This window comes from Nerophis lumbriciformis, linkage group LG09 (genome assembly GCF_033978685.3).
Source record: "Nerophis lumbriciformis linkage group LG09, RoL_Nlum_v2.1, whole genome shotgun sequence".
Classification (NCBI taxonomy): domain Eukaryota; kingdom Metazoa; phylum Chordata; class Actinopteri; order Syngnathiformes; family Syngnathidae; genus Nerophis; species Nerophis lumbriciformis.
Window position 1 is genome coordinate 21770726 of NC_084556.2, and position 72089 is coordinate 21842814.

A 72089-nucleotide genomic window follows, 5' to 3' on the forward strand; every position below is an offset into this window, starting at 1 on the left:
TCAACTTTGCGGGGCTAAGCAGCAGACACGTGACGTAAAAATAAGGGCGTGGACAACTGACGTAACCAGGATGTGTCCCGTAGGCTAGAACGTACCAATTCATATCGCTCCAGCCAGGACCCACACTTCACCGACCGCATGGGCTGGGTCCTGGGAAGGATGCAGCCCCTGAATTGAGACACAGCTATTGTCTTTATGACAGCAGGCTCGTGCAGATGTGTCCTCGCTCTCCTGGCCAGAGAGAGAGACAAGCCGGTGCGAGAAGAGCGAAACTTTACAATGGTCAGTAACACAGATCAGACAAGGAGCAATTAGTGTAGCAGTATCAGTGGTCAGCTAAGAAAATAGTTACCAGAAAAATAGCTGAATATACTCTATGCCATCTGACATGACAAGGGTTTCTCCAGCAAGAGTACTCTAACTACACGTCTGATTTTCTTGGACTGCCAACATAGTGGTGAAAACTTCCCTCCTCCCACAAAAGCAACGTGTACCTGTGTACCTCCATCACTGACCACAACAAGGTTGAGCATGTCATTGTTTCCTAAATACTGAAACCATTTATAACTTGACTTTACGGATTACTTTGTTGACTTCATGAATACCGTATTTTTCGGACAATAAGTCGCAGTTTTTTTCATAGTTTGGCCGGGAGTGCGACTTATACTCAGAAGCGACTTATGTGTGAAATTATTAACACATTACCGTAAAATATCAAATAATATTATTTAGCTCATTTACGTACGAGACTAGACGTATAAGATTTCATGGGATTTAGCGATTAGGAGTGACAGATTGTTTGGTAAACGTATAGCATGTTCTATATGTTATAGCTATTTGAATGACTCTTACCATAATATGTTACGTTAACATACCAGGCACGTTCTCAGTTGGTTATTTATGCGTCATATAACGTACACTTATTCATCCTGTTGTTCACTATTCTTTATTTATTTTAATTTGCCTTTCAAATGTCTATTCTTGGTGTTGGGTTTTATCAAATACATTTCCCCCAAAAATGCGACTTATACTCCAGTGCGACTTATATAAGTTTTTTTTCTTCTTTATTATACATTTTCGGCCGGGGCGACTTATACTCCGGAGCGACTTACACTCCGAAAAATACGGTAGATTGCACTGTTGCATTTTTCAAACTGGATGCCAGAATACAAGTGTCAAACATAACATCAGACTTGGTCTGCTTGGCTATCCATATATCTGCCCTATTTTTGATCTTAGCTTCTCCATTTTAGCCTCATTCAGATATGAATCTCTTTGTACAGCCCTCACTGAATCTATGTTAAAAGGTTGCATATGAATGATATAGTATGGATCTGAACCCCACCATTCACAGTCGAAAAGCCCTTGCCTACATAGTAGAAGTTTTCATGTTCCTCACGCCCAACATGAAAAGGTGACCTCAATTTGGGAATCACATTTGTTATAAACTTATGTGACCCTGCCCAAAAGAAATCATCAACATGGCATGCATGCACTCCAGCAACTTTCAAGTTTACATATACCCAATAAAAGATTCCTGGGTCTACCTTTAAAACTCTACCACCTGAGGCGGCTGAGCTTTATTTATTTCACTTTGTTGTACCAATACAATGATGCATCAGCAAGACCATGAACATATTTCTTTAATCTCCAAAGAATGCCGTTGCTACCTGCCTCAGGTAGTGGGTGCACATAAATGCCTCTAGACCAGGGCAATCCAATCGGCGGCCCGCGGCCCAAATCTGGCCCACCAAAGCTTTCCATTTGGCCCGCCGAACATCATCCAAATAGGCTTGATGAAACCATTTAGAATATAGTTGCTCATGTATGTAGTACTCCTGCCACCCCACAGGGGGCAACAGCGAGGCATATGTGTCACAATGAAGCAGCAGTGGGGTGAGTAGAAAAGGACTACTCAATTAACCCAGAAAAAAATTTAATAAATTGCGAAAATCTGACTTTTAACAACGACTGGACATCAAAGTATGAATGTTCTTCCTGAGAAAGTGCTCAAGGCGTTGTTACCTGTCGGACCTTTTAAGCGACAGACAGTGTTTTAGACAAGCAGCAACAATGGTAAAAATCTACACGTGCAAGCTTCATCACGAAACTTGGTCAAACCTTTGTGAGTAGATATTGTGCAAGAAGATATTTTGTTTGTTTTGTATTAAAATTGCTGACTTTGTGATGTCTATTCTTGGTCATGTTTTTTTGTTTGTTTGAGAGTAACAACGCCGATCAAACCACGTTTAATACATGTAGCGCTAAATTTGACGAATAGTCACATTCATTGTGTGCAATGTTTGATGTGTAAATGTTTAATTTCTATATGGGTAAACATATGTAGTTTATTGTGTTAATGTATTAACACCAAACATTATATTTTATTTATGTAAAATAAAGAATGGACCTTCAACTTTTGAAATGTTTATTTTATATTTGTATTTCCAGTCTTACTAAACTAAATGAAGAAAGAAGTGTTAAGAAATAAAACTTATTTCTTCATGCTGTATCTGTCTAGCTGCACACGCTAGAATCGAGTAGCGAGGGCTGAATAATGAATTTACTGACAGTGCAGTGTGAAAGCTGATGTGCTTACTTTGCAGTTAAGCAAACACAGTCTCAAAGGAATATAACCTGCGCAGGCACTTTTTTACGAAACATCCACATTTGGTTGGGCTCTTGAAAGTGCCGCCCTCTTCATTATGTAGCTAAATAGCCCTGCCCTAGACAGTTCCATGTCTTACAAAAATGCTAATTTTATGTCCATAGAGTAGACTTTCCACTGACTGACAGATTAATGCTAACATCATCCTAAAGGATTCTGAGGCAAAGGTTGGAGAATTGTTGGGCAGCTCATGAATGTTGAGTTCTTCAAAGCCTCTGGCTACAAGTTGTGCTTTCAGTACAATACCATTAGGTGTTTTCTTTAAGAATACACACCCACCTGGTAGAAACACATTTTTCGCCTTCATCTTTAAATTCTTCAAAGACTTGATTATCACGCCAATTACTTATTTCTGCCTGTTTGTCTGCATCAAATGAGATATATTTTGTTAGTACATCATCATCTCTGCTTTCTGTTTCAATGCTGAGGCTCTCTACATGCCACATGTCAATTGCTTTTTATCGCTCATCAGGTTTAAAATATTGCAAGTTAAACCAGTTTTTGTTCTTTCCTATGGCTTTACCAGCCCTGCTTAAAATATTAGCTTATAGTGAGCATCATCATCTCTGCCCTTAAAGGTCAGTTAGTCCTGGTTTCAACTTTACACCTACAGAAGATGCAGCGCTTACATCGACATTGATTTATTTTTCAACTTGCCTTGCACATATCGGTTTCATAACGTTGTCTGTTTTCACATCTCTGTCACTACCGTTGACTATTTCATCATCTGTGTTTTTTGTTCATTGTCTGAGTTATTTTCTACACCATGTGCCACCATGTCCTCATGTTCTACCTTTTGTCTAAGATCATCTTGCGAAGTCTGACTCTTTTCATTCTGTGTGTTGTATTTACAAAGCCTTGAGGGATGAACTCTAACAAGAAGTCTACCATGTCTCACAAATACAACTGCTCCATCCTGACCAATAACAACCCCTGGTCCCTTCCACTCTTTACAGTCTGTACATTGGTAATACACTTTGTCTGATGTGTCATACTTTTCATCTGTGGGTCTAAGTTGCTTGCTTAGAGTCCTCCTAATAATTCTCTCTGAATATTCAGCTTCAGTAAATGTTTTTCTGGGTGCATGAAGAGCAGATATATGTTCTCCTTCCAGAGCAGGTACTTCATCTTCCAACACAGATGGAATATTGGGATTCTGAACAAAAAACAGTTGATATGGGCTGTACCCATGCACATCCATGTGTTTTTGTCCTACATAAGGACTGTAAATGATAAACAGCACATTTATTTCCAATTGTTGCATATTTCCAGTACCACTGATCTGATGATATGGTTAGAGTGCAGAAGCGTTACACTTGTAACGTCACCTGACTCCGAATCTATGGAAATATATTATATTCAAAGCGGAATATCCAAAATGGCCAACTGAATTTGTGGCATTTTGTGATCTTTAGACAGTATTTTCACATACTTTGCGGGTTGTAAATACAATTGGATATGGTTTAATGGATACAACAAAACACAAATAAGCATAGAAAAGTCAACTTGTTTTTGTATAATACTGGTACTTTAAACTTGCAAAACTACAGCAAAAACTATAGCCTCAATTCACTAATCCTGGCACTACCGGTACATTACAAAGACTTTAAAATTCCCACACAGTCTTGGGGAATAAGAACAGCTAAACACACACTCAGGAGGAACATTATTATGTACACTTGCACAACTTCTTTAGATCCAATACAATTGTTGTATCAAAAAGATTCCACCTTAAAGGAGAACTGCACTTTCACAATCCTTATGAGAAACAAGAAAATATGTCTTTTTTTAGGCTACAAAACTTTAAAAAAAAGGCTCGCAAAATATGTCTAACATTGCAGCTAATGGACGTTGCCTGTGTTGCCTTCAAAGCCCTCTAAAACTACTTCAAAAACCCACATCAATGTTGTATATACATGCTGTAAGTATGTATATAATGTAATGACACACATGTTAAAAACAATATGTAACTTTTACAATATTAACTGCATTTTGGTCATTTTAAACATTACCGGAACATATTTATTGGGCGCACTGATTCCAGTGCACATAGAAACTTACTTCATACTTCCGTCAACAAACTGGGGCTAAGCGATGTACCGAGTTTGTAAGATATAGCGATATCTTTTTAAACAAGATATGAATTAAGAAAATATCTTAGTATCGATATAATTTCTTTCACGTTATAATGACCAAACGCCGCTTATTTGTTGTGTTCCTTGATTCTCCCCTGCTTCCCACTCTCTCTCAACACTCCATGGGCTATTAGCCACTCTTCTTCCTCCTTCCAAGATGTGCTTGCCCTCTCCAACCCACTGCACTGATCTACAACAACACACAAGCAAATATGGAGTCTGACTGTGCCACTAGCGACACGTGTGCCAGTGACCAACTAGTAAGTAAAACGCAAACTTCTGCATACCTGCCAAGAACTACGATGTACCCCTATTGAGTACGGGTTTTGATCATCCATTCCGGTATGCGACTGCAGTGGTAGAAACTAAGGTTTTCCATTAAAAATAATTAACTTCAAAATCGAAGCTACGTAGCTTAACTACATTTCCCAGTAGCTACGCTATTTTTTAAACAAGTAGAGATTTCCGTAGCTTAGCTATTTATAGACCCATGTGGCGGTTAGCTAAGCTACATGTTACAAAAGAAGAGAGAGGGAGAAGAAAAAGAGAGAACTGGATTAGTGTAACTCCACAGGCAGGGGATAAAATATACGGGAAACATCAATGATGATTGGTTTACCTATAAGAAAATCCATGATTGGTTGGTTGGTTTACTATGATGAGTCAAGATTGGTTAAGATTAGGGCAAAACATTACGGACAGGCCAATCAGAGGCAAGATAGGGCGGGTCATCGAACCAGGAAGGGAAATCACAACAGATGCGAATATTCAAGCGAAATGTACCCTGAAGTGAGGAAGATCATAGCCGCACAATTAAGTAAAGTCGCTTACTTCGCGCTGACCACGGAACCTTACGTGTGTCGACTGGGAAATAAAAAGTGCCTGCCTACAAATTTATTTTTTATCTGAGTTTGATACATTTGGTATTATTTGCACAGCTATGGTATTTATTTTATGTAAAAAGTACTATTAGTAATATTTTTCTATTTTATGTATGCATTCTTTGTTTTTCTATTTTATTTATGTTATGTAATTATGTGCTATTTACCGTAAACAGTTTATTTTATGTGCTGTTAATACCCATCCTGACTAACTGGGTTAATAAAAGTGCCACTGACTGTTTACAGTACAGTTGCCATTCAGTTCAATTTCAGTGAATTTCGCTGAAAAATTAATATCTTTATATGTATATTTACACCGAAAAATATATCGAGATATATATCAAATACAGAGTTTAAGTAAAAATATATTGAGATATACTTTTTCGTCCATATCGCCCAGCCCAAACGTGTGTTTGCTACCAATAAACTTATCATTTCAGACTTAGTAATAGACGACGAAAACAATTACTTTTGTATCAAATGAGGACTCTAACCTAATCTTTTTGAGCCTGAATATACTGACGATGAACTACTGGTTACCGAAGCTGAGCGGTCGTGAAGAGAGGGTGAAACGTTGGCGCAGACGGAGGTCGAGAAAGTCAGGACTGGCATGCCTCGGCGGTGTAATTGTGAAGCTTGCCATTGTTACATCAATGAAGTTGTGTATCAAGACAAGCATATCTGCTACAAAAAATAGACTACATAAAAAAGACTGGAAAAAGTCCGTCTTGAGAGGCTAACTTTACCACCTGTAGTCAGGGCAAGCACAACAGACAAAAGATACTAGCCCTCGACGGGGGTCTCAGGTGAGACTCCACTTCTCCCAGGCAGAGGATAACGTTGCTTGGTATAGTGAAACACTAAGCCACTGTCCTAGCATTAGCAACAAGCACTAGCACCATGCTTTAATTAAAAAACAACAAACAATTACTTATAATGTCCACTCTTGGGATGACGACTGCTGGGATGGCTGAATCTTTCAACAAAAGACTTGTATTCAGAGTTCAGCTGGTAAATTCAGAATATATAATCTTCGGGTAAAACATGTTGAGAACAAACTATCATCTTGCTTAGTCTTTCAAGCAAAGTAGCTGGTTCCAAGTTGAGAACTAGTAGTATCCACTGCAGAGTTTCCCCTACATTGCCAAGATACCTGTGGCGGTGGGGGCATGGTGAGGGGTGTGGTCCCCATGACATCATCATATAATTTGCAAAATCTGCTATGATGATAGGATTTTCTTTAAAAAGGCTTTAAAAATGTATAAATACATTTTAAAACAAATCTGTGTTATTATCAATTAGTATTACATTTTTTTTGTTATTATATCGTTTTGCTATATTTTAAATTGTTGCTGCTCGCGGCCACCGCTGCTGCTCACTGCTCCCCTCACCTCCCAGGGGGTGATCAAGGGTGAAGAGTCAAATGCAGAGAATAATTTCGCCACACCGAGTGTGTGTGTGAGAATCATTGGTACTCTAACTTTAACTTTTAACTTATTGTACAATGTACTTTGCTGAGAATTTTTCAAGTGTCGAGAGTCTTTGTGTGACTTTTTTCTCTATTTAAAACGACTAGCAACGGAGCTAACATCTTTTTCTGGTGTTATTATAGACTGTATTCGTTTTTAGAAACTGTACTTATTTGCAGCAAACAGCGACAGCTGCAGCGAGCATGACGTCACACTTGCTTCGCGCTGCTTTCTCTCCTTAAAGCCGCCACTGTCCTCTTAATATTTGCACATTTTGTAGATCGATGTCCGCGGGTATATCTGGGATATTATAAAGTTACGTCCACATCGCAGACATGCTGACTACGCTCCAGACAATCACGTGTATCTTGTTTAAGTCATTACAACATCCGGTGACGGCAGCGCTATTTTTGGTGACAAAATATTTTTTCCGGCGACCACATTTTTGGTGCATCACTAGTCTATATTGCACACATAAAAGGCTATATATAGCTATGCATACTGTAACGAACTGTTGGTGGTAATGTTTTATGTTTGTGGTGTTTTGATTCGATGTTAAATTTTCCCATGATCGCAAACACACCATCCGTGCTCGAAAGAGGACTTGCTGAGAATGACGAAGTGTTGTTATGTGTCCGGGGAAGCATGGAGACCAAAGTGTTTGCAGGGGAGGTAAAACATGTCAAAATTGGGCCGGTTGGTAGCATGAGATTGGCAATCAAAGTTAAAAATAACATCCTACTTTTGACTTCGTCCGGAGGCTACAATACATTATATTATCTTAATTTGTTTTCACGTAAAAACGCTTATTTACAAGGTGTGGCGGCTATGATTTTGCCGTGGCGGTGCGCCACCATCAGTTACATTGTGGGGAAACCCAGCACTGCTTCAGTCAGTCTGGAGTTTCAGTTGATAACAAGTGGAATTTGAAAGTTTACCAACTTTTCGGCTTGTGACCAAAACCATGTACAATACACATGCAAGGCATGATTGATAATCTAGCATGAATTATTTCGAACTCGAAAGCGACTTATCTGCTGCCGCAGAAGCTAGCTTACCTCTTGTTAATGCTGCAGCAGTGTGAGACTGTGAGTGGCTCTGTGAGCAAGGCAAGGTATTATTACACTAGAACAATAGTTCCTCAGTGTTCGCTCTTACAAAAACAATGTCTGTACAGCTTGGTTATTATGCAGGTTACAGAATGTAAATGAAGTATTGTTGGAGGTTTTTGGATGCATTTACAGTGATTTAGAGGCAGAATGGATTACTTCCATTTGCTGCATTGTTAGCCACCTACAACAAGCCAATTGTTACAAATTATAATGTATTTTTGTCTCTCATAAGGGTTGTGAATGAGAGGGAAAATGCAGTTCCCCTTTAACGTATACAAAACTTTCTGTTTTAATAGACATATCTTGTGTAGGAGCCATGTTTCGTGTCTATCCACCTAGTGCAATAGCTCTCCCAGCTGTTTTAACTGCAGACATAGACTTATTCTGATGGGGTTGTTACCTTTGGAAAACTAAATTTACAGGGTAATTCCATAATTGTGTCTCAGAATTGAGTGATACCAGAATTTTACACTCTGCCTGATATAAAAATGAAACTGTTACTGACTACCACCATTTATAGTCTTGAACTTGATTTATTTTAATGTTTCTTAAAGCCAGAAAGCTGCCATTGGAAATTACTATAGTTTTGTTTCTGGTATCCGCTTTTTCTACAAAATTAAACAACTGAATGAATATCCTTCAAGTGTGGTTATTCCATAATTCTTTCTAGGGGTTGTTTAATAATAATAATAATAATGCACAAACAAATAATCTTTATCTACATTCCAAAAAGGTCAGTTAGTATACTAAACAATGTTATTTATAGAGAACAAATTGTAACTCTATCTATTGAATAAAACATGTTGAAATTCAATGATTTGGTTCATTTGCAAACAGCTAAAGTTATGCACAAAGCTAACAATAACCTGCTAGCCAAGAATGTACAACAATTCTCCTCAAAAAAAGAGGGGAAAATAACCTTAGGGAAAATCTTATTTTAAAACATTTAGCATATCCATATGTGGAGTTAAATTATGGAATAGAATAAGCAAAAAAGAATCAATCAATGCATGTACTATGATCCAGTTTAAGAAACTGTTGTAACTCAAAGTGTTAACAAAGTACAAGGAAGAAGAATCCTGATAAACATGTTGTAACTACATGTTGGAATGTGAAACTGGAAAAATGTGATGTACTATATTGTAAATTGTAACTGTATGCATGCTCAAAATAAACAAAATAAATAATTCTAATACTTATATGTGTTGTGAAATTAACGGATAGTTGTTTTTAAAGATGCACTAAGGAAGGATATTGACTTTAGGGACACCTGCAGAGGGAGAAAGACTAGCTTGATATGAAGGGGAACTGCACTTTTTGGGGAAAAAAATGGTAATCATTTCCAGCACCCCCCACGACCCCGAACGGGACAAGCGGTAGAAAATGGATGGATGGATTTACAATCCTTATGTAAGACAAGCACACATATGTTTTTCTTTTTAATGCAATCTAAATAGTAAATAAATGCAAGCAAAAGTCAGTTTACAATGAAGCAAATGGGAGTTGCTCTATTCTGCCGATAAAGCGCTCTAGAAAACATCCAAACACTTCCATCAACGTTTTATATACACGCTGTAAGTATATATGTACTATATCAACATGCCCTTTGATAATAACATGTAATATCTACATATTTCGCAAATTTTAAGCATACAGCAGCACCTTAATTTCACAAACGCATCACTACATTCGCTTTTTCCTTCTACAACCTCACTGATTTCTACTCACTCCAGACATCATGCAGTGAGATAACAGACTTAATGTAACATCACTTACTGTACAATGTCTGCTCTCACTGGGATGCCAACTGTTAGGATGTTGATATAATCCCATTTAGATGAAGAATGACTCATAGTCCTCCCGAAGAAAAAAGTGTGGTGTAACAAAGCGTCTTTTCGGGTCTTTTTCGCTATTTTCGGTTATAAGGTGGCTGTCAAAGTGTACAGACTTCTGAGTTTATGTTCACATCATTTTACTATCAAGGTGAGAGGGCATTATTTTTGTTATTACCGAATCAACTATCACAGGCTCTGAGGTGAGCAAGCAGCTCACCAGCTCATGATGTCAATGCACTGCTGAAAGTAAGTCCCTCATGTTAGCGCTTATAATAACATTAGCACTAACACTTGGTTAATTATTCAGGTCACGAAATGTAAATGGAGTATTGTTGGCATTATTTTAGATGGTTATTTAGAAGGCGTTATGGGTGGAATAACAGACCTCCCATTGACTCCTGGCAAATTTTTATTACATTTCTCCCGGCGTGGCGCGGTTGGGACAGTGGCCGTGCCAGCAACCTGAGAGTTCCTGGTTCGTTGTGTCCTTGAGCAAGACACTTCACCCTTGCTCCTGATGGGTCGCGGTTAGGGCCTTGCATAGCAGCTCCCGCCATCAATGTGTGAAAGTGTGTGTGAATGGGTGAATGTGGAAATAGTGTCAAAGCGCTTTGAGTACCTTGAAGGTAGAAAAGCGCTTTACAAGTATAACCCATTTACCATTTATTTACGAGATGATATGCATTAAAAAGACATCGGTTCTTGTCTCACTTAAGGATTGTGAATTATAGGCAACATTAAAAAAAAGTGCAGTTTACCTTTTAATATTGTTGTGATTAATTATGAGGGTGTCAATTGAGAGGCAATAAATGCACTGAAAGTTTTTTCTAATGAAATAATCAGCAACACGAGAGGGAAAAATATCATATAAATAATTTGCTGCAGATTTTAATTGCGGTTAGCATTTTAGTCTGCCTAATAAAGTGCATGCACAGTAATAAGTTGGTTAGAGTTTTGCGGAGGCACGTTTAGCAGTTAAATGAGTTTACAGCACAATCTGTAAGCTGTTTTGGGGAAAGAAAGCTAAATGTATGCAGATTGAGAACTGAGCGAAGTTGCAAATGGTGCTGCGCCCATTCCTTTATTTCCGACAGCGCCACATTCCTAAAAGGCAGTTGAAGTTGGTAGACGACACAGAAGACACGGTCCTAGTTAGACATCTCGGCACAGATACACATCGGTAAGGGTGTGACAGATCGGTGTAGTTATGTGTTCGGATCGGAACCAGTGTCGTGTTTTAATATACTCACTCAGCTCCAATGTCAACAAGCGCTGTCAGCTAGTCCACAACCGCGAGGATCAACTTAAACATTCGCACGGAAAGTCATGTTTCATGGCGATCCAGACTGGCCTGTTGTTCCCCGGAGGTGATGCACACTTTGGTCCCTCCCATTTGGCGTCCACGAGGATAATAACCCCACAGGGAGAGGACGAGGAGGGGAGGCAGAGGTCTGAAGGTGGCGTGTCATGATGTAGCTAGGCAGCTATATTGTCACGGTGGTACGGGGCGTGGGTAAAACCACACACCGGACGACACGGGCGTGTTAAACTGCGTGTCACGAGATGGTCCCGTCGTGGGTTAGAAATGAACGTCTTTTTAGACCGTGGTTGAGGCAAGCCACGACTGGACCAACGCAACACCAGCACAGGAATGTACCATCCATGACAAAAGATTTGAAAAAAAGGTGCGGCGTCGACGTGGGTCACGCAAAGTATCACGAGATTTTATTTTCGATTAAAAATACTCTTTAAACAAATACAAATTAAGTATTTTAGAAGACAAACACGTGTTCGGAGTTTTAATAACCTCCACAATTTGATTCAAAGTTCAAAATAATACCGGAAGTAAGTTTATATCCGAAGTACCGAGTGTACCCAGGTGCAGTGGCACTGAACTTTCCATGAGGAAACTTAAATATAAAAACAGTTTTACTTATAGTTTATCTTATTTAAAACAGACATGGTCAAATTTAAATCATAACACTATAAAACTTGTTTCACTACAGCAAATCTGGTCACGGTAGATGGGAAATGCTTGTAGTTCTTTTAATGGCCTTGTAGGGGCGATCAAACCCGCTCTAAGACAGAGGTGACAAACTCGTTTTCATTGAGGGCCACATCGCAGTTATTTGTGGCTGCCCTCAGAAGGCCGCTTGTAACAGCGAAAAAATATGAATAACATATATGTATGTATACATATATAAACATATATAAATATCCCTATAATATATAAATATATATATATATATATATATATATATATATATATATATATATATATATATATATATATATATATATATATATATATATTAATTTATATATATTTATATCTTTGGTCTAGAGCAGTGTTTTTCAACCTTTTTTGAGCCAAGGCACATTTTTTGCGTTGAAAAAATGCGGAGGCACACCACCAGCAGAAATCATTAAAAAATTAAACTCAGCAGCCGATATAGACAATAAAAACTTGTTGTCGCAATTGGTGGATATGACTTAAAGCATAACCAAGCATCACTATAGCTCTTGTCTCAAAGTAGGTGTACTGTCACCACCTGTCACATCACACCCTGACTTATTTGGACTTTTTTTGCTGTTTTCCTGTGTGTAGTGTTTTACTTCTTGTCTTGTGCTCCTATTTTGGTGGCTTTTTCTCTTTTTTTGGTATTTTCCTGTAGCAGTTTCATGTCTTCCTTTGAGCGACATTTCCCGCATCTACTTTGTTTTAGCAATCAAGAATATTTCGGTTGTTTTTATCCATCTTTGTGGGGACATTGTTGATTGTCATGTCATGTTCGGATGTACTTTGTGGACGCCTTCTTTGCTCCACAGTAAGTCTTTGCTGTCGTCTAGCATTCTGTTTTTGTTTACTTTGTAGCCAGTTCAGTTTTAGTTTCGTTCTGCATAGCCTTCCCTAAGCTTCAATGCCTTTTCTTAGGGGCACTCACCTTTTTGTTTATTTTTGGTTTAAGCATTAAACACCTTTTAACCTGCACACTACCTCACGCTGTTTCTGACATCTACAAAGCAATTAACTACCTGCTGCCACCTACTGATATGGAAGAGTAGTACACGGTTACTCTGCCGAGCTCTAGACAGCATAGACACTCAACAACAACACATCATTTGCAGACTGTAATTACTGGTTTGCAAATAATATTTTTAACCCAAATAGGTGAAATTAGATATTCTCCCACAGCACACCAGACTACATCTCACGGCACACTAGTGTGCCGCGGCACAGTGGTTGAAAAACTGGGGTCTGGAGGACACGACTTCATTAATTTTTTTCATTCATTTTTATTTATCTCCTTCATTGATGTGCATCTTTGATCAATAGACAATTATACCACAATTGTTCAATTATACATTTACACACCAATGCCTGAGAAGGAGCAGGATGAAGAAATATCTTATATTTTCCTGCCCCCTTCAACGTAATACGTAGTCTTACTTAATATCATATAAACCAACAATTACATCCAAATGTAACGAAAACAAACAAAAAAACATACAAAAAACACAACAAGTGCAAAACTTCATGAAGTACAAACCGAACAAAAAAACAAAATATACACCTCACGGGATGATACAAAACAAATACAAAACCAGGCAAAAAATAAGTAAAATAATAAATATAAAGCAAAATGTAAACACTTATGGCTGTCCATATGATCTTATTGTTCTGTCTTTATATATTTTTTTCAATTGGAATATATTTTTACAATCTTTTATCTCATTGTAAAGTGAATTCAATAGTTTAACCCCCACCACTGATATGCACATTTGTTTTAAAGTTGTCCTTGAATACTGATGTTGGAAATGACCTTTTCTTCTATGCTCTTCATTCTCAGAAGTGATGACAAACATTTTTTGTAAATTTGCTGGTAATGTTTTACTTTTAGCCTTAAACATGACACATAATGTCTGTAACTTTACTAGCTCCTGTAATTTCAATAAACCTGAATTAATAAATAATATGTTAGTGTGTTCTAAGTAATCTACTTTATGAATAATCCTTATAGCTCTTTTCTGTAGTTGATACAATGTCTTTATGTTACTCTTATATGTGTTCCCCCACACTTCCACACAGTAGCTGATATATGGCAATATAAGTGCACAATACAATATACGCATTGTCTTATAATCTAACACATATTTTACCTTATTTAATATAAAAATACTCTTAACATCTTTTTCCGTACATGTGCAATATGAGATTTCCATGTCAGACCGTCATCCAGTATCACTCCTAAAAATCTAAGTTCAGAGACCCTTTCAATATCAATTCCATCTATTGACAGTTTGATCGTTTCCTGCCTTTTCCTCTTACAAAAAATCATGAACTTTGTTTTTTTTACATTTAATGATAATTTATTGACATCAAACCATCTCTTAAGTTTAATCATTTCCTGTTCAATAATGTTTGATAATGCTTTTAAGTCATGTCCCGAACTATAAAAGTTGGTGTCGTCCGCAAATAATACAAATTTCAATAACTTTGATACCTCACATATATCATTAATATATAAAATAAACAATTTTGGTCCCAAAACCGAACCTTGTGGAATTCCACATTCAATCCTCATTTGTTCAGATGTATTACCCACAAAATCCACAAACTCTTGTCTATTATCTAAATAACTTCTTAGCCAGTCTAAAACTACTCCTCTCACACCAAAAGAATACAACTTGGACAATAATATAGAATGATCTATAGTGTCAAATGCTTTTTTAAGATCGATAAATACCCCTATAGTGTATTTCTTATTATCATTTGCTGTTGCTATATCCTCCATTATATTCATTACAGCTGAAGCAGTGGATCTATTGGTCCGGAATCCATACTGGGTCTCACTCAACAGCATGTTCTTTTCAATAAAACTGTCTAATTTTTTTACAAATATTTTTTCGATTATTTTAGAAAATTGTGACAGCAGTGACACTGGTCTGTAATTAGTGAATCTATGTTTATCTCCCGTTTTAAAGAGTGGAACTACCTTTGCTACCTTCATTCTATTTGGAAAGGTCCCTGTATGAAAAGAAAGATTAAAAACATAACAAAGAGGTTTGATGATACAGTCAATAGTCTTTTTTACAATTATCATGTCTATACCATCATTGTCTGTTGATGTCTTATTTTTCACTTTTGTTACTACCGATACAATTTAATTTTCACTAACATCTCCTCGAAGCATGGACTGTAGCACTTTACTTCCCCCTCTCCATCCACTCTGTATATCTTTATGTTCTAAAATACTCTTTGCCAATTTGGGTCCAACATTCACAAAAAAAGAATTGAATCCGTTTGCCACTTCATTCATATTTGTTATCATCTTATTATCCTCATTGATAAAAATGGCTTGGTGGGTTTGTAGGCCCCAATGTTTTTTCCTATTACTTTGTTCAGAATATTACAAGTTCCTTTGATATTGTTTTAATTTTTTTCTAGTAAATTATTATAATATTCTCTTTTAGCTTGTCTCATTATTGTTATCAATTTGTTTTTGTAAACCTTATATTTCGTTTCAGCAGCCTTTGTTCTTACTTTTATGAAATCTCTATAAAGTTTGTTTTTCTTTTTACAAGCATTCTGTAGTCCCTTTATAATCCAAGGCTTTTTATTGTAGCTGTCTCTTTGTTTCCATACATTCGGACAATGCTTTTCATACAATGATAAATATATATTAAGAAAAGCCTCATATGCAGCATTTGCCTCTCCCACATACCGGTACACCTCATTCCAGTCTGCTTCAAATAAGTCCTTCCTAAACTTATTTATTGCCTCTTCAGTCCTTTTCCTTACATTCCTATGGGTTTTTTCCTCCCTCTTTCTATCAATTGGACAGTCATGAGTAAGAAACACATTAATTACTAGTCCACTTTTTATATTATTTTCTATGTCATTTATAAAGATGTGATCAATTAACGTCCACAATTTGTCGTTATTCTACTGTGTTTGGTGATCAATGGATAAAGCCCTCTACTATATACCACATCCAAGAAGTCTCTTGTTGATTTATTTCTGGGTGAGCTTAGCAGGTCTATGTTATAGTCGCCACACATGACGAATGTTTTCTTTTCCTTTACCTTACACAATAATTCTTCCAAACTATCATTAAATGCTTCTGCCTTAGACCCAGGTGTCCTATATAAACACGTAACAATAACATTGCTCTTCTTTTCTATTTATACCTCCACAGTTACACATTCAAATAAATCATCGATTACCACTGTCATACATTCAACAGGTCTACATTTCAAATCACAGTCAACAAACAGGGCCATACCTCCTCCCTTCTTGTTTCTTCTACTACAGTGATACAACTCATACCCGTCAATGGAGAAATCGATACCTCTTCCACAGTTTCCAAAAACAATTTGAAATATGGAATAGTCAGACCACAGAACACTTTTCCACTTTGCATCAGTTCATCTTAGATGGGCTCTGGCCCAGCAAAGCCGGCAGTGTTTCTGGGTGTTGTTGATAAATGGCTTTCGCTTTGCATAGTAGAGTTTTAACCTGCACACACAGATGTAGCGACAAACTGTAGTTACTGACAGTGGTTTTCTGAAGTGTTCCTGAGCCCATGTGGTGATATCCTTTACACACTGATGTCAGTTTTTGATGCAGTATTGCCTGAGGGATCAAAGGTCACGGGCATTCAATGTTGGTTTACGGCCATGCCGCTTACGCGCAGTGATTTCTCCAGATTCTCTGAACCTTTTGATGATGTTACGGACCGTAGATGGTGAAATCCTTAAATTCCTTGCAATAGCTCGTTGAGAAATGTTGTTCTTAAAGTGTTCGACAATTTGCTCACGCATTTGTTGACAAAGTGGTGACCCTCGCCCCATCCTTGTTTGTGAATGACTGAGCATTTCATGGAAGCTGCTTCTATACCCAATCATGGCACCCACCTGTTCCCAATTAGCCGGTTCACCTGTTGGATTTTCCAAATAAGTGTTTAATGAGCATTCCTCAATTTTCTCAGTCTTTTTTGCCTCTTATGCCAGCTTTTTTGAAACATGTTGCAGGCATCAAATTCCAAATGAGCTAATATTTGCAAAAAATAAAGTTTACCAGTTTGAACGTTAAGTATCTTGCCTTTGCAGTTTATTCAATTGAATATGGGTTGAAAAGGATTTGCAGATCACTGTATTCTGTTTTTATTTATGATTTACACAACGTGCCAACTTGACTGGTTTTGGGTTTTGTATATACACACATATATATATATATATATATATATATATATATATATATATATATATATATATATATACATACATATATATATATAAATACACATATATATCCATATATATATATATATATATATACTGTGTATATATATACATATATATATATATACTGTATATATATACATATATATATATAAATACACATATATATATCTATATATATATATATATATATATATATATATATATATATATATATATATATATATATATATATGTATGTATGTATGTATGTATGTATGTATGTATGTATGTATGTGTATATATGTATATACTGTATATGTGTATCTATATATTACCTCTGTTTTCAGTTATATATTTTAGTCTGTCTTTGTCTGTACTTCTCTGCTTTTTGTGTTTACTTGTTTGTGGTGTACAGCCTTTTAATTTTAAACTGTGGTTGTTTTTAAAGGCCTTTATAAATAAAGTTGGTATGGTATGTTATATAGTATACACATTTGACACATACTTTAGTTTATTTTAATACTTATCACAATATGTCCTATTGTACATTTATATATATGTGTTAAAAAAACAGTTGAATGCTTTAACTAAGAAATCTGGTTATATAATGAAAATTATAATCAGAAAATGATGAACTATTGACACATGTAGCTATAAAATCAAAAGTGCTTCTCTATTCTTGGTAATGAGTAGGGCTGCAGCTATAGATTATTTTAGAAACTGAGTAATCTATCAATGTTTTCCAAATAATCAAGTAATCTGATTGAAAATAAATTTATAGCCTCAATGTGTATTTTAGTGAAAATAGTTCAAATGAACAAAAACGTTCTGCTCGCGATAACTGTAATTCTTTTATTTTTCTAATAAATGTACAACATCAACATTTAAATCATATTTCAAACATGTGTGTATTAATATTTTTTTAATTTTTTAAACTCACCGCTGTTTGTCGCAACACAGATCACGGCAGCAACACACCACCATTTCATGTGCGCTCAATTGCTGAACTCTTGAAAAAACTATGGCCCAGGCACTTCATGCAGTTCGGATTTGATCAATTTTCTTGACAATAAACAATTAATCAAATCAACAAAATATAAATCAAATATTTTTTTCCTAATCAAATTAATCGATTAATCGTTGCAGCCCTAGTCAGTGTCTTTCTTTTCCAAAAGTGTAAGAAATATTTAGCCAAGTCAAAAAATCACACAATAAAATTGTATTGAATTAATTTATTTAAAAAAACATACCTTAAACATAACATTTTGATAATAAATCATTGTTAGGCTATAATGCATTGACTGGCTCAAATTACATTACCATGTTCCTCATATAAGACACATGCAGGTTTGGAGTCACTAAAAGCCCACACAAACAGGGCAACTTTATTATACAAAGTAGACAAAAACTAAAATTATTCCTTGTCTCAATACATACATTTCTTGTTTGACCTAATTCTACTTAAAGTGTGAATTGCTTTAACCCACACGGCAAACTTGCAAATAAAAGTAATCGTTATATTGATTACAATGAGTTCAATCAATGTGTCCTGACCCACCTATCGCTCATATGGCCGTGTAACTTTCACCAATAGGGCTTTTCCTCAAAGAGACACATGTGCTGTCATGAGATGTGCTGCAAAATCTCTCACACTCTACAGACTCAATTCACCCCCGATGAGGATCCTGCACGGGGTCAGAGATCACTACTGTCATCCTCACACACTGTGTGAAGTATAGTAAACCTTAGGGAGGTCTTAGCCTCAAAAGTTTTCAGGTTTTTTTCCCTTTCTTCAATTAGGGGTGTATTTTTTGCTCTCCCCGGGAAATGGCCATTCGGGCGCCCTGTTGAAGTGTCCCGTGAGGAAGATCCCCACTGTGCCGATGATGAAGAGGAGAATGGCCGCCCAGAAACACACCTTGTCAATCATCTTCCCGATCAGTACCCAGCTTTCAATTTCCTTCATAAGGTAAGATGAATGTGAGACAGATGTGTGGGATAATGCAGACATGTGTGCAAATAATGCTCACAGATCCAGTGTTGTTTTGTTGTCTTGTAGTCTCCGCAATGAAGTTGCAGGCGTCCACACATTGCTTTATCTCTGGTGCAGCTTGGGCTAAACTCTTGTACAAATTGGCTGTAGTGTTGGCATCAACGCCATCCACTAAAGAGAACACCGACATTTAAGGACAGCCTGTAGTGTGTGAGCTTGGAATATACACCGATGTCTCACCGTTGGGTTGCATCAGGCTATGCTTCTCCTTTTGCTTGTCAAACATCATCTCGCTGCGGGGCTGTTTGAGCACGTACTCCTCTGCTCTCTGCATGAGGCCGAAGGAGTCTCGCCTCCGATCTCTCATGTTGTTCACTTCTGACGTCACCTCGTTGTCGTCCACCAATGGGGACATGCCGAGGAAGCGGGGAACCAATTCTAAAAACAGCTGAAGGGGAAGTATTGGAGTGAAATTGACAACATTAAAGTGACACCAAGAGGTAGGGGCGCACACAATACTGGGCCCCCATCCCACCCTACAACTAACATCACCGTCACGCACACACATATTTGGTATGTTCACATGCACTAAAAAACTAATTATTGCATGGAAGCTTTTGAAAACACACAACTTTTTAAAGATGGGATTAACATACCTGGAATGTGTCCAGATCAGCAGTTCTCAAATTTTTTTCAACATACCACCTCAGAAAACACTTGGCTCGCCGAGTACCGACAGAATGACCAACATTAAAATACAGTAGCGTAGTAAGCCTGACTAGTCATTAAAAATAAGACACAGGTTTATTGACTGTAACATTACACACAGTTTGAAGAGTAACACTGTGTTTGAATGAAGGAAAATAAAACACTAATCTCTTAATGAAGTGATTATTTGGAGCACCCCTAGCGGTAGCTGTGGACGGAGGAACAGAGGAGGATGTCAGTGCCAGAATTGGAAAAGCAAGGACCACATTCACTATCCTAAATAAAATGTGGAAAGCAAAAAACATATCACTCAAGACCAAACTGCAAATCTTCAACTCAAACGTCAAATCCACCTTACTCTACAGTTCAGAAACCTGGAAGATCACCGCCAACATCCATCCATCCATCCATTTTCTACCGCTTATTCCCTTCGGGGTCGCGGGGGCGCTGGAGCCTATCTCAGCTACAATCGGGCGGAAGGCGGGGTACACCCTGGACAAGTCGCCACCTCATCGCAGGGCCAACACAGACAGACAGACAACATTCACACTCACATTCACACACTAGGGCCAATTTAGTGACTCAACAAAATACAGACATTCTTCAACCGCTGCCTCCGTCGCCTCCTAGGTATCTACTGGCCTAACACCATCTCCAATGCCAACCTGTGGGACCTCACGAGACAAGACACAATAGAAACACAAGTCAGGAGGAGGAAATGGAAATTGATTGGTCACACACTGCGTAGACACAATAGCTCAATCACGAAACATGCTCTAACATGGAACCCGCAAGGCAAGAGGAAGAGAGGAAGTCCTAGAGCCACATGGAGAAGAACCACAGAGCAGGAGATGAAGGCGCAAGGGCTGTCATGGCAACAACTGGAGCGAAGGGCACAAGACCGAAGGGGATGGAGGAGTTTCATCAATGGCCTATGTTCCTCAGGGAATTTAAAAGCCTAAGTAAGTAAGTAGTGGTAGCTGTCCCACAGTTTGAGAGTCACTGATCTAGATAAACCCATAAATAATTAGTTTTTGTTCATTTTTTTTTTTTCTACAAACCCCGTTTCCATAAGAATTGGGAAATTGTGTTAGATGTAAATATAAACAGCATACAATGATTTGCAAATCATTTTCAACCCATATTCAGTTGAATATGCTACAAAGACAACATATTTGATGTTCAAACTGATAAACATTTTTTTTTTTGCAAATAATCATTAACTTTAGAATTTGATGCCAGCAACACATGACAAAGAAGTTGGGAAAGGTGGCAATAAATACTGATAAAGTTGAGGAATGCTCATCAAACACTTATTTGGAACATCCCACAGGTGAACAGGCAAATTGGGAACAGGTGGGTGCCATGATTGGGTATAAAAGTAAATTCCATGAATTGCTCAGTCATTCACAAACAAGGATGGGGCGAGGGTCACCACTTCGTCAACAAATGCGTGAGCAAATTATTGAACAGTTTAAGAAAAATCTTTCTCAACCAGCTATTGCAAGGAATTTAGGGATTTCACCATCTATGGTCCGTAATATCATCAAAGGGTTCAGAGAATCTGGAGAAATCACTGCACGTAAGTAGCTAAGCCCGTGACCTTCGATCCCTCAGGCTGTACTGCATCAACAAGCAACATCAGAGTGTAAAGGATGTCACCACATGGGCTCAGGAACACTTCAGAAACCCACTGTCAGTAACTACAGTTGGTCGCTACATCTGTAAGTGCAAGTTAAAACTCTCCTATGCAAGACGAAAACCGTTTATCAACAACACCCAGAAACGTCTTTCCCAACTACTTTGGCACGTGTTGCAGCCATTAAATTCTAAGTTAATTATTACTTGCAAAACAAAAATAAAGTTTATGAGTTTAAACATCAAATATGTTATCTTTGTAGTGCATTCAATTGAATATGGATTGAAAGGGATTTGCAAATCATTGTATTCCGTTTATATTTACATCTAACACAAATTCCCAACTCATATGGAAACGGGGTTTGTATTTATTTTTTTATTTTATTTTTTTAATAAAAAAGCCAACACATTTATATAAAGTGGCCAGAATATGAATAATCATACAAACTGTGATTATTCAGTTAAAATGATCAGTGTAAAGGAGATTAGCTGATACATGTAGGATTATACAAATCAAAGCAACACATTATTATCATTTGACTATTTTAAAATTAGTGAATCTCATGGGAGTCTCCCCCTGTCTTTAAAAATAAGTTATGCTTTCATTCCTAACTTTAATCGAGCCTGTGAACGCACCACAGTTATGGGCAAGGAGATGCAAAAGTGAAACTTGTACATAACTTTCTCATATGTTGCCACAAACAGATTTATTATATGTTTACCTTTCTTCTATTGTCTTTCTTTGTTCTAAAATGTTGGCGCTGCGTGTCAATGCTTAAAAGGTGTGCTTCGATGACGTTATGACGTCTGTGTTGAGCAGTGTTTGCAAATTCGACAACAATCAATGAATGACAAACAACGCTGACAGGAACTTTGTAGCAACTGTGCTTAATCGCAATTAATCCAAATTCCAAAGTGTGATTAATATAATTTAAAAAAATAATCATCGTATATTTGAGGAATAAAATGATAAACAATACCCAAAACATTGTATCTAGTTAATAATGCAGTTTTACCTGAAATAAAAGTTGCTACTGGCAGAATAGCGATGCACATGAGTCAATGCACAATATCAGGCATAGTGCAGGATGTATCCTGTAATAGTTGCTGCTAGCCATGTATTGAAAGGATCAAACTATTGTACCTCATATGATTTAAATGATTTAATTATTGATCCTAAATTGCACCAAAAAAGTGCAATTATCCTACAAATATCGTATCATAATGCAGTGCATGATAGGGTTTGTAGTATCATGGGTGTTTTATACTTAGAAGGCCAGTTTAGGCATTAAAACGTTTTGAGGTTCAGATATTTAAGTGCATCACACACAGTTTGCATTAGAGTGTATGTCCTTGGGTGATGCATAGATTCACTTACATGCTTGATGTTATGGGACATGGTGTGAGTGCTGGGGCTGCGCAGGGAGAAGTTCAACACCACAATCTGATTGGTAGCAATGAGAGTGGTAACGCACATAACAAAGATGATGTACCTGAGGAGGACATTAGAAATGATCACAAAAAGAAACAGGCAGCACTGCTTAGAACGCAATGCTGCACTCAAAAGGTCACCAAGTTAAAGCCCGATGACTGTGACAAAAATGCTGACTCACTTGCCAAGGAGCGGGACAGAGAGCGATGTCTCCGGGACCTTCTGAGCAATAAGAAAGAGGAAGACAGTCTGAGCCAGCAAGACGGAGATGGACACCGTCAATTTTTGACCGCCGGCTGTGAAGTGGACAAGAATATTGTACAGTATTAAACAAAAAGACAATCTAAAAAGAACATTTTAAAGAATGACTTGTGAAGACAGGACACACAAATATAACCACTGTGCAGAAACAAACAGCACTGTGCATTAAATGCAAAAAAAAAAGAAGATTGATTTTATTTAAAACAATAACGTTACAGTCGTCCCTCATCACATCACGCTTTCAAAGTTAGCTGATTCACTCTATTGAAGATAGAAGACAGCATAAAAATGGCTAAATAAAACAAAAATATCAATACTACAGAAGTATTGGCCACGAGAGGAGACCAAACCGATCAGAGAGCGCTGTTTAGTATTGTGGCCATTGATTGGCTCAGCCTCAAGCAGCATTACTAAATTGGATTAACAGAGTATAATCATGACTAAAGTGTGTTATTTCATGTGTAGAGGTATAAATTAAAACTTATTTATAAGGTCATAAACAGTTTTCTATTCTCCAGCAATGAAAATATGTGATTTCAATCCATCCATCCATTTTCTATCGCTTGTCCCTTTCGGGGTCACGGGGGGTGCTGGAGCTTATCTCAGCTGCATTCGGGCGGAAAGCGGTATACACTCTGGACAAGTCGCCATGTGATTTATAAAGAATAATTCCTGCTTCGCACTAATTCATCTACCGCGGTCAGGCCCGGAACCAATTAATGCGATAAACGAGGCGATCACTGTTGTACAAAAATATATTGAACAATATACTGGATATTACAAACATTATTGTGTGTATAGTCTATTCTATAAAACAACATAATACTGTACAGCAGGGGTCTCAAACTCAATTGACCTGGGGGCCGCCAGAGGTAAAGTCGGTGTAAGGCTGGGGGGCACAAAATATTCACTTCTGAACCTCATGACTAAATGTGTTAACTAATTTTACCAGCTGCTATGGTGACCTAGAGCTATGCTAGGCCTTAAGTGATTTTAATGTAAAATGTAATGCGTGTGTTTGTTTCGCTATAATTTTTCTGTTTGGACCGTCCTTTAGGGTGGGATTCAAGATTGCTATAATATATTTAACAATTAGCTTCTCAGGGTGTGCAGGCCACAATTACACTTAACCAGGGGTTTCAAACTCCATTGAGGGCCACGTCACAGTTATGTAACAGTGAATAATATATTCATATAAACGTATAAGGATTTGTTTAATGATATTGTTACACAATTGCCCATGCATTTGATTATTATATATGTATTTTATATAAGCTGTAGAAAAAAAATCTGTACATTTTGCGATAAACAGCTCAGTCAGCAGAGTTTTAGTGTAGCATTTAGAGTGTTTTTTTCACGGTTTATCAATGTAAACGGTAAATTGTACCACAGTTTTTTTTGTTTAGTTTTTTTTACCTTAAAATCTATGGTTGTTTTTAAGAAATACAACTGTTTTTTACAGTTAAATTCTATGTCTATTTTTTACCGTTTTTACCGTCAATACTATTTTAATTTTTACAGTATAGAATTGATAGATAATTTGTTTGACATTATAAGTCAAGCAAGTATTTTAGTATTTTTTTTACTGAAAAAAATTTGGAATGTACGATACTATAATTTTGTTGCGTCATTAGATAATACATTAATTTAAAATAGTTAACTATGTATATATACAGTATATATATATATATATATATATATATATATATATATATATATATATATATATATATATATATATATATAAATTAAAAAACAAACAAACAAATATATATATATATATATATATATATATATATAAATTAAAAAACAAACAAACAAATATATATATATATATATATATATATATAAATTAAAAAACAAACAAACAAATATATATATATATATATATATATATATATATATATATATATATATATATATATATATATATATATATATATATATATATGGAAGACCCATGACACGTTGGGAAGACTATCTCTCCCGGCTGGCCTGGGAACGCCTTGGGATCCCCCGGGAGGAGCTGGACGAAGTGGCTGGGGAGAGGGAAGTCTGGGCTTCCCTGCTTAGGCTGCTGCCCCCGCGACCCGACCTCGGATAAGCAGAAGAAGATGGATGGATGGATGGAAATATATATATATATAACCACCATTACATGTTATGTAGACCACAAGGAAGTGTTTATTTTATTTATTTATTTTTTCTGTCAAAATGGAGATAGATATTAAAGTACTTTATAGAGGCTTATTTAGTCGAGGCTTTCACGGGCCATACAAAATGATGTGGCAGGCCACATCTGGCCCCGGGCTTTGAGTTTGACACCCATGCACTAAACTATGAAGTTAAGTCGAGGGCCATGAAATATGGGCCGGCGGGTTGCAAATAGCCCCCTGGCCGTTAGTTTGAGACCCCCGCTGTACAGTAATACAGTGCAATAGATTTAAATGAATACATTTAAATCCTGGTTCCGATGTTTAATACATTGTTTAATTGGATAGTTGTTTTCATGTTTTAACAATGAGACAAAATAATAAGAGCTTTAAACTCTTAACATCCTTGTAAATTCCATTCCAAAGGTTATAACGAGACGTGGAGAACAAATAATGGCCTCGCTGACCTTGAGCTGGTAAGAAGTACGCTAATACGACCAGTGAAGATATGAGGGAGCATGGCAGGATGATGTTGATGACGTAGAAGAGGGGCTTCCTCTGGATGACCAGGTTGAAAATGATCTCCTGATACTCCAGGTCATCCGGGGAATATCGCGCGTTGATCATTTTCCTGGCTGGACGATGGACGATGGCCCACTCGCCATTCTCTAGGAGGTGAAAACTATAGTAAGCAAACAGAGAACATGGTGGCTACGTACAGCTGCATGTTACACAACACTCAACATGGCATTGAATGTCATGGTCTGAGTTCTGGTTGAACCCTTGAATTATGTTGAATCATCATTTTTATGCTGGCAAAGAGAAACTACTAACATTTTCACAGTAAAATGTTTGATAATTGATTTTACAGAGCATTACTGTAAATTGAAAAAACGGTAACATTTAATTTTTACTGTAAAATTCTGGCAGTTTCCTTTACCGTACATTCAATGGTTGCTGTTATTATAGTACTTTACAGTCAATCTAAAAAAGGTACTGTTGTTGTTTTTTATAATAAAACTCTCTTTTCACAGTGCATTACTGTACATTTGAAAAGCAGTACTACTGTTTGTTTGTTTTTACTGTAAAATTCTAGGAAATGAGCTGGCAGTTTTTCTTACCGTAACATCCATGGTGTTGTTTCTACGGTGCATTACAGTAAATTCAAAAACGGCATTAATGTTATTTTTACAGTAAAATTCTGCCGATTGAGCTGCCATTTTTTATCGTTCTTTTCATTTTACTGTAAAATCTGAAGTTGTTTTTACAGTGCATACGGTTATTTTTACCGTATAATTCTGGAGACTGAGCTGCATTTTTTTTTTTGCGTAAAAATAATGATTATAAATTATACAAAACTAACTTTCTAGTCAACAATATTATTAGTTGTAAAAAGACGAAGAAGACTGCTGCCACCTGGTTGTAGGTTGAAGCTTGAATAAAGATGTTAATGCTCAAAGCTAAAGGTGGACGATACTGGCAATTATGGTATCGATCCGATGCCAAGTAGATATAAGGATAGTATTGTCGATACAGATACTTTTGACTTGAACTGTCACTATCATAAAACACATTTCGAGAGTCTAAACCCATAATGAGAAGACAGGAAACAATTTTATGCAAATAAAAATGTTTCTATAAGTAAATATATCAATATAAAATAATGTAATAAAAATAGGGATGTCCGATAATGGCTTTTTGCCGATATCCGATGTTCCGATATTGTCCAACTCTTTAATTACCGATACCGATATCAACCAATACCGATATCAACCGATATATACAGTCGTGGAATTAACACATTATCATGCCTAATTTGGACAACCAGGTATGGTGAAGATAAGGTATTTTTAAAAAAGATTAATAAAATAAAATAAGATAAATAAATTAAAAACATTTCTTGAATAAAAAAAAAAGTAAAACAATATAACAGCTACATAGAAACTAGTAATGAATGAAAATTTGTAAAATTAACTGTTAAAGGTTAGTACTATTAGTGGACCAGCAGCACACACAATCATGTGTGCTTACGGACTGTATTACTTGCAGACTGTATTGATATATATTGATATATAATGTAGGAACCAGAATATTAATAACAGAAAGAAACAACCCTTTTGTGTGAATGAGTGTAAATGGGGGAGGGAGGTTTTTTGGCTTGGTGCACTAATAGTAAGTGTATTTTGTGTTTTTTATGTTGATTTAATAAATTTTTTTTTTTTAAAAGCAAAACAAAACAAAACGATACTGATAATAAAAAAAACGATACCGATAATTTCCGATAATACATTTTAACGCATTTATCGGCCGATAATATCGGCAGGCCGATATTATCGGACATCTCTAAATAAAAATAAAAGTAATTCCCTTATTGCATTCTATACAACATACAATTGTTTAAGAAAATAGTCACGTGTGAAATAACAAAGCAACAATGTAGCAAAAATACAAATACAAATGTCAAAAAAGAATATCTTCTAATACACAAGATATTTCAGAAAAATAAAGTCAGTCGTAAGTAGAGCAGGAAGAGGGAGGGAAAAGAGAGAGAGATGTGTGCTGTTTGCACTGACACACTAGAAGAGAAGCTGCAGTTGCATAAACTCTAAGACGAAAAACTGCGACAAACTTATTGGTCTTGGAAGGAAGGAAGGATCTTCATTGTTATTGCACAAGTGCAACAAAACTTCATTTTCAGCACAAACCTGTTCAAGATTAGACAAACATTGTACAGGGTAACAGAACAGGAACGCTGATGGCTCGCCACTTACAGCGCTCCGTTAAAGGTGGAAAAAAGGTTTAGGCGCGGGGGAAGGATGAGTAAAAAAAAGTCGATCTCACACTGGGGGGACCCATACATATTACAACATACAACTTGATACTTGCAACGATGGATATCGATCAGATACCAATATTCACCTTTGTATCAATTTGAAACTCTAAATATTTAGATCGATAATCCCACCCCATTGAAAGTTCTCTCTATGTAAGAAGCTCTGCATTAGAGTAATGGAACTGCAGTTTCTTTATCGGACATTAGATAAATTATATTTACCAGTAAAGGCCTCGGGGTCAATGTCCACCCATTCTATTGTTTCGCCTGTTTCTCCAACAGCCAATATGAGGTCCACTTCATTGGCACTGTAGGTCTGCGATCTTTGACATAAGAGAATTTAAAATCCCACATCATTTTCAGTGTGTATTTGCGTATGAATTGGGGCTTACCTGAACGCTAGTGTGCAATTTTGATAATCAAAAGGGAAGTAGGTGATCTCTATGGCACACGTGCTGCGATAGATAGCTGGAGGAAGCCAATAGATCCCACCATTGTTGGAGATCAAAACATTGGCATAGTAAGCCACATCAAACTTGCCATCAATGCTGCAGGGATGGAGGATAAAGACTTGAAGACCCTAATACCCAAAGTGTGGGCAGGAGAAAGTGAGCTTTTCACTCTTACTTGTTTTCAAGGACAATGTCAGGGAGCCAGACAGTTTTGCAGGGGACACGGATGATGTCTATGCCATGGTGATCCGATGTATTCCAGGCCAGACGATAATCAATCCATTGCTGTAGATGATATTTAAAAAAAATGACAACTTGATCCAGTGGGGTGGTGAAAAGGTGCTTTGCCAAGGAATGCAGACAAAACTTACTATTTCAATCCAGACGTTGGTCATAAGAGTCTCTTCCTTTTCATTCTGTAATACAAAGCAAAGAAAGTCAGAATAAATTACCTCCATTTGGAAATGATTATTTATCACATACTGTACATTTACCAGAAGGTGCTAAGTGAGCTCTTAAGAACATTTTAAAGGGGCCCTTTTATGCAAAACCAACTTTTCTTACCTATTGGTACCTGTTCTTGTGTATTTGGGATCTGCATAAGTCCCGAAAATGTGAAATCAAAGATATTTATAAAACAATCTTGCCTTTCTTCATACTTCCTCTGTCAGGCTTGCCCCTGACAGTTTGGTTGTGTTTTAGTTTTCCCTCTGTGTGTGTAGTATTTCCTGTCAGCGCTCTTGTTTTGGTTCTGTTTCCTGTTTGTCTCCCTGAGTGCTGTGTCCCCTCAGCTGTGGCTGATTGGCACCTGGCCACACCTGGTGTCAATCAGCCAGCTGCTATTTATACCTGCCCTACCCTCCAGTCACTGCTGGATTAATGTCATTGTCGAAGTCACTACTACCTGTCATAATACTTGTCGTTGTACCTCTGTCTACTTTTGTTCACTCTGCTCATGTCATAGTTCCTTCGTGTCACAGTAAGTGTTTTTGTTTCTTGTCGACAGTTAGCCTTTGTGCTATTTTAGTTCATAGCCAAGTTTGTTCTCCGCCTTGTGCGCGCATTTTGTTTGTACCCTTTTGTTTTTTTTTTTTACTATAGTGTTAAATTAAATCATGTTTTCTCGCTCAATGCCTGCCGTCATCTCTGCATCTTGGGGTTCGTCACCAACATACTCTGACATCCTCCATACAAACCGTTTAGAATTTGCTATGTCTTGTGACATTTTCTGACCTCGGACATCAGCGGATTATCCATATATGGTATAAATTTACCCAAAGTGCTTTGCCATTGTGGTCAATAAGCTCTTTTTTCGCTATCCTCTTGTGGGGCAGATTGGCTCGTACATGCACATGCATCTTCCACTGTTGCCATTTATAACACAAAGTAGTTTAAACTTAATCTGTCAGTAGTCTCGCTATGGAAGCGCTAAAACTACAACAAAGATGGGAGAAGACGCTGTCAAAGTGGAGCCATGCAAATAAGACCGCCCACAAAGCATTGCATCCTGAAGAGATGGTCAGAAAGCAGTCTGTAAAACATAATCTATGCAAAATTTGGACAAAAGAACCACAATTACATGTTATGTAGCCCTCAAGGAAGTGTTTTGAATGTAGAAAACAAATAAATAATATGACCCCTTTAAATGTTCAATGGAGCCTCGTTGCAAAAGATGTGTGTGCTCTCACCAGAGAAATAAGGTTGGTGAGGGTCAGCTTGATCTGAACGTCCAGTTTGTCCTCAGGATGGACCACAGGGCGGATGTTCTTGTTATAGCCATTGAACATGTATTGGATAAGTTGCATCTCCTCATTACACTGAACTGCAAGCAGAGAAAAAGGACAGGGGATGAGTCCATGTGCTAATGTGTTAGAGCACAGGTGTCAAACTCAAAGCCTGGGGGACAAATCTGGCCCGCGTCATCATTTTAAATGCTCAGCAAAAGCCTGGAAATAATGTGTCAATAAAGTACAGCACGGTAGAACAGGGGTTAGTGCGTGTGCCTCACAATACGTAAGTACCAAGATACACCCTGGACAAGTCGCCACCTCATCCCAGGGCCAACACAGACAACATTCAAACACTAGGGCCAATTTAGTGTTGCCAATCAACCTATCTCCAGGTGCATGTCTTTGGAGGTGGGAGGAAGCCGGAGTACCAGAAGGGATCCCATGCAGTCAAGGGAAGAAGAAACTCCACACAAGCCTGGGGATTGAAGACTTATGATTTCAAAGCCATTTAGTTATCCATCAACATTTAGTGATAGTAGATTGTTCGGCTAAAAAAAAAACCTGGCAGCTTAGTTTCCAGAATTTTACTGTAAAAAAACAGTGGTACTGTTTTTCAATTTTACAGTAATATGCTGGAAAAAAACCTACCTTATATTTTACGGTAAAAATCTGGCGACTGAGCTGCCGTTTTTTTATTGCAAAATTTGCAGGTTTTTTTTTACTCTGTACGGAAAAAAAACTTAATCATCAAATGCATAGAAGTAATGTCATGAGGTGAATTCCTTTACATTTGTATTCATATGATAGTCACTGTTACAAACGTCCCTCTGAGGGCAGCCATAACTGTGATGTGACCCTCATTGTTTGACAGGGATTTGAAGATTGATCGGCCATCGGCCTGTCCATGACGATTTTCGTGAAAAGTATGTAATTGGTGTTAATGCCTTTCAATGCCACTTTATTTATTTTCAGTCCCCCATCTGACAAGCTAGCAGCCAATTGTGTATCTCCATTCTAAGTAAAAAAAAAAAACACCTCTACCACGGCAATTAAATCTAATTTCTTAGCATCTTGAGTATCATTATTGAGTATTATTATCACTGGCAGTGTTGGGACTAACGCGTTACAAAGTAACGCGTTACTGTAACGCCGTTAGTTTCGGCGGTAACTAGTAATCTAACGCGTTATTTTTTATATTCAGTAACTCAGTTACCGTTACTACATGATGCGTTACTGCAATATTTTACGTTATTTTTTATGTAGTATCGGCTAGAAACTGAGGATCTGATCGTGTTTTATAGCAGCGAAGCAATGACATGCTTCTGATTCTTCCTCTGCACTCTGTGTGTGTGTGTGTGTGTGGGTGTGGGGAGGGGAGGGCAGGGGAGGGGGGTGCGCAATACAACGTCAACCGTTGGCCAACAAAAAAGTAACCACAGAACACTATACGACTATACGGTATAGTGTTCTGTGGTTACTTTTTGGTTGGCCAAGCGGACGTGACGACAGGCTGTCCTCACTCAGATCCGCACGGACCTGGAGGGGCGTGCCTTAAGTCCGGCTGGAAATCGGGAGAAATCTGGGAGAATGGTTGTCCCGGGGAGAGGCACTGAAATTCGGGAGGGTTGGCAAGTATGAGATATTCTCACTTCTTTTCTTTTGTCGAGCACAAAGAAAATAACATTTTAGTTAAATGTAAGTTGTGTCTTGGATTAAAGATCCCGTCTACTGCCCAAAACAACAATTCAAATCTGCCTGGTTAGGCTCTGTGTATGTCACGTGTGCCTTCCTTAGGTGAAGCCAGGTTTACAGCTATGTTGTTGATTGATTGATTGAAACTTTTATTAGTAGATTGCACAGTACAGTACATATTCCATACAATTGACCACTAAATGGTAACACCCAAATAAGTTTTTCAACTTGTTTAAGTCGGCGTCCACTGATTCATGATACAGATATATACTATCAAATATATACTAACATCATAATACAGTCATCACACAAGATAATCATCAGAGTATATACATTGAATTATTTACAATCCGGGATGTGGGATATGGGGGGGGGTTAGGTTTGGTTGGTATCAACACTTCTGTCATCAACAATCAGCATCAACAATTGCATCATCAGAGAAATGGACATTGAAACAGTGTAGGACTGACTTGGTAGGATATGTATAGCAAGTAGTGGACACAGAGAGAGAGATCAGAAAGTATAAGAAAAAATGTCTACATTTGATTATTTACAATCCGAAGAGGTATTATGTGGAAAGGAGGGTGTTAGTTTAGGGTTGTAGTTGCCTGGAGGTGTTCTTTTAGTGCGGTTTTGAAGGAGGATAGAGATGCCCTTTATTTTACACCTGTTGGGAGTGGATTCCATATTGAAGTGGCATAGAAAGAGAATGAGTTAAGACCTTTGTTAGTTTGGAATCTGGGTTTAACGTGGTTAGTGTTAGTGTTAGTGTTATTATGCTGTTTGTTACTTATGTATGTTATGTTGCAGCTATTTAAAATCGTTTTGTCAGTTTGTTCTGGCTTGAAATAAATTGGCCCTTTGAAACATATCTTTGTCTTTGTGTGTTGTATGTAGAGCACATTGCTTAGCAGAGTTCAGTGATGCAAATGTATGTCAAGTTGATCAACAGATTGTATTATTCTCCAGTGCAATAACAGTACTGAAATGATAATGATAATGGGAGCTTTAAAAACAAAAAGTAGAAGAAGTAACTAAATAGTTACTTTTCACAGTAACGCATTACTTTTTGGTGTAAGTAACTGAGTTAGTAACTGAGTTACTTTTGAAATAAAGTAACTAGTAACTGTAACTAGTTACTGGTTTTCAGTAACTAACCCAACACTGATCACTGGACACCGAGAGAAAGCCATGAGCAGGCATGCTTATAGCTAAACGAGACATTAAGCTAGCTTGAAACAACACAAATAACTTTAAGACGTCTAGATGAAAGTAATCAGGTAATAACAGAAAATTAACAAGTAGGTTAATAAGAGTCTAGAGAGAGGACAACATAAGAACAACTGTTGATGTGTCAGCATTGGCACAGTCAGTACTAGAGATGCGCGGATAGGCAATTATTTCATCCGCAACCGCATCACAAAAGTCGTCAACCATCCGCCATCCACCCGATCTAACATTTAATCAGAACTGCACCCGCCCGCACCCGCCCGTTGTTATATATCTAATATAGACGATGCAAGGCATTAGTGAGGTTATAAAGCTTTTGCCTGTTAAAGAAAGGAGACACCAGTGCGCAATCATCTGGGAGCCGCGCTGAGCGCACCTCCAAGCGCGTGGAGGTGCGATGTCCCTCGCACCCGCGGCGGCTCCACCTGGGCTCGCGCCCGAGGCTTCAGCGCGCACCGCGGCGGCCATCCTACTCGTCGCGGCCTAGCCCTCGCGGCTCTCGCTGCCGGCGACGGCCGGGTATGGGCCCGACGCTCCAGCGCCATCCATTTTCAGGGCTAGTTGATTTGGCAGGTGGGTTGTTACACACTCCTTAGCGGGTTCCGACTTCCATGGCCACCGTCCTGCTGTCTATATCAACCAACACCTTTTCTGGGGTCTGATGAGCGTCGGCATCGGGCGCCTTAACCCGGCGTTCGGTTCATCCCGCAGCGCCAGTTCTGCTTACTAAAAATGGCCCACTCGGCTCACCAGGGTGAGCCCCAACCCTTTCGTGAGCGCACTGCGCGCGGAGTGACCCCTGTTACGCGCCCCCGGGAACGAGGGTGGCGGGCAGGTAAGCTGCGCGGGCGGAGCGCGCGGAGTGACCCCTGTTACGAGCCCCCGGCCACGGGGGTGGCGGGCAAGTAAGCTGCTTACCTGCTGCGCGTGACGCCGGCCGCGGCGAAGGCGGACGAGGCGGGGTGTCGGTGCGGTGGTGACCCTGGACGTGCGTCGGGCCCTTCTCGCGGATCACCTCAACTATGGCTCCCGGTGGGGCCCTCTCGGGAGAAGGAGCCTCGGTCCCGGACCCTGGCGAGGCATCCCTTCTCCGCTCCGTAAAAGTGTCCATCTCTTTTTTTTTTCTTCTTCTGTTGTGGCATATGCTGCAGGTGCCTGCTCGTTTTTCGTATGTGGGTAACAACATTTAACTATGTATATATATTTCCGAATTGGTTTAACTGCCACCCACCTGAATCTATTCAAAATCTAGTTTTTTTTTATTTCAACCGCCCGACCCGACCCGCGGATAAAATCTTTTTTTTTTTTATTTCAACCGCCCGATCTGCGGATAATCCGCGGACTCCGCGGTTGTGTCCGCAAACCGCGCATCTCTAGTCAGTACACAACACGCAAGAGGAGGGCGGATTGAGCTATAAATGATAAAGTATACGATCGATACTAGAGTGATTAGATAGCTTTTTTTTTATTTTCTCAATTTTTTTTAATTTGTTGCTGTTAATGTTTACAAACTCAGTAATAATAAATAATTACCTGGAGACAGGAGGACTTTGAGGTCAAAAACCAAAAGATTTAAATGAGTAGTAGAGTCTTTGCTTTTGTTTAGTTATTGTGAACTATTGACCTTGTTTTGATTAAACACTTGTATGTAACAAAAGACAACAAGGACACCGTTTAAATATTGTGTTGATTTTGTTAAATCGCCAATAGCACTCACCATAAATACATTAAAATATGTACAGTTACTACCTGTGATTGGTATTGTTTTCTATCGGCTGATCTCACTCAGGGATGATTGGTATCGCAATCGGCAGCTTAAAACCCAGATCGGAACATTCCTAGAATCTGTTGTTGTATAAAAAGTGAAGTGATAATTTCAGCATGTAAATGTTTTCAATACAATGCAACATTTACTTTTAATTTATTTTATAACAGTAATACATGTCCTGAAAAGTTATGAGCACCAAACATTAAAAAAAAACATCAGCCTTGGGTTTTGGTACTCTACTTTTGAAGGAAGAGGTGCTCAAAAGTTTCGTCTTTTCATTAACTTTTTCTTAATGGGCATAGAGCAAAATGTCCGACACTTCACACAGGACAGCTTTGTAAGAAAGAAAAGAGGCTTCACAACACATCTTGAAATAAAGCCTGGAGCTTTAGTCAGTTAGTTACAGAGGTGGGAGCTGTAAATTTGATCATTTAGTTTTTCTTCAATAATGTTAGTTAGCACTGTTGCTCACATAGTTATGGTAGTGTAGCGAAGGTTTGTGAAAATACGGGAACAATAATAATGCAACAATATTGGAGGTTAGGTGAGTGCTAACATATTTACCAAAACAATAGCTTTTCTGTCCCATTTTGAAGATAGAACCAATATATCACACGACTCACATTTTTTTCTTTACTCATTATGTTTTATCAATAAAGAAATAATAAATTAATTAAAAAAACATTATTTTTCTTATTCCAACAACATTGCCAAAACAACTGAATGAATGAGTTGATGATGAAGACAAGGTGACTTTTTGGGATTAGGTAACTGGAAGCAAAGTTAAAGACCACAAAGTCAGTTACAAAAAAAATAAACTCACTGCACAACTAAAATAAATAAGAAATAAGACAGTTCTTCCTCTTACAATGCATTGTATATTAAATTAAACCAACCAAAAGCTAAACAAACAAAAACATTGTAGCAAAGTACTGTAAAAGCAGCTGGCTCCAAATGTGTTTTGGACTATCTTAATGGTTCACATTTAGGTCACAGTAAACGTTTGACTTTGCACAGCGGTGGATCTTTGGCACACTGATTTTGTTTCATGGTGTTTTAGTAAAAAAGGTTCCCAGGCCCTACAGTATACTTCTGACAACAACATTTTTTGTGACTCACATATATTTAAAACTGAAATAACATGTCTCAGTAGCTCTCTAATATAGCTTTTTTTCTGGTCAGCCACTTGTTGCTAGGCAGAATCATTGGCAAAGGACATTGAAACACTAAAAGAACACAATCACAACTAAAGTCATTAGTGTATTGATTAATACTCATATTTTCATATAAATTAGGTCTTCAACAGGGGGTCTGTGACCCCTAGGTGGTCTGCAGAGGTACTGCGTGAGGCCTGTGAATTTCTTGGTTTATTAGACTTTAAACATATTTTTTATTATTATATTCATGTTAGCATTTAATATAGTTAGCGATTAGTGCGATTGGTTTTGCAGTCAGAAACACACTTTTGGCATCAGTGGAACCTCCATCAGGAGGTACTGAGCGATTGCTGTCTATCCGTCTCAGCACTGCTACAGGTCCAGTGAACATTCTCAGTGTCAATGCTCCTACTCTTTTCTCAACTGAGGAGATCAAAGATAGATTCTTTTAGCAACTTGATGAGCAGATCAAGGGTTTTCCTAAAGATGAGTGCTTAATCGTCCTTGGAGATTTTAATGCCAGAGTAGGCGCAGACCATGCATCATGGCCATCTTGCTTGGGACATCATGGCATCGGAAAGATGAACATAAATGGCCAGAGGCTGCTGGAGCTATGCACCTATCACAACCTCTGTTTTACAAACACTTTCTTTAAGAGCAAACCATCGCACAAAGTATCATGGAAACATCCCAGGTGTCATCGATGGCATCAGCTTGATCTGATTATCACTAGGCGGTCGTCACTAAATAACATTTTTATTACTAGAAGCTATCATAGTGCAGACTGCAATACGGACCATGCCCTTGTGAGCGCCAAAGTGCGCTTCAGCTCCGTAAAATTCACAGCACCAAGGCAAAGAGTCGTGCCATTTGCATTAACACATCAAATATGTCAATTTCATGCAAGGTGGATGATTATGTATCAACCCTGGACCAAGCTCTTCAAAACCTGCCGGAGCATGATGCTACAGCAAAATGGAACGTCATGAAAGAAGCAATTTACAATACAGCTATTTCTACCTTTGGGAAGAACGAAAGAACTAGTCACGACTGGTTTAATGCCTATCTACCAATCATGAAGGCCAAACGCAAAGCATTTTTGGCATACAAGAGATGTCCAAATGCTCAGTCACTTGCAACACTCAAGAGTACTCGTTGTTACAAACAGCGCATTGCCAAACAGTGTGCAAACACCAATTGGCAGCAGCTATGCGAAGATATCCAGATGAGTGCTGAATCTGATAACATCCGTAGAATGTACAACAGTATCAAGAAAGCAGTAGGACCTGCTTTAAAACGGTCTGCTCCAATTAAATCTCAGATAGGGGAGCAGATTACCAACTGTGAAGAACAGATGGTCAGATGGGTCGAGCACTACTCAGAACTAGGGTGACCAGGTGTCCGGATTTAGGCCGGACAGTCCGGATTTTTAATGCCCTGTCCGGCGTCCGGCGCAGCATCAAGCCGGACACGTATTTGTCCTCCTTTTTGAGGCACTATGCTTGAAGAGCAGAGTTTTTTCATCTTTGCTGGGCTGCAGCGCGATAGCCAATCAAAGACCGTAAAAAATGCCCCCAACATATCAAATGATTGGCTAAGAGCGGTGTCGGATACAAATCTGCTTATCATTGGTTAAAAAAGTAAACAAGGGTCCATGTGCTTCTGCGGCATGACTTGGACAGAAAGTTAGCATCATGCCAAAACGCAAGACCTCGTTTAATTCTGAATGGATAAAAGAGCACGAATTTATAACGAAAAGCAGTCGAGACTCATTCCATGGCTTCTGCACACTTTGTCGATGTGATGTCGACGTAAGTAGTCAGGGGAAAGCTGCAATTGAACGGCATGCGGGTACGGATAAACATAAAAGTAATAAACGTGCGGCAGGTACCTCTTCAATGAGGACATTTTTTCGTGAAGTTTCGTCGCCCCTGGATGACAAGATAACCGCTGCGGAGCTGTGCAAGGTGTACCATGCTGTAAAGCAGTGGTTCTCAAATGGGGGTACGTGTACCCCTGGGGGTATGTAATGTAATGTAAGTTCATAAACTGAACATCAAATCAAGTCGGCTATTCCATTCATTACCATAAAGCCAGAGTTTCCCCCATGCCATGATGGTTTGACCCTCACTAAAATGTCTGTGAAAAAGAACTGTGAAAAGAAATGCAAAAATGCAATATTCAGTGTTGACAGCTAGATTTTTTGTAGACATGTTCCATAAATATTGATGTTAAAGATTTCTTTTTTTGTGAAGAAATGTTTAGAATTAAGTTCATGAATCCAGATGGATCTCTATTACAATCCCCAAAGAGGGCACTTTAAGTTGATGATTACTTCTATGTGTAGAAATCTTTATTAATAATTGAATCACTTGTTTATTTTTCAACAAGTTTTTAGTTATTTTATATATATTTTTCCAAATAGTTCAAGAAAGACCACTACAAATGAGCAATATTTTGCACTGTTATACAATTTAATAAATCAGAAATTGATGACATAGTGCTGTATTTTACTTCTTCATCTCTTTTTTTCAACCAAAAATGCTTTGCTCTGATTAGGGGGTACTTGAATTAAAAAAATGTTCACAGGGGGTACATCACTGAAAAAAGGGTTGAGAACCACTGCAAAGCATCACCAGTCCTACAGAAGTTTAGACTGCGGCATGAAAGTGGACCGGGAGATTTTCAGTGACTAGCCCACAGCTAAAGGGATGGCCTGTGGCCGAACAAAAGCCAAGGCATTGTGCGAGAACGTCATCGCTCACTATTCAGTACAGGAACATACCGACTACATAAAAGAAAACAACCTACCCTTTTCCGTAGCAACCGACGCCTCAAATAAAGGAACAAACAAGTGTTTTTCCCATTGTGGTAAGGTATTTTCACTTTGATGAAGGCATCCAACATGTCCTGTTGGATTTTTATAGTGACAGCAACGAAACGTCAGAAGCCATAACAAACCAGCTGCTGGCAAAACTTGAGATGTCTGGCTTAGAGGTGAAAAACATGTCTGCATATGCAGCAGACAATGCCAGTGTCAATTGTGGCAAACATAACAGTGTATCAGAAGCTGAAACTGAGCCAAAAAGATGTGCTCCCTGCAAACTGTTTGGCCCATATTCTGCATAACGCAACCAGATATGCAGCAAGCAGCCTTGATGTTGATGTGGAACATTTTTTTGTGGCTTTTTTTTAAAATTATATATGTTAACTACATTTAAGTCCACACATGTTATGCTTTGTGGTACTCTGCACTTGAAAAGATTCATCTCAGTGGTCACTTTTTGAACACCACAATGTATTGAATAAATACAAATACTGTTAACAAACACTTGACTTTAATATTTTTTCCTATTCAGCCACACAAACATCATCTTTAAACCACTCAAAATTGTACTATAAATAAGGTATACCAGAGTCCTATGTACACCATAGTAATTTATTGATATGCCGCATAATGTCCTCCTTTTTGGTGTCATGGAAATGGTCACCCTACTCAGAACTATACAGCCGTGAAACAACTGTCTCTGATGCTGCTCTAAATGATACGAAGGAGCTACCAATCATGAATGAATTAGACGAAGTGCCTACAATGGTAGAGCTTGAAAAAGCTATTGATTCCCTTCCATCTGACAAAGATCAGGTAACGATAATATTCCACCTGAAGCTATCAAGCAAGGGAAGCCTGCCCTACTTAAACCGCTGTGCGGATTACTGTGTCTTTGCTGGGAGGAAGAAGGAGTACCTCAGGGCATGCGCGATGCCACGATTGTGACACTTTATAAGAATAAAGGGGACCGCAGTGACTGCAATAGCTATAGAAGAATTTCTCTCTTAAACATCGTTGGAAAGATGTACGCTCGCATAATCCTAAACAGATGACAGATACTTGCAGATCGTATCTATCCTGAATCCCAATGTGGTTTCAGGGCTGGAAGATCGACGACTGACATGATATTTTCAGTCCGGCAGATTCAAGAGAAGAGTAGAAAACAAGGTCAAACTCTTTACATGATGTTCATAGATCTAACTAAGGCTTTCGATCTTGTCAGCAGGAAAGGCCTTTTCAAGCTTCTACAAAAGATTGGATGTCCTCCAAAACTACTCAGCATGTTGATCTCTATTACATTCCAACATGAAGGAAACAGTCTTGTATGATGGATCTTGTTCGGACTCCTTCTCTATCAACAATGGTGTTAAGCAGGGCTGCGTTTTAGCACCAACCCTTTTTGGAATATTCTTCTCTATACTCCTGTCCTACGCTTTCGACACATCCATTGAGGTGGTCTATCTACACACACGGTCTGACGGCAAATTGTTCAATCTGGCAAGATTACGTGCAAAGACCAAAAGGAGGTCAGTGTAAATCCGAGAGATGCCTTTTGCAGACGATGCTGCTCTTGTTACCAACACCAAAGAAGCACTACAATGTCTAAGTGACTGTTTTGTGAATGCTTGTGAACAGTTTGGACTTACAGTTAGTCTGCAGAAAACCAATGTTAGCGTTCAAGGTGCTGCAAATCCTTCTATCAAGATGAATGGTGTCACTTTAGAAGTAGTAGATAACTTTATACACCTAGGGTCGACAATCAGCAATAAACTCTCGCTTGATGTTGAACTTGACAGGAGGCTTGGAAAGGCAAATAGCATCATGGCTAATCTAGGAAAACAACGCTCTTACTCAACATACAAAGATCAGAGTTTATCAGGCCTGCGTTCTCAGCACTTTACTCAACGGAAGCGAGACCTGGACTACTTACATGAGACAAGAGCGTCGACTAAATGCTTTGCCCATGCGGTGCATCAAGCGTACCCTTGGTATTAGTTGGCAGGACTATATTTCACACAGTGTCATTCTTCAGCGGGATAATATCCATAGCATGAACTCCCTGCTAAGCCAGCGCTATCTTCGATGGCTGACACATGTTCGGCGGATGGAGGACGGACGGCTTCCCAAGGACATTATGTATGGACAACTGGCTGCTGGTTCCAGACGTGTCGGTCGTCCCTCCCTCCGGTTCAAGGACGCATGCAGGAGAGATCTGAAGGCGCGTAATATTTCTCCAGACAGCTGGGAGATACAAGCGGAGAACCAAAATGTCTGGCGTCAAGCGGTTAGACGGGGTATTGCAGAGGCTGATTTGAGGAGAGGCCAGCTCGCAGAGGAGAAGAGAGACAGGAGGAAACGTACTGCAACCAGGGGCGCTGAAAAGGGGGGGTAAAGGAGACGGATTCTAGGGGCCCATGATGGAGGGGGGCCCAGAGAGGCCCCTAATGATGATGAAATTATAATACAGAAAAAATAATGACACTGTGTTGGGGGCCCTGTAAAGATTCTTTTCATGGGGCCCAACATCCCTAGCGGCGCCCCTGACTGCAACTACCATCACACAGCAGGAGCGGGAAGAAGTCTCTCCACATGTTTGGACGAAGTGCAACAGGGACTGTCACTCAAGAATTGGCTTGTACAGCCATGCTAGGCGTTGTCAACAAACATGAATGTACCGTATCAAAAAAACGTCAAGTTAAAATGTGAAAACTTTAATTAAATAAGTGCATTGTATAATTACAACACTCACTATAACTAAAAAGAGATTACTAATAATTGACTAAAATCGGCTTCCTCCCACTTCCAAAGACATGCACCTGGGGATAGGTTGATTGGCAACACTAAATTGGCCCTAGTGTGTGAATGTGAGTGTAAATGTTGTCTGTCTATCTGTGTTGGCCCTGCGATGAGATGGCGACTTGTCCAGGGTGTACCCCGCCTTCCGCCCGAATGCAGCTGAGATAGGCTCCAACACCCCCCGCGACCCCGAAAGGGATAAGCGGTAGAAAATGGATGGATGGATGGACTAAAATAGGATGACAAAACGATTTAAATAAAAATAATAAACTATTAATAATAATTAAAGTACCATTAAAAAATGTAAATAAAAAAAATCAAAAATCAAACATCAAATCGAAATAAGTGTCTGACCCAAGAGCGTGAATTAGCATGATCATTCGTGACTAAGCTGCCAAAGAAGACTGTATTCTTTGAATATCTTAGTATTGCACAGTAACAAGGTATACCTTTAGGACCAATTTGATTTAAACCACAATCGTACAAAAAATATTCAAATAGTGGAGCCACGCTTTATCTTTACATCAGTTTTGGGGGTATAGCGCACTAGTTGCCAGCTCGTGATCAGTGCTCTAGTTGCCAGTTAGAGACGAGTCTGCTTGTTGCCAGCTAACTAATAGTGGTGCCATACTGTAGTCTTTGAATGTCTTAGTATTGCACAATAACAAGGTATGTTTTTTTTTTTTTATGTTGAGCGGTTTGAGTCATTAGTGCAAAAAAGCGCTATATAAATATAATTCACTTCACTGTCTTGTAATTGGTGCCATATTTGTGAGGATCATGCATTTGTGGGAGGAGCAACTGGGGTGTCGTCACGATAGCACTGACGGATCTCTGCCCAGAAAATCCAGTGCAGTTGGCCGGAGGGAAGTACAGTATTTGGGGTACCACTTGGGAGGAGGGTAGGTGTGCCCGCAGGTAGACAAAACAGCGGTAATTGCGGCCTGCCCAACCCCCAAGACGAAAAAAGAGGTGAGGCAGTTTTTGGGTCTGGCGGGTTACTACCGGAGGTTTATCCCTCGGTTTGCGGACCTGACCAGCCCACTAACTGACCTCACCCGAAAGGGTGCGCCAGATCTGGTCCAGTGGACGGAGCAGTGCCAGCAGGCATATGAGAGGGTTAAAAAGGCCCTCTGTGATGAGCCGGTCCTGCACATGCCTGATTTTTCTCTCCCGTTTTGTCTGCAGGCTGACGCGCCGGGCAGAGGACTGGGAGCGGTTTTGTCCCAGCAGGTGGAGGGCGTCGACCGCCCCATCCTTTACATCAGCAGAAAGTTGTCAGAAAGAGAGGCCAGATATAGCACAGTGGCGAGAGAGTGCCTCGCCATCCGATGGGCGGTCGGGGCCCTCCGGTACTACCTCCTGGGGCGCTCATTCAGTCTCTGCTCGGACCACAAACCCCTCCAGTGGCTCCACCGCATGAAAGATGCCAACGTGCGGATCACCCGTTGGTATCTAGCTTTACAACCCTACAACTTTAGAGTGATCCACAGACCGGGTGCGCAGATGGTTGTGGCCAACTTCCTCCCCGCTCCCTCACAGGGGTGGGGGTGAGTAGGCGCGGCCGGACGGCTTCCCGGCCTGCGTCTGGCGGTGGAGGTATGCGTGGCCTGCGGGCCTGCAGCAAAGCGGGGTGTGCCAGGACCGGCGACAGGTTTGTAGATGGCTCACCTGGGCCTGGTTATCTAATCACCTGTCGCTCTGTTAAAAGGCAACAGCCGGAAGGAGAGAGTTGTTGGAGTGGGAGTTGGAGCTGAAGGAGAGTCGGAGCGTAAGCGAGAGAAAAGACATTTGCTGAAAAGCCACAAAAAGACTGTATTTGGAAAAAATAAAACGTCATTGTGAATCTGACCTGGACTCTCATGTCAATGCTTGGTGGTCCGAAGAACCCACTGGGGGGCAACCTCCACACAAAGATATGTTTCAAAGGGCCAATTTATCCTGCAACTCGGTGCGGCGATTAAGCAAGTCGAACAGCGAACAGCAGCAGCTGAGGTGAGGGTTCAACATATTTTTATTAGTATTTCATTTAAAAAACTCGGAAGTGATATTTTGATTTGAAATTAATGTTTATAACATGAATTAACAGTTTTCGCAAAAATGTCATATGCCTGAATATTTGTCAACTAAACTGTTCTACGATATTAGCCGTAAAAGCTAACTACGGCAAGAGATAAGCTAGCTTCTACGTCAGTACGAACCGCGTTTGACTTTGTACAAACGTATTTTTCATACTTAACATTATTCTGTTTGACTAATTTCACTTGAACAAATCTTTTCTAACATTCCACACAACAAAATAATAAATTAATGTATGCAGATCTCATATCAGATTAATATTGGTATCGGCCAACAGTCAAGGCTCCAATATTGGTAAGGTATTGAAAGTGGAAAAGTTGTATCGGGACATCTGTAGTGGTGACTACAGTGGACAGCTATTCAAAAGCAGTTTTCTCCTATATGCATGATCAGAATCAGAATCAGAATCAGAAGTACTTTATTCATCTCTGAGGGGAAATTCATTATTTAGTATTCATTTTGTGACTGTTGTCTGTCTATCTGTGTTGGCCCTGCAATGAGGTGGCGACTTGTCCAGGGTGTACCCCGCCTTCCGCCCGAATGCAGCTGAGATAGGCTCCAGCACCCCCCGCGACCCCGAACGGGACAAGCGGTAGAAAATGGATGGATGGATGGAGTATTAATTAGAAGTTGAGCATCAGTCACTTGAATGGATGCTATTGTGTTTTAAACGCAGAAGATGGCTAATTGAAGTGCAGTGCAGGGGAGGAATACCAGTCAACTCCTTCTATTCTAAGAGATCACAGATTTTTTTGTATCTATCCTTTTTAACATTTATGATGTTGCACCTGTTGTTTTAATTTAATTTTTGTTGTAATTCACCTAATTTATTTACAACACTTTGTCATTTTTATCTGTGAAAAGTGCTTTATAAATAAAATGTACTTACTTTCTTATTTGCTGACATAAAACATGGGGATATTTAGCAACAACTAAGGAGTAATATAATTATTGACATTTCTAAATATTCATTTTGTGATTTGAGAAGACTGAGATTAATCATGTGTCCACTAAATTGGACATCATCTATCACTGGCAACATTTTGACTGACTTGCTGCGACATTGTTGTTCTTGAAAATACTCATATGTAGTAACTTTTTGGCTGCAATTGTATTACATTTATTTAATTGTTTTTATTAGAGTCTACCAAATTTTGTGGATTAAGTCTTAATCTTATAATGATCAAAACAGTTATTTTTGACATACACTTAACTGTATTGAAATATATTAAAATATCATATGTTATGTGAACGTGTCGTTGACGCTCATTAAACACATTTCACAGGGTTCACAAAATTTTACTTAATTCTTTTTTTTCTTAAAAATGTATTTAATCAATAAAACCCCTAATATCTGTTGTCCACCTGAGTAAACACCTGTTGTTTCTAGAGAGTACTAAAAACACAAAGTTTATCTTCGCTTGTACATAAGCTAGTTTATGACCATTTGCTTTTGATGACATGAATTTATTTAAGTAATTTAATAATAATGATAATTACTGTTTGTTCTATTTTTAAAAATTTATCTGTCCTCTTCTACGGTTTACAATAAAAACATATCTAAGTTCTTAACGGATAGTTTGTACATTTTGAATATAATTGCAAACATTTACAAAGGATAATTTGCATCACACCTGTATGTGTGTCTTGTCTGTTTTAACAAGTGGCAGTTTTGCTTTGGTGTCAAGTATGTAAGTAAGTACCCGAACCGGATACAGTAATGGCATTGGTTTGAATAACGTTAGGTTAGGTAAATACTTTTTTTTACCCCGGGGGAAACTATGTTGATTTTTTTTTACAATATAAACATAGCACAGAAAGTTAGTAAATGTGTGTTTGGTCGATAATGTTGAAGGTGGCGGTAATCATTTTGCAATGCAGCCTGCTGAAAATGATGGAAAGCGCCAATCTGCATAGCAAATGATGCTGTGGCCAAAGTTTTTTTTAACTGTTTTTTTTAACTTAAATTGACATGCTTTAATCACTTTTCATACATGTTGCTCAAATGAAGATGATAACAGGATTATCCAGTGATAAGTTCAACCTAAAATTAGATGAGTGGGACTGGTCCCCTGTGCTCATGAGCAACCTGATCGATGTTGCTTGGGATCGCTTCAAAACAGCGTTCCTAAAGATGCTAAATGACATGGCTCCCGTGAGAACAGTCAGGATCAAAGCCCACTCCAAACCATGGATGAATCCGGACCTATTAGCTACCATAAAAGACAGAGACAGAAAATACTCTGAATACCAAAAGTGTAAAACAGAAGTAGATAAACAACCCAATAATAACCTCAAATCACTCCTTTCAACACTCAAAAAACAATGCAATAAATTAAGAAATAAGACAACCAACCTGACTAAATCCTTAAAAAAAATTACATTAACGACAAAATAGAGGAAAACACAAATAAGCCACGTGAGCTCTGAAAGATCCTCAACAACCAGCTTCCCGGTTGCAGCCAGAAACTAAAAACTAGACTCACCAACATCAACATCAATGAGGGTGACTCCCTCATTATAGACAAAATAGAGGTAGTAAGCAGACTTAACACCTTTTTCACCAGCATAGCCGCAACTCTTGTCAACAAGCTGTCCCACCACTCTGGTCGCTTTGGTGTAGAACACATTAAAGCCTTCTACAGAAAGCCAGGAGTATCCAACAACGATTTCAAATTAGAAATGGTCTCAGCTGATGAGGTGCTTAAAAAATTGAGCGCGCTCCACCCAAACAAGACCACCGGCCTTGAATATATCCCCTCCAGATTCCTCAGGGACTCTGCCTCCATCATTGCCCCAATCATCACGCACATAATAAACCTATCAATTACACAAGGCCAAGTACCAAAAGATTTTAAGATAGCAAGAGTAACTCCCCTCTTTAAAAAAGGAAGCAAATTAGAACCTGGCAACTACCGACCTGTTTCTATTCTCAGTTCCATTTCGAAAGTAATGGAAAAATTAGTTTATGAACAGGTCGATAGTTACCTTGCTACTAATAAACTCATGTACAAATTCCAATCCGGCTTCAGAACTAACCACTCCACTGACACATGCCTTCTCTATCTGACCGACCACATCAAACATGAGGTGGACGCGGGCAAATACTGCGGCATGGTCATGCTGGACCTTCAGAAGGCCTTTGACACCGTTAACCACACTATACTGTTGGATAAGCTCAAAGCAATCAGATTTAACAAAACCTCATCGAACTGGATGTAATCTTACTTGGAGGGGAGGGAACAGGTGGTAGAGGTGAATGTCACCGTGTGCCCCCCCTCTCAGTGAGCTGTGGAGTCCCCCAAGGCAGTATATTAGGGCCTTTACTGTTCCTAATATACATAAACGACATGTTATCAGCATGCGACTGTGAATTGTTCTTGTTTGCGGATGACTCGGCCCTACTGTTATCAGACAAGGACAAGTCACAAGTGCAGAAAATCCTCAGTGCTGAACTCTGTAGAACATGCACCTGGCTCGCTGACAACAAGCTATCCATACACTTGGGTAAAACGTAATCCATCCTATTTGGGTCCCACATCAACCTTAAGAAAGTCAATGACTTCACTATAAAAGTGGGTGACATTGTTATCACCAGGAAAGATGAGGTCACCTACCTAGGTTCCATTCTAGAGGCTAATCTTTCCTGTGATAAAATGGCAACCAAGGTAATCAAAAAGGTCAACCAACGAACGAGATTTCTCTATAGAATCTCCTCTCTGGTCAACAAAAGCACCATGAGGATTCTAGCGGGAATTCTCGTTCAACCCTTTTTCGATTACGCATGCACCTCCTGGTACCCTATAGCACCTCCAAAACCCTCAAATCTAAACTCCAAACATCCCAGAACAAGTTAGTCAGAGTACTTCTAGACCTCCACCCTAGATCCCACCTCACTCATACCCACTTTTTCAAAGTGGGCTGGCTCAGGGTGGAGGACAGAGTAAAACAACTTGCACTGAGCCTAGTCTATAAAATCCGCTACACCTCCCTGATACCGAAGTACATGTCAAACTACTTCCTTAACGTAAATGACCACCATAACCACAACACCAGGGGGAGCTCCACTAACCACGTTAAACCCAGATTCCGATCTAACAAAGGTCTTAACTCATTCTCTTTCTATGCCACATCAATGTGAAATGCGCTCCCAACAGGTATAAAAGAAAGGGCACCTCTATCCTCCTTCAAAACCGCACTAAAAGTTCACCTCCAGGCAACTTCAACCCTAAACTAACACCCTCCCCGGATTGTTAATAATCAAATGTAAATAATCAAATGTAGATACTTTTTCTTATGCTTTCTGATCTCTCTCTCTCTCTCTCTCTATCTCTCTCTCTCTATCTCTCTCTCTCTCTCTCTCTCTCTCTTTCTCTATCTCTCTCTCTCACTCTCTCTCTCTCTCTCTCTCTCTTTCTCTCTCTCTCTCTCTTTTTATGTCCACTACTTGCTGTACATATCCTATCAAGTCAGACCTACACTGTTTCAATATCCATTTCTCTGTTCTCAATAGTTGATGACTGAAGTGATGATAACACCCAAACCTAACACCCCCCCCCCCCCCCCCCCCCCCTTCACATCCCACACCCCGGATTGTAAATAATGTAAATAATTCAATGTATATACTCTGATGATTATCTTGTGTGATGACTGTATGATGATGATAGTACCGGTATATATCTGATAGTATATATCTGTATTATGAATCAATTTAAGTGGACTCCGACTTAAACAAGTTGAAAAACTTATTCGGGTGTTACCATTTAGTGGTTAATTGTACGGAATATGTACTTCACTGTGCAATCTACTAATACAAGTCTCAATCAATCAATCAATCAAAAGAAAAAGAAGGGAGGACTTCATTTTCATACAACTGTTATCAAATACTTCTTGGTCCCATTTATTTGCTTTAATAAAATAAAAAATAAATTTTTTTGGAGCCTTTCTTACCTTCTACTATATTTGTATATGAAGTACTAGTAAATGCTCTATCCTCCATTTAAAACGGACTTCTATGATCACTTCTGTTTTGTCTTAAAGGGGAACTGCCCTTTTTATGGAATGTTGCCTATCATTCACAATCATTATGAGAGACAAGAACACACATATTTTTTGGGGCGGAGGAGAGGGGGGGGTAACGATGATTTAAAAAAAAACACTTTCCAAATGCGGCTAATGGGAGCCTCTGTTATAGCCTTCAAAGCCCTCTAAAACAATTTCAAAACCCTCCGTCGACGTTTTATAAACACGGTGCATGTCTATATATAGTGTAGTAACAGACACATTCAAAACAATTTGTAATATGTACATATTTTGCTATTTTTCGGGATTTCCTTCTCTGACACATTTATTTCCGTTTCCATATCAGCGCACATCTGACTTCCAGCATCCACTGTGTGTTCTTACTCCTGCAAACAAACACGCGAGTGTGTGTTTTTATCATGGCAGACTTGGTAATAGACAACAAAGACGAAATATGTGTGGACAAATGAGGATTCACAACCTTATCTTTTTGAAGCTGAATATACTGAAGATGAACTGCTGCTTATAGAAGCGAGCACAAAGAAGAGAGTAAAACCTTGGAGCAGATGGAAGCTGGAACTTTTGAGCCAAGCTATGCAGAATTATTGGAATGCCCAAATCAACTGGAAACATCCAGTTTGACCAAACGGACAACTGTTCATCGAGTAGGTCACTACACTATTGTTTATAATACATGCAGCACATCACCGTACATTACAGTATTTTTGTCTTCTTGTCTCTCATAGTGATTGTGAACGAGAGGCAAAATAAAACATAAAAATGCAGTGCCCCCTTAAATACAAGAAAAATACAAGAAATACAAGAAAAGACCAAACATGTCCACACGAACACAGGTAGTTTAAAAAACGCATAAAATGATCTCTGTCCACACAAGAGTAGTTTCAAAATTGTCTCTGTCTACACACAATAACGCATGCACCAGCTGTCATGCACATGTTGTCCAATCAGAAGCCTCGAAAAGCAACCACAACTGACTTGGTGGCATTGCACCTCTGTTATTATAATGTTTATTTCAATATATATCAATGCCAGCTATATTATCTTTACTGCACTTACACAGAGCCCTAAACACTTGTGGAATTATAACACATTCAATCAGCAACATGGTGCAGTGAAATGTCCATTATTTCTAAAATCAGTGCACACTAACAAAGAAAAAAAAGAAACTTCTTGACAAGTTAAGTGCCCAAAGCGCACGGACATGCATGTGCAGCTGCAAAACTCTGGCGGAATTATAACGCATTTAATAATCAATAAAGTGAAATCTTGCATGTGCAATGTTGTGTACTTTGTTTTTAACATCAATGCACACTAACAAGGAGGAAGGATACATCATGTTTTGTTTTTTTAGTCGCTCAGGCGCGTTATTTGTGCGTGCACAAATCGATACAAATGGAAGAAACAGACTCAAGTTAACTTCATGATCTGTCTTAAATAAGGATTAAAAACATGAGATAATGTTGCACCTTCTTAAGACACAAAAGTAAAAACTCCATCAACTGGAGGTTCGAGTCTTTTTTGTTGTCGTCTCAAAATAGCAGCATGTTTACGTTCAAACATACAGTAAGTCCGTGTGTTTAAAGACAGCAAGGCAGTGTTGTTGGGCTTTGAGAATGACAACGCACAGCCGTGACGTCATCAGAGGAGTACAAGTCTCCGTTTGTGCCATGTACACGCATACGCTGAGCGGCAGTGGTGTGCCGTCAGGGCCAGCAAGGCCTTCTCTGCTGGCCTAACATAACCAGAAATCATGATCATAATTAAAGATAAAAGTAATTTTTAATTTACTTTCCCTAAATATCTAAAAGTATTCATATTCTCTTCATGTCGTATTATGCTCCTTACAATGCTGTTGTTTTTAGGTTAGAGTTTTTAGCCAATCAGAATTCAGCGAGCTTATGTTGCCATGCTGTACAAAATTTACTTGTGGCCTTCAGAATCAACAATGCAGGCGTCTATGCACTGTAATGGGCACATACAGTTGATAGACAATTGCCATAGCCAATCAGATCACAAGTTGTTGTCAGTAAGACCTTCTAGCTGGCCTTACGCTGTGATTGGATACTCACTTGGGAGTCTCATATGAGTATCCAATCACAAGTTGCGAAAACAGGAAGCGTCACCGGAGCCATGCGAGCCATAGAAAGCCACAGAAAATTCACCGGTACAATAACCACGAAGATAAAGTGTTTGTCTTACACCTAGTAATCCGCTGTGGACAGTGTAAATACATTTTTGACAGGCAATCACATTTTGGCACAACACCGTCGGTAAAATGGTTTCACCGCCACTTTCACATGAATCAAACGACTACGACGGCACCACTGGCTTATACGGCGTCGGATCCTACAAATTGTGAGTTCAAATACTGTATTTCTTTATTTTTTCATGTTTCATTTGTTTTATACAATTATGTTAATTTTGACAGTTCCACGTAATATGTGTTTTAATTGCTGATGCGGGTTTATTGAATGTTAAATGCACCGAAAAATAGACCCTTTTGTACACTGTTGAGGGGATTCAATGCGCAGTAGAGTGCAAGTGTAAGTGTGTTTCTGTATAGTATCTCCAGCCGTGTCCATGTGGTGACATAAATTACGGTATTTTGAGAGGTGAAGTCGGAGTAAGTAGGACATCACTGAAGGCCTAGGTGAGAAACACACGGTCCGACACTGCTGAGCGGGGAGTTTTGGAATTCCACACTTTGGCCAGCATTTGCAAAAGTCTGCGTCTTTAAGGACAAAAGTATGTGTTTGCGTGTGGGCAAGAGGCCTAACCGCAGACATAATTATGCTTTTATTAAGTACCCATGTTCGTGTGGACATGGCCTTCAATGTTAACTGGTCGTCCAACTTTGCACAATTTAACGCAATGCAGGACTGCTTGTATTTGATACATGTTTTCTGATATTGATGTCAGAGTTTGTAGGACGCAAACCCCAAGATGCAGAGAAGGCGGAAGGCGTTGTGCAAGAAAACATGATTTAATTAAACACTATGGCAAAACAACAAAGAAAAAGGTAACAAAAGGCGCGCACAAGGCGGAGAACAAAATGGACTAAAATAGCACAGAGGCTAACTGTGGACAAGAAACCAAAACACTTACTGTGACACGAAGGAACTAGGACATGAGCAGAGTGAAACAAAAGTAGACAGAGCTACAACGACACGTGTTAAGACAGGTAGTAGTGACAATGATCCAGCAGTGACTGGAGGGTAGGGCAGGTATAAATAGCAGCTGGCTGATTGACACCAGGTGTGGCCAGGTGCCAATCAGCCACAGCTGAGGGGACACAGCACTCAGGGAGAAACAGGAAACAGAACCAAAACAAGAGCGCTGACAGGAAATACTACACACACAGAGGAAAAACTCAAAACATAACTAAACCGTCAGTGACAAACCTGACAGTAGCCCCCCTTCCCACAACGGATACCAGACGTTCTAGGAACCCCCCCCCCCCCAAAAAAGTCCAAAGTCACGGGAGGGTGGAGGGAGGACAAGGAGGTGGGCCACCAGGCCAAGTGTCCCCGCAACCAGCGGGGAAGAGTTAGGTGGCGACGGCGAGTTGAACGCCGCCGCAATTGGCGAGGCGGCTCGTCCGTCGGTGTGGGAGAACCCACCGGAGACGATGGTGGCGCCCTCTGCTGGCCCACCGGAGAAGATGGCGGTGGCGCCCTCTGCTGGCCCACCGGGGAGGATGGCGGTGGCGCCCTCTGCTGGCCCACCGGGGAGGATGGCGGTGGCGCCCTCTGCTGGCCCACCGGGGAGGATGGCGGTGGCGCCCTCTGCTGGCCCACCGGAGTGCATGGTGGCGTCTGCCGGCCCACCGGAGTGCATGGTGGCGTCTGCCGGCCCACCGGAGTGCATGGTGGCGCCGTAGGTTGCAGACCCACCGGAGATGATGGTGGCATCTGCCGGCCCACCGGAAATGATGGTGGCGTTTGTTGCAGACCCACCTGAGATGATGGCGTTGTCTTTTGCAGACCCACTGGGGCGAGAAGTAGCTGTGCCTCCCTAGCTGCACAGCCTCTCATAGCCCCCCCCTCAAGGGACGGATCCCAGACATCACCAGATAGGCCCACAGACGACAGGGGTGGGTGGGAGAGGGCTTGGAATGAGGCCGAACTTTTCTTTAATTTATCCATTAATTCCAAAGCCTTGTTCATCCTCTCCGCCATGGACATGTCTGCGAGGTTCGAATTTGGCTGGATCATTATGTCAGAGTTTGTAGGACGCGAACCCCAAGATGCAGAGAAGGCGGAAGGCGTTGTGCAAGAAAACATGATTTAATTAAACACTATGGCAAAACAACAAAGAAAAAGGTAACAAAAGGCGCGCACAAGGCGGAGAACAAAATGGACTAAAATAGCACAGAGGCTAACTGTGGACAAGAAACCAAAACACTTACTGTGACACGAAGGAACACATGAGCAGAGTGAAACAAAAGTAGACAGAGCTACAACGACACGTGTTAAGACAGGTAGTAGTGACAATGATCCAGCAGTGACTGGAGGGTAGGGCAGGTATAAATAGCAGCTGGCTGATTGACACCAGGTGTGGCCAGGTGCCAATCAGCCACAGCTGAGGGGACACAGCACTCAGGGAGAAACAGGAAACAGAACCAAAACAAGAGCGCTGACAGGAAATACTACACACACAGAGGAAAAACTCAAAACATAACTAAACCGTCAGTGACAAACCTGACAATTGAACCAATATCCAATATCAATATCGGATGGGGACCCCCTTTGTGACCACTATGCATGAAATGGTTGAAGTATGTATTTGTTACATGGGAATAATCTGTTATGTACGGACAATATTGTCAAAATAATCCCTGTTTGCACAAATATGAAAAAAAAAACCTTCCAACTCTCCAATTTGCATAGACATCAGCAATTCCCATGCCTTTGGAAGGGAAATTTGTGCACTCACTGTTTTTAACACTCTTGCAAGTGCCGTATTGACCTATAAATACGTTTATATATTTTTCCCTAGAGAAAAATCTGAAAAGACGAGTTGTCTTATATTCGGGATCTAGATAGTTATACATGCAAATCAATAGGTAAATGAGTCAAAGCCTTTTTTTGTGTCACTCACACACACCAATGATCTGAAGAGATGCAACTGCAATATAGAGACTTCCTCAAAAAAAGTGTCTAAAAGGTGTTATTTGTTGATGCTAATGTTTGCATATGCAGTCTTCACAATGTCCATATACCACGCACCATTTTATGTGGTTTCAGTTCAGTCAGTGTCATGTAAACAGACCCTTATTGACAATGTGCATCATTGAATCTTCATCATCCACAATGTAACACTTCTCAGTTGCAAATAGTCCAAGGGAGAGAAAGACAAAGGTTATTTCCGAACGCTTGCCTCTTCCCTCACAGCTGTCACTATGCTTAGCTCAGATTACACTACAGATGCGACACTTAAAACAGGCCTGAGTGTCAACCTCAGATGATCTGCAATAATCATCACTATAACTACAATATTCTATTGGTCGATAGAAAATTAGTCATGCTTCATTTCGTCTGTATATAGACACATTCAAAGTACAAAAAAAAAAGCTCAAGCACAAACTAGCAGCAGAATAACAGAAGTGGAAAAGGGTAACATTGCAGCATTATTATAATAGACACCAACATCATTCTTTGATTGGCCCAACACACTTGAATCATTGGACTTTTTGAACATACTGTATGAGAACACAAACAGCTTTTCAGTGTAACTTTGTGTTCTATATTCTGCAAAGATTCTTTGTCTCGTTCTTGTCAGCTGTAATCTACTCCATTCTAATACTTCCTAAAATCAAAAGAAATGTCTGAATGTCACCTCTTGTGCTTCTCAGGTGGCACCTACTTAATATAATGACACTTGATAGGATATGTACAACAAAATGACTCGACAACTGCTTCAGAACAAATTTTTCGCTCAATGTCACAAGTCTTTCCAGAAGACAAGAAGCTTGTAGCCAACTATGTCATCTTGAAGTGATCATTCTCCTTGGCCTCATTCCCATCTACAAACCACAACAAAACATCATGTCAAACCAACAAAGATATTAGACCACAGTTATTTTAGAACAAATAAATCCTGTTCATAGTCAAAAGGAGAAGAAAATGTTTGTATGCCCTTTGAATGTGGTTGTCTTGCATCAATTTTGTTTTGTTATTTGTTTTTAACTTAGTTCAACAAGAGGTTGTGAATTTTGCCATTTTTTGGTAGACCTGGTGATTGTTAATTATTTACAGGGGCGCCGCTAGGAATTTTGGGCCCCATGAAAAGAATCTTTACAGGGCCCCCAACACAGTGTTATTATTTTTTCTGTATTATAATTTCATCATCATTAGGGGCCTCTCTGGGCCTCCCTCCATCATGGGCCCCTAGAATCCGTCTCCTTTACCCCCCCTTTTCGGCGCCCCTGATTATTTAGTGTAATTGTGTATTTATAATTGTGCACCATTTTGATGTGTCTGCTAGTTTGAAAGTGGTGTTTATAAATTTTATTTGACTCACTATTATACTCAATTGACTCAAATGACTCATAGTGTTAGTTAGCGTTTTCAAATATTGACATTTGCTAAGGCAAATATTGCAAATGATCCATCCTCATTTAAACTCTTTCACCCCATCTAGCACATGCTGTCAACTGTGACTTAGTGTAACCTTGTGGAGTTGCTTGTAGCAAAGAATCAATTAACTTTTTATTACCTAAAATGATCTTTGTATATAAACGTTTTACAAGTTCACTATATGGCCTCAAAGTAGCTAAAGTCTCCAATAGACTCGATGTGTCGCACACAGAACAATGAACAGTAAACTAAAAATCTGGTAATTTTGTATTTTGCTTTTCTTTATTTTTCTCAAACTGCTGCTTGTCCTCTGAGATCTTCTGGTGCCACGTCACACCATGAAAACCCTTGCTCTACATTGCATCTTTGCAGTAAAGCCAGTCAAAGCTTTACACCTTTGTGTTCTGGGTATCTGTTGTACTGCGTAAGTAACCCAGCCAGGGCTGGCCAGTAGCAAAAACTCTCTATGCGATTGTTTAGGGCCACAACCACTACGGGGCTTGGGCTTTCGTAAAGATTGTTTTTGCTTTGATTCAAGTCTGTCAGTTATAAAATCCGACATCATAAAAGTTCAGATAAAATCAATTTTGCAATTCAATAATAAGTTTGTTTGAATCCAATTAGGAATGTGGAACAGTACATAAACCCCCCTGCTAGCTAAACTGAGTATCAACACTTCACTTCATTCAACACAGACGTCATAATAATGTCATCAAAGCTCACCTTTACTGATTCACACACAGCGCCAACATTGGGGAACTAGGATGAGGTGGTAGAAGAAAAGTGAAAATATGATAAAACTATTCTTGCAGCATTGGACAAAATTATGTCTAAGTTTTACTTTTGCATCTCATAGCACTTAATTGCAGAGCGTTCAAGTAACATTGATTAAAGTTCAAAACAAAGCCCGGGGGGAGGCTTAAACTCCAGTAGATTAACACATTATTATAATTATAATAATTATGTAATATTATGACAATTATTATCCACTAATGATGATAATATATTGATAATGATATTTATCAAAAACATTTTTTTTAAGTTTTCTCCAATCAAAATCTTAGAGACATTACAAGCTGCAAGCAAAACCCTTAGTAACATTCTTACATGTGTTTTAAAAAGCTAGTTTCAACCAATATCAAGTCAATATTTTTTTTTACTGCATGTAAATATACTGCATGTGTGTATGTAAGGTACGGATGTTAGCTTTAGGGTAGGTTGGGGGCCCTTCAGGAGTCGACTAACAATGATAATAAATAAGTATAATTAAAGACCAAAATGGGGCCACAAACAAAATCGTGTTTATGGCCACACAGGGCTTTGAAACCAGCCACATACTTTTTAAAAAGGCTAAAAAAAATGTGCATGCATATACTTAAAGACAAATCCTTGGGTTACTATTAGTTTTTAATATGACATTTTTTTAGCTTTTTCTTGCTATATTATGTATTTTTTTGTCTATTATTTAATTTCTGTTGGGGGTTTTTGACAGAGGAGGGTCTGCATGCTCTTCTTCTTAGTAGTATTACAAGCCATGAAAGTGGTCTGTACACTGCACACCTGAATCTTCACTCTTGCGGCAAATGTGTCGCCTTTAGCTGTCGTTTGTATTTGATTGCCAAGTAAACACATTTGGCAAAAAAACAATTCCTGTTCCTTTTTAACTAATGTGAACCACAAGTTTGTCGCTAGGAATACTTTGCATCTATGCAATGTGTGGACAAACAGTCTCGAAAAAAACTGTAACAGTATATCCTGTTTGTGAAAACGCAAACAGCCCTTCTAAATAATGTTTTTCAGGCACAAATAATCTATTTAGCACTGCTCAACATTCCTTGCTTTGTTTCCCTTAGAATAGCAACAACTCACCAAAGGAAAACCTTGCATATTATGGTTGACAATGCAAATCATGCAGGACCATGTATTTTGTTTACATCAGTACTGCAGGACCATTGGTGGTGTATTGGTTCACATAGCTGACCTTTACACAGCTGGCGTGGGATGAATTGCTCTTAAGTACGCCATTCACAATTTTCCTGTGACTGACAGGAGAGCTTTCCATGATATGGTCTGACTTCCGACTCGAAAATTAATACATGGATCATTTGCTTTCCAATCTACTCTCATACGCTCTGTAGGATTGCCAGTGTAGTTACCATTCTTGATGTAAACCTATATACTGTCTGCGTGTCACAGACAGACGATTGATCAACAAATAGTTAGCCAATGGAAGTATGTCACCTACCATGAACCAGAACAGCCCAGAGAAGAGTGACAATTCCATAAAATATCCTCAAACTGCATGCTGCCATCATGTTGTGGGGCCTCCTGGCTGTAGTCATGAACTTATAGCGAGACAGGGGAGAGGAAGAGTAAAGACGGTGAAGGAAGAGCTCTAAATCCCACCGCCACCAAACCCCCTGACTGTGCCCAACCCGGCTGTCGCTATCTGTGAGCTCGAATTACGCAGCAGCTGCGGGACTACTAAACCAGGATGTCAAGTCACAGTCCCATCACCCACAATGATAATCATTACGATCATTAGACACCAACTAAATGGGGTGATGCCAGTGTTGTAGCGCAAATGTATTTGTGTAATTGGTTACGTTCATTTTTGTGGTGACATATGTAGTGTTGTATAACTGCACTGGACTGCTCTTGAGATCTCTGTTTTCTATAATAGGGCTAGACATTTTCCGAAAAGTGTAACATTGACTAAAGAAATAGACCAGAAACGAATGTCCATTATCAGAAAGCTACTTCAGAGCACTTTTGTATGAACAAGCCTTGAACAAGTGGCAGTTTCGGGGTTACGTCTAATCTAGTGTAGTGCAAGGATTGGAGTCGGTCACTCAAGTGTAGACTACATGCACACGCCTGCTGGTGCAGTAAGGTGAACAGGTGATGGCGTTGTGTAGGCCTGCTCCGCTCCATGCTATGTATCCAGTGTATTAATACACACTGAAGAGCCTTACAACTTTGGCTGTGAGGCTCCAGTGGGCAGACAGTGTCTGCAAACCGCAGGGTTGAGGGGTTAGAGGCCTAGAGGCAGACAATACCCATAAAACCTGGAGCCGGAGTCTTAGATCTTTATCAAGATTATTAAACTATCAACAACATTTCAAACAGAAGTACTGTACTGTTCAAATTGCTACCAATTCAACCTTAAAAAGCCCACTTCCAAGACTTTACAAGTTCAAATCCAGGGACTAAACATACCATTAAAATTAGTGCCATGAGTAATATAAGCAGTGTCGTTCCGCGGTGACAAGGGCAAAAGACAGATTTTTGGAATGTGCCATGTGAGTTGCACAGTATGTGATGTACTTCTAAATATACAGTTCGTGAAACAGAGATGAGCTTCCTTAAGGTAACTGGAGCCTCCACAAGGCAGATTACATGTCTCACAGGAACAGGGACAGAAGAAAAGTTGCATCTGTTCGTCAGTGTGATCACAGAGCGAACAATATTTATTTCAAAACAAATGTCCATCTTGCTGAAGGAAGTTTGGGACAGTGCTGTAATTGTCATTAGTGTGGCTCTATTAACTTTAATTATATTTAACAGCCCTTTAAAACAACTGGCATGTTCTGTAATGTGGATCACATTCATAATACATAGGGCCTGATCTACAAAGATCACAAATAAAAAGTGCTAAATAGAGTGTGCAAACTATAATATTGCTGGTACTGTTAGTGGGGATGTTGCATGTGATCTACTAAGACTGTGTGTACAATTGATAACAAGTGCAAATGCGGTGCAGACTACCCTATTTAAAAAAGGTTTAGCGTGTAATACATGGCTGAGACACTCATTTTACTCGACATCCATGGCATTATTGTGGTGCTTTGCTATATTGTGGAACTAGTGGCACACCACTATAATCTGCTCTACCTTTTGTGGACCATGTAGAAATAGCTCCTCCACTGTCATCAACAATGCAACCCACATTTTAGCATGCAGAAGGTGCGTTTTGGGGACACGCTGACTGTGGTGGTGCCCGAGAATCATCCAGATGCAACAAAAAATGCAGTGTTGCAGGGGTTGTTTAATATAAGACAGGGGTGTCAAACTCAATCTCACAATGGGATGGCTGTGGTTGCCCGTTTAAATAAAGTGATTGTTTATAGACCACCTCCTCGAACTCCTTTTATCATCCATGCAAATGCTGCAATAGTAAATATGCTCACAAAACAGCAGAATCCGGGAGGTTTGTAGCTTAAGTCAGGATGTCGGTAGACAACGATGATTTCTGGTAGTCTTCCGCAGAATCTGGAATAGGTTACAAGTCTGAGCATACATTTGATCAGCGTTTCCAAGCATGCTATGTTGTAGTTATCACTTTTGACTGCCATCATGCATCTTTGAATGTGGTAGTACTAGTTTGTATGAACAGGGTTTAATAGATAAAGTGGTGTTGTTTTTAGTTGGGATTAATGTGTTGCATAAGTTGTTTATGATATCGTTTGATGAAAAAAAATTACTAGGAGTTCTCCTGTAATGAAATTCACTATACAGATTGGATGCATATGGACTATCATACCTCCCCAGGCCCTTGAGTTTGACACATGTGATGTAGGAGGTACATTGATTTATTTTGGTGTCTGCTGGCTATTATTTTCGACATGACTGTTCTGAAACTCCTCCACAGTCAAGGTTAAAAAATCATTGAATATACTGAAAAATAAATACTTACTTTTGCCCAATCATGGGCCAATATTTGCCTTTTAGAACTGATCGTCGATCGTCGATCATCATTACACTTTCAATCAATCACATTTTGTTCATATAGCCCTTAATCACAAGTGAGTAAAAGGGATTCACAAACCACAACGACAACTCCTGATTTGAATCCACATCCGGGCAAGGAAAAACTTCAAAAGCCTGAACTAAGAAAAAGAAGAAACCTTGGGAAGGGTCCGCAGATGTGGGGACCGCCAATCAAGGTGACCGGCTACAATGGATACTGAGTGGGTACAATTATTGAATTGTTACATTAATAGATAATGTGAGAGTCAAGTCCATCGGGAAGCCAACAGATGGCCGTAGAGGGGTCTTCTTCCACGTAACAAGTCGGCAACGCAGAGAAGTCACTAGCTGTGCATAGAAGAGTGGTCCAGACTTGGATCAGCTAGAGGCTCTCCCAGACTGGTATCTCTCCAGAAAAGTTATGAGTTGCTGAGCCGAGCCAATTTTTACCGCAGCTGTGTCCCAGTGTTTACATGGTTAAAGATTGTACTTGTCATGACCTGTTGCATAAGGGCATCCCTTGATTGGGTTCTATGGTAGTGTTCCTGTGTTTAGTGTTTTCAGCGCTCCTTTACTCTTTTGGTAGTTACTTGTTGCTAGAAACGGTGATTGAGCACACCTGCCCCTGATTGGTGATCAGGACACTCACCTGTCGCTGATCACTAATCAGAGGGCTTTATATCCCAGCCACGCTGTTCGTTCTGTGCTGGATTTATGCTTGCTCCATGTATTTGATTCAGGTTGCCTCATGTTTACCTGACTTAGATAACACCATGTTGAGGACAGCACTTGCTTTTGCTATCTTTGAAGTCAGTCTAGGCTTCATGTTCATGTTAAAGATATGCTTTAAAAATGTGTTATTGTGTTTACTTATACCGTATTTTTCGGACTATAAGTCGCAGTTTTTTTCATAGTTTGGCCGGGCTCCAATGCGACTTATATATGTTTTTTTTCTTCTTTATTATGCATTTTCGGCAGGTGCGACTTATACTCCGGCGCGACTTATACTCCGGAAAATACGGTAGTTACTTGCTGTAAAACATTTTCACTTTTACAATATAATCTATTCTTAAAGTATCGGATTCAGACTCGAAATCAGATCAGGATCGGAGGCCAAACATGTTGATCTGGACATTTCTAATTGACTTCCTAAGGCCGCAAATACTATGCATTGATGTGGTGGAATGGCCCCAATATTGTGTGCAACATATAGAAAGACAATCTTAACCCAAACAAAAAAAGCCACTTGTACAACAGTGTGGTTTAATGTTTTGAAACTAGAGATGTTTTTCTTGCTGGAGCAATGCTGTGCCGCCACAGGGTGGTGTAAATTCTGGTCCGGGGATATACAGTGTCTGACAATGATGAAACACCTCTTTCTTGCTCTGCTGAACCCCCCGTACATAAACATATCCGTACAGCCACATGTTTTAACGTAGCAGCATTGCGCAACGGCAAACTGTGCTATAGCAACAACATGTTTATTGCATTAGAATGTAAATCACAGGGTCAGTTCTTTGTAGACTGGGATCTTCTTAGCCGGTCACATGTTTTCCCACTGTGATTCAGACTCCCCTCGTCCATTACCGCCTGTTTCAGCTGGGGATCATCCATTGGTTGCACCGAATAAAGGGCGCATGACCAGCCCCTCCCAACCAAGTCATGAATGCTTTCACTTCTTACCCGCTTCTCCGCTGAGAAATACCATTGTAAAGTCCCTCACATGTGGTTCTGCTTGAGCGTTTAGAGTTCAACGTCTGTGCTTGCTCCCCCCTGGTTGAGGCAAAACCAATGATAAAGAGAGTTCCCTGAGATTATTGCAGAGAGGGGATAGCAGTACTGGACGAAAATCCTTCCAATAACAGCTTGGAAGTCTTTGCTTTGGAAGGCATTGACAAATGTGGACCTCTGCTTGATTAATAGAGAAACAAAGAAAGACAGAATATGATAAGTGTCCCGCTATATGTTTCCTTTTGGACTTAAAACCTTCATGTTGTCCACCATGTGATGTATGGTGATGGTTGTAGTATGGTGATGGTTGTAGCGCTCTTAATGGTCCGTGTGTAAGTGTGAGGAGGTGGGGGTGAAACAGAGTGAGGGAGAATAGGGAGGGTGTCGTTGGGAGGAGGGAACGTAAGTCTTTGCTCAAACTGACTAGGGATCTCGCACGTGCATAGCAGGAGATGCATGTGGAAGAAGACGAAGAAGAAGAAGAAGAAGGGTTACTGGCGGACACGTTGCGTTGGCTCTGCTTATCAGCCAACCACTGCTGATCTTTGGACCCTCTCTCGTTGAGCAATATGAGATCTTTTGGACACAAAGGCAGGCAGGAGAGGACACGTTAGATCAACGGGAAGGAGAAGAGCGCAGCTTGTGGAGGTCTTTTGAAGGAAGCGACTTTTAATGTGAGGCTTTGGGGAGGAGAATGAAAGATTTAAGGGGCAAAGGGGTGGGCCGGTGGGCTTTGCAGGGTCGAGGTCTGGCCAAGAAAGTAGTTGTGGTGACAGGCAGTGCAAAGGACTCAAGTGAGACAAGGAGGATTTAAGATCAGCGACACAGCAAAAGTGGACTTCAACATGGGTGTGAAGAGCAAGGCTGCCGCGGCTATCTTAATTCTGCTCCTCTTCCTTGGCTCCCTCTGGCTTCGTGAGTACTTTCTCTCTCTCCCCCCCCCCCCCCCCCTCTGTATGCAATTAATCTATACAACCTCTCTCTTGTTATGGTCTGATCGGGAATGTGTCACATGTGTCATGCGGTGATTGCACAGCAAGCATGGCCGATACACGTGCTCACTACATCACATATTTTATTACCACCAGCTTTTATTTGACCTGGCAGGGGACGAGAATGAAATATGTATCATAAAGTCAATTACTTAACACTTTATTGGCATGGAACGTTTTTGAAGAGATATGATTTTTTCGCGCCCCTCCACCATGGTACAGATATTTTTCACACCCCCTCAAATTGAAAAACTATTGAGAACCCGATACTTTTTCATCTGGACAAACCACTGCATGAGTTGCTGGTACTAGCATTCTGAATATAACACGAATACAGAAAGTCCCCCATATTGACAGCATTAGTATTTATATGAAAATATTTTGTGTTTTTTGTCATTTGAATTTGAATTTGAATTATTTATTTAAAATAGAGACAGCACATATTATTGAAGAAATATGTAGTATGTAAATATGTCAGGTTTTAGCCAAAGGCTAATTTCCACCTGTAGTCCCCAGACAGGTTAGTGCAGTGGTTCTTAACCTGGGTTCGATAGAACCCTAAGGGTTCGGTGAGTCACGCTCAGGGGTTCAGCGGAGGTAAAGACACACACGACTCGTCGTGTAAATAAAAACTTCTCCCTATCGGCGTATTACGTATACGGCAACAGCAGAAGTCCGACTGATTTGCAGGTGTGTAATTTGTTGTGAGTTTATGCACTGTGTTGGTTTTGTTTGAACAAGGTGATGTTCATGCACGGCTCATTTTGTGCACCTGTAAAAAAACATGGTAACACTTTAGTATGGGAAACATATTCACCATTAATTAGTTGCTTATTAGCATGCAAATTAGTAACATATTGGCTCTTAACTAGTCATTATTGAATACTTATTAATGCCTTATTCTGCATGGCCTTATTATAACCCTAACCCTCTAACCCTGGCCTTAACCCTCTAACCCTAACCCTAACCAAATAACTCTAAATTAAGTCTTTGTTACTTAGAATATGTTCCCCTAGTGTCCAAAAAACTCTAAATTAAGTCTTTGTTACTTAGAATATGTTCCCCTAGTGTCCAAAAAACTCTAAATTAAGTCTTTGTTACTTAGAATATGTTCCCCTAGTGTCCAAAAAACTCTAAATTAAGTCTTTGTTGCTTAGAATATGTTCCCCTCGTGTCCAAAAAACTCTAAATTAAGTCTTTGCTACTTAGAATATGTTCCCTTAGTGTCCAAAAAACTCTACATTAAGTCTTTGTTACTTAGACTATGTTCCCTATACTAAAGTGCTACCAGAAACATATAATTGTGTCTTGAATTTAAGAAAATTTTTTTTTTTTTTTTTTTCACTAAAGAAGGGTTCGGTAAGTGCGCATATGAAACCAGTGGGGTTCGGTACCTCCAACAAGGTTAAGAACCACTGGGTTAGTGTATACATACAATCAAACGACAATAACATTCACACAAAACAGAGAATAATAGTAATATTTACAGTAATAATAATAGAGTAATGGCTTTTACACTAGTATTTAAACAAAATTATATTGAAAAACATACTGTTTTACAAAAAAATTGTAAAGTTAATTTCTTACATTCTTCAAATGTTGTTTAAATAAACAGCAATAAACATAAGTATTTTAAAAATAGGTGGTGTAATAAATTTGTCAAGCATTTGGAGGAGTATACTGTAAGTTATCGAGTATATGTTGGAATGAAATACACAAATAACGAGGTAACTCAGGTGATTGATCACAATATATTATCACATTGATTATGCATTTGATTCAAACATTTAGAAAAAAGTGACACTCTGACAGTGAAATTGCATCTGTGTCCAAATATTGGGGTCTTTTTTTAAGTTAATTTAAGCTATGTATGCAAGTAATAACCTGTGATTAATCATGCTTAATCCATAGTAAAAGTGTGATTATTCAGATTTTTTTTTTAAATACCATTTGACAGCACTAGTATATATCAACAAAATATTGTCAGTTTTTGTAATAGTTAATACACCAGATGTAGAGGGTCTTTAACCAAAATGATATGTTCTCATTCAAAATAGTAAAATAGAGTTATTTCTAGGGATGATGTTTGATAAGAAATTATCGCATTCGAGACCATTATCGAATCCTCTTATCGAACCGATTCCTTATCGATTCTTTTATCGAATCCAGATAGGTTGTTATATATAGAAAAAAAACACAATATTTGGTTTAACAAAAGCTCACTTTTATTTTATAAGAAAAAATAAAATAAGATAAACAAATAAATATTGACTGTTACACTCCTAAAAAAATAAAAAATAAAAATATTGACTGTTGTTACCCAAAGTATATTAAGTGGGATTTTTCAGAAAAACAAATATATGCAGTAACACAAAAACAACCTGTCTCTGTGATCACCATAGGTGAATAGCCATGCCTTGAGGCGTTTTTTCCGGTCCATTATTTTTGCTGCTTGTGTGACATCACAGGAAATGACGTAGCTCAGTCTAATGACTAAACTACGTCATTTCCTGTGATGTCCCACAGGGCGTTTCTTGTGGGACGGGATTCGTTCCCAGGGATTCGAATAAAGAACCAACTCTTTTTCTTTACTATAGTGGCCTCGATAATGGGAACCGGTTCTCAAAAAGGGATTAGAGTCCATGGAATCGGTTATTTTCTTATCGAACGGTTCTTTTCTTATCAAACAACCGGGAGAACCGGTTTCAAACATCATCCCTAGTTATTTCTAGGATCCATGAATTTTTTTTTTTTACTATTTTACAAAAAACACAGCATTGTAATGCTCATTGTTATTATTTCTTAATTCAGATTATTCTTAAATAAATGACATGTTTCTAAAATATTTATACAAGTAGTGTAATAAATATGGTAAGCACTGTAATTTGAGGAGTATAAGTTGTTAAGTATGAGTTGGAATGAATTACAATAGAGTAGACACATGTTTTAGCTAAGGCAGTCAAAACGAGTTAACTGATGTAATTAATCACAAAGATAACCAAGCGAGTAACAACCTGTGAATAACCATGGTTAATCCAAATTCAAAAGTGTGTTTAATTTTTTTTTAAATCATTTGACAGCACTAGTTTTGGCACATCAACATCATCAGTTTAAACCTTAAACTGATGATGTTGATGTGCCAAAACTTTCACCTAAAACTTTGAGGTGAAAATACACAGACTTAGTATCTTGTGTACATATATTAGTGAATGTCAAGGTTATAATGACTTTCTAAATTGCTGCAAGTCAGATTGGACAGTTAAACAAGCCTGTGTCAACATTGTATGCTGACAATTCAGTTTAAAGGTGGGAAAACCTGAGCAATAATTAACTCGGGGCTCCTTTTAATCTCTATGTCAACGCAGACCTTGTGACCTCTTGTGACAACAGTCCTGTCTGTGGTCAAAATGTCACACGGAAGTTTAGCTGATGGCTGAACGTCAGCAGAAAAAAGTATGACAGGAAGCTCAGGCGATGAGGTTAGGAGCAGGATGATCTGGAGGACTGGGCTGTTGACGTCGCCCACAGAATTGGACTCAATGGCTGCTTTTGTGGCTTTGGGTGGTACAGAAATGTCAGGCAATCCTACACACGGACTAAACTTACTACAAGTTGCTCAAGTGCGCTGAAATATGATGCATTCAACACTCAACACTGAATGATAATTATTTCGAAAAGTATATATATGTTTAGAAAATTGACCCACTAAGGTTTAGACAATGGGACCCATTACCTCCCTGCTTGACACTCAGCATCAAGGGTTGGAATTGGGGTTTACATAATAAAAAATGATTCCCGGGCGCGGCCACCGTTGCTGCTCACTGCTCCCCTCACCTCCCAGAGGGTGATCAAGGGTGATGGGTCAAATGCAGATTATAATTTCACCACACTTAGTGTGTGTGACAATCATAGGTACTTTAACTTAACATTGTTAATACACTGTCCATTTGTTTGTATTACATGGTAGCTGTTAAAATCAATCTATCCATGCATCTATCTATAATAGGGATGGGTACTAAATTATGTACTTAAGTACTAAACAAACAAACAAACTGCATCTAGGTAATGTTGCAGTTTTCCATGCCAACAAAGAGAGCATGCCTAATAGAAAGTACTCAAAAGTAAGGCTCTATTTCAAGAAATGCGCTAGCTCGATGCTAATTTACTTTGGATATGCAATATACATGCTGCTAATTAGCATTAATGATTTTACATAGCAGTAGCACGGTGGCAGAGGGGTTAGTGCGTCTGCCTCACAATACGAAGGTCCTGAGTAGTCGTGAGTTCAATCCCGGCCTCGGGATCTTTCTGTGTGGAGTTTGCATGTCCTCCCCGTGACTGCGTGGGTTCCCTCCGGGTACTCCGGCTTCCTCCCACCTCCAAAGACATGCACCTGGGGATAGGTTGATTGGCAACACTAAATTGGCCCTAGTGTGGAAATGTGAGTGTGAATGTTGTCTGTCTATCTGTGTTGGCCCTGCGATGAGGTGGCGACTTGTCCAGGGTGTACCCCGCCTTCCGCCCGATTGTAGCTGAGATAGGCTCCAGCGCCCCCCGCGACCCCGAAGGGACTAAGCGGTAAAAAATGGATGGATGGATGGATGGATGGATTTTACATAGCGATTTCAAACTGACAACTAAGATGCATGTTACAGTCAAACAGCTGGTGTGCAGTAAGTACAATACTTACACTATGAAGAGCTAAATAAAAGACAAGTCTGGCACATTCAACTTAATGGCAAAGTCTACTTCCTGATTACAGCAACCATCTGGGACAAACTGAAATTAATGCATACCTGCAAATGAAACTCAGAAGTGTAAAAAAACAAGATATATCAGCTCAGCAATGTTAAATAGAAAATGTTTTACTATTTAACATTGTAGACTAATGGGGATCCTTAATAAACTAACAATAATTATTAAATTAACACACACAAAAGTACCTAAAATTAGACATGTAGCATCAACAATGTCCTTTAAGTGATGACAATTGCACGAAGCATGTCAGAAAAGGAGTAGGAAGAAGTAAAAGCTCATATTTAATCCAACCCCTTCTCCACATTACAGTGCAGGATTTCCCCTAAATGTCATTGATTGTGGCGGTGTCCCACGCAAAATAAAAGCCGCCACACCCTAAAAATGAGATGAACTGGTTTTTTTAATTTTTTTTTATTTGCCTATTGTTCACAGTCCTTATTGTAAGACAGGAACACATATGTTTTTCTTTTTTTATGCATTTTAATTAGTAAATCAATGTAAGCAAAAGTCAGCTAACAATGGAGGTAATGGGAGTCACTCTATTCCGCCTATAAAGCACTAAACTAAAAAACTTCCAAAAACCTCCATTAAAGGGGAACTGCACTTTTTTTGGCTTTTGCCAATCATTCACAATCCTAATGAGAGGCAAGAAGAAGAAAGGTTTTTTTTTGCATTCTGACTTGTAAATATCAGCTCGTTTTTGGAGTCTTGCAATGCAGCTAATCGGAGCAATCCCCTCTCTCTCTAAATCACTTTGAAAATGCAAAAAACCGCCAACAATACTTAATTTATGTTTCGTAACCTGTAAAAAAACCAACCTGTAGCGACATTGTTTTTGCAAACAGTAAAAAAAACAACTTTTTCTAGCGTAGGAAGACATTGGGCATGCTGCGGTATTAGCTGTAAGCTAGCTACGGAAAGAGGAAAGCTAGCATTGTGCCAACAACTGCTAGCCAGACAGCGTATGTACTGTAGTTGTACGGTGATGTATTGCATGTACGTTTGTATCATGATTAATATTACAGTGACTCAATCGATGGACAGTTGTCCGTTTAGGTCAGCAGGCTGGGGATGTTTCCAGTTGATTTGAGTATGCAATCCATTTATTTCGGCATAACTTGGCTCAAAGTTCGACATTTGCTACATCGAGTCACGCTGACCTCACTCTCTCGACTTCCGCCTGCTCCAACGTTTCACCCTTCATTTGTGCTCGTTTCTAGAAGCAGCAGTTCATCCTCAGAATATTCAGGTTCAAAAAGATAAGGTTGTAAATCCTCTTTCGTCCAAAGATATTCGTCTTCGTTGTCTATCTATAAGTCTGCCATGATTAGAACACACTTGCATTTGTTTCCAGAGGTAGGAACATACAGTTGTTGCCGGAAGTCGGAAGTGCGCTGCTATGGAAATGGAAATATATGTGCAGAAGAAAGAAGTTCCGGCAATGATTAAAATGATCAAAATATGGTAAAGGTTGTACACATTACATATTGTTATAAACGTGTCTATTAATACATTATTGCTGCGTGTTTATAAAACGTTAATGGAGGGTTTTGAAGTTGTTTTAGAGGACTTTGAAGGCTGCAATGGTGACTACCATCTTTGAACCCCCGCCCCCACCCTCCAAAAAAAAAAAAAAGACGTGTGTTCTTGTCTCTAATAGTGATTGTGAAATATAGGAAAAATTAAAAAAAAAAAGAGCAGTTGCCCTTTAAAATTGTATATACATATTGTAAGTATGTATGTAATGTAGTAACAGGGACATTCATAATAATGTTGACTATTTACGTATTTTTAAGCCTAGGGCGGCATATTAATTTCACAGACCCATCACAATGTTTGCTTTTCCCTTCAACAACAACACTACTGCTCATGCAGACTTCATGAGAGCCATCAACGATTACTTTTGGACAAATGATGATCCAAAACCTTATATTTTTGAGCATCAATATACGAAGGATGAGCTACAAGTTTTAGAAGCTGTGTGCTTTAGTTAAACACCAAGCATCATGTATTGCTGAGTGCTAACAAGAAATACAAACTACAAACATATTATAATATTCACTTACTGTATAATGTCTGCTCTCACTGTGATGCAGAATGATGGAATGTCCACAATTTCCCAGTTTAGATGAAGAAATTAATCATAATCCTCACGAAGGGTTAAAAAAAAGTTATTCAAAAAAGCATATTTTCCAAGGACGACGCTACACCGGGGCTAGGGGTGACTTTAGCCCACAAAACGGGACAGCTTCATGGCAGCCAATTGTGTCCGTGAGTCCATCTTTGCTAAGCCTATCACAGGGGTGAGTCCGTCTTTCTGCAGGCAATCACGCAACAGGGTCCATATTTGCAAACGCCGATCAAAAGGCCCCCTCGGTCCTCTCTTCTTCTTCTACAGTGTTTTATCTGCAAGCCCAAGTCCATGTAAAAACTGTGCACCTTTCATGTCAAACCACTACTATTAAGTTGAAATTGTAAAAAAGAAAAGCGTATGTGAAAATGGAAACGCTGAAAATGAAAACCTGTGAAACACACAAAAATAAAATATTTGAAGATTGGCATTGAAAAACTTGTCATAATACACTAAACATCCACCAAAAATATATAATTTGTTTAACATATTCATGTTTAATGTATTAATTTGTATAATTTAACATAAAATATAAATTTTTATACGATGCCATTTTTTTTCCAATACCAAAGCTTACAGGCAGTGTTTTGGCTCCATATCATCTTTGCAAGACAAACATTTTTGAAATCGTTTCTTTAACTATTTTGCTGAATATTCTTTGGTCAAATTCAGTTAAAACTAATTTTCGAATATGCTTGTGCTGTGTATCACAACTGATTTTTATTAAAAAAATGAGAACTGAAACTCATAAAAATCGATTATTTTAAAGAAATTATATACATCAATGCAGATTATGCAAATTATATGACATCATATTGACCACGCCCTCACCGGCACAGGGAATCTGTGCGGAAACCGTGTATTGTTACCTCAGCTGATACCTTAACTTTTGAGTAATTTGAGATACGAGCTGTGTTTCCACCTTTTGTAACATTTTAGATTGTGCGCATACCTTGAATTACGAGTATTGTTGCTCTTGGTTGAAGTAACATTTGTAACGGCCGTTAGAGCAACAAAGAGTAAATATATTGTTACACTTTGTTGTGTCTGCTTTAATTACACAAGAAACCGACATAAGTTTTGATCGACATTGTGCCCTCCAACCATCAGAACTAAGAAAGTTAGTGTAAAGGAGGAGATCACAAATCGGAGATACAGACAATTAAAAAATATGTTGTACCTCTTAGCAGCCTATCAGCCACCTGCAGTGTCATTTTGCATCACACAAGCTGCGGCAACCTTCCGCACATTTGGCCGCAAACAACAAACATTTATCCATAAAAGTATTAAGAAGCTGCAGAAGCTGTGTTCCAATTAGTTGTGTTGTGTCTATAGTCCTGACTCAACAAACTGGTTAGTCGAACATCAGCCTTGTTTGACAGACAAACACATCGCTTGTGTGTTGTCACCCGGAAGTGACTTCTCTGGTCCGTCCCTTAAAGGTGTCTGAGACAGCGTTGTCAGATGACTAGAGAGAAACATGCAAAAACTCTATGAAAACAAGTAGCTTACAAAAAGGGGCTACTAAGCGAATTTGGCAACGCTGGATGGAGATTCAGTGAAGGAAACGCGCATTAGTCCACTCCCCGAGGTAAAAGCTATGCAGTATTTTCTATCTAAGAGTTGTTGTTGTTTTTTATTATAAGGCATTTTACATTTTAAAATGGTGGTGTTTTGGGAGGACCAAGCACAGATTAAATGGATTTTATTGAATTTCGATGGAAAGGGCTGCTTTGAGATACGAGTATTCTGATGTACGAGCGTGTACTGATAATTTCAACCACACTATAACGCTTACATGTTGACAATGTGTTCACTTCCTGTGTGAAAAAAAGGAAGTCGTTGAAAAAATAAAACATCAAAAATTAAATCTCCTGTACTGTGTTTAGAAAAAATACATGTTTATTAATGGGAGGAAAATAGTATTTAAAATTCAGTGTAGTTATAAACGGAATAGATTGTTAATTATAAACAAAATTTTAAAAAAAAAGGAAGAAATAAGTTAAAATAATGGGGATGAATAATTAC

General features: G+C 39.1%; 3 protein-coding genes across 4 annotated transcripts in view; 1 reads left to right on the forward strand and 2 right to left on the reverse strand.

Annotated features, from left to right (window-relative positions):
- Positions 1–11779, reverse strand: part of pld2 (phospholipase D2) — a 56737-nt gene extending 44958 nt beyond the window's left edge. Inside the window, exon 1 of the mRNA XM_061962249.1 lies at positions 11351–11779. The gene's annotated coding sequence lies outside the window, so the exon portion shown is untranslated. The remainder of the gene's footprint in view (positions 1–11350) is intronic.
- Positions 11780–19056: 7277 nt separating this feature from the next.
- chrne (cholinergic receptor, nicotinic, epsilon) lies at positions 19057–58051 on the reverse strand. Of its 2 annotated transcripts, XM_061961579.1 has the most exons (12): positions 57946–58051; positions 30486–30619; positions 29169–29213; positions 28973–29082; positions 28738–28893; positions 28568–28668; positions 25980–26180; positions 23280–23394; positions 23045–23159; positions 19561–19768; positions 19358–19491; positions 19057–19287 (listed from the first exon to the last, which is right to left on the reverse strand). In XM_061961579.1, the coding sequence occupies exons 1-12, from the start codon at positions 58040–58042 to the stop codon at positions 19120–19122; spliced, it is 1584 nt and encodes a 527-aa protein (XP_061817563.1). In that variant the 5' UTR covers positions 58043–58051; the 3' UTR covers positions 19057–19119. The 2 variants fall into 2 exon arrangements, with proteins under 2 accessions (XP_061817563.1, XP_061817564.1); XM_061961580.1 differs by lacking the exons at positions 30486–30619; positions 57946–58051 and adding an exon at positions 29362–29499.
- Positions 58052–62651: 4600 nt separating this feature from the next.
- gltpd2b (glycolipid transfer protein domain containing 2b) overlaps positions 62652–72089 on the forward strand; it is a 13326-nt gene continuing 3888 nt past the window's right edge. The window contains exon 1 of the mRNA XM_061962247.1: positions 62652–63095. Within this exon, the coding sequence (XP_061818231.1) occupies positions 63026–63095 (70 nt within the window). The 5' untranslated portion in view covers positions 62652–63025. The remainder of the gene's footprint in view (positions 63096–72089) is intronic.

What these genes read in the sequence shown, in the direction of transcription:
- chrne (XM_061961579.1), bottom strand. Translation starts at nt 58,042, where the DNA reads ATGACTACAGCCAGGAGGCCCCACAACATGATGGCAGCATGCAGTTTG. An exon ending in CCAACGTCTGGATTGAAATA is followed by an intron (nt 29,083 to 29,168) that starts GTAAGTTTTGTC and finishes TATCATCTACAG; the next exon opens with CAATGGATTGATTATCGTCT. An exon ending in TGACCCCGAGGCCTTTACTG is followed by an intron (nt 26,181 to 28,567) that starts GTAAATATAATT and finishes TTCACCTCCTAG; the next exon opens with AGAATGGCGAGTGGGCCATC.